This window comes from Sorex fumeus, unplaced genomic scaffold (genome assembly GCF_029834395.1).
Source record: "Sorex fumeus unplaced genomic scaffold, SorFum_2.1 ptg000051l, whole genome shotgun sequence".
NCBI classification, from domain to species: domain Eukaryota; kingdom Metazoa; phylum Chordata; class Mammalia; order Eulipotyphla; family Soricidae; genus Sorex; species Sorex fumeus.
Genome location: NW_026606108.1, coordinates 35,227,509 through 35,298,241, shown reverse-complemented (window position 1 = coordinate 35,298,241; position 70,733 = coordinate 35,227,509). Strand labels below are relative to the sequence as shown.

General features: G+C 50.2%; 2 protein-coding genes and 1 non-coding gene across 3 annotated transcripts; 1 reads left to right on the top strand and 2 right to left on the bottom strand.

Moving 5' to 3' along the window:
- The first annotated feature begins 6,147 nt into the window (after nt 1-6,147).
- Nucleotides 6,148-9,969, top strand: IL9 (interleukin 9). The gene is made up of 4 exons (XM_056124771.1): nt 6,148-6,306; nt 6,549-6,581; nt 8,379-8,510; nt 9,859-9,969. The coding sequence occupies exons 1-4, from the start codon at nt 6,148-6,150 to the stop codon at nt 9,967-9,969; spliced, it is 435 nt and encodes a 144-aa protein (XP_055980746.1).
- Nucleotides 9,970-17,259: 7,290 nt separating this feature from the next.
- Nucleotides 17,260-50,220, bottom strand: SLC25A48 (solute carrier family 25 member 48). Its single transcript, XM_056124770.1, has 8 exons — nt 50,091-50,220; nt 46,099-46,142; nt 39,351-39,422; nt 36,526-36,784; nt 23,029-23,286; nt 20,738-20,871; nt 19,969-20,097; nt 17,260-17,294 (listed from the first exon to the last, which is right to left on the bottom strand). The coding sequence occupies exons 1-7, from the start codon at nt 50,218-50,220 to the stop codon at nt 19,975-19,977; spliced, it is 1,020 nt and encodes a 339-aa protein (XP_055980745.1). The 3' UTR covers nt 17,260-17,294; nt 19,969-19,974.
- On the bottom strand, nt 24,135-24,206 carry TRNAA-AGC (transfer RNA alanine (anticodon AGC)). Its single transcript has one exon. It is a non-coding gene; the product is annotated as a tRNA-Ala (tRNA).
- Nucleotides 50,221-70,733: the final 20,513 nt, after the last annotated feature.

The following is a 70,733-nucleotide window of genomic DNA, read 5'->3' as shown; positions in this document are numbered from 1 at the left end:
GGTGAGGAGTGGGAAGAGAGGAATATGAATCTCAGATAGGTCTCGGGGCACTGAACTGCATCAGATCCTAACTGGGTGCAGGCAGGCCCTGAGCCCTTTAACCAGCATTTGCTTTTAAGTGGGGGTTCAAGAAGAGAAGCACAAGCTCCCAGAGAGAAGTCACTGTCCCTGCCTCAAAGACACTGCATCTAGCAGGGAGGCCTCAACACACTTAGTTGGGAAATGCTGAACTAGAAATGACCAAAGGATGACAAAATTAGTGTTGGAGGATTCTCATAATGAAATATATCTGTGTTGTTTAGAGAAAAAGATAAAATAGGTTTTACTTAGAAAAGCAGTGCCATTGTTGTACATGTGTGTGTCATTTTCTTTTTTTTTTTTTTGCTGTAACTTCTCAGAAAAAAAAATAAGCATTTTGTTTTATTCCTCCAGAAATAATCCATGACACATGAGTGTTTTATCACAAAACAAAAATGTCATGCTTTATCTTTGGAACAAAATTAATGACTGAGTATTGTCTTTTGTCACTTATTGTAAAATATATTATCTATGCTAATCTTGATAAGCACCCACTTTCCAATCTTCTTGATATTTAAAGTAAATGAGTAATTAATTTCTAAGCTCGGTGTATTTCCTCTGTAGAAGATCATTTGCATACTTACATTCTGATATCGAAATAAATCCTAAAGCTCAACTTCAGAAGTTGTCCTCTTTGCCTAGATAAACATCTGGTCTTTTTAATAGTGTTTTGAGCTGAATTTAAATACTCTGAATTCTTTTCCTTTTTAGAACTGAGTAGGTGGGCAGATGGGAAATAATTGTGAAAAATTTCACCTCTTTCCCTCTCTCACGCTCTTGTATTCTTTGCAGTGTTGGAGTTCCCCAAAATAAGCCTTCATGCAGTTACTATGAAAGTTTAAAGGAAGAAGAGATTGAAAAGTTCTTCAATATTCTCAAGGAGGATTAGTCTATTCAGCTTAATCAAATGCTTCCCATACTCAGGCTCTTAAGATATTACATCTGCTCTTTGTTATTGATCCACTGGAAATTTAAATTGGTTACTTAATAAATAATATGTATAAATTTAGGGGAACCTCCTGAGTGACACGCAGGGAGTCTGGGGGGTCCCTCCTGGCAATTTCCACCAAACAGGCCAAATTCAATACAAGAGCCTGGAGATGTGATGCCAGAGATTACCTGCATCACCCTAAAAAGCTCAGGGTTCTTTAGGCTTATACCTGGTGATGCTTAAGGGACCACATGATGTAGGCATTGAACTTGGGTTGGTGGCAAGGAAGGCAAGTGCTTTAATCCCTACACTATTTATCCAGCCCCTAAATTTAATAAAAGTTTTACACAAATTGTTTTGTTCATTAATCATTTAACCAGTAATTCCTGAAAACAAATGTCAGCTGTGCCCATCAATATAATGATGAGTAAGAGTCAATTAAGTCAATCACATCCACTCTCATGGAGCATGCCACAAACTTTGCAAAGATCATGGTTAGGGCAGACCTCTTGGAAAGCCTCTTGACCTGCATCAAGGTTGGAAGGATGAGCCTGGCCAGTCCTAGAAGAACAGAGGATGAACATCTCAGACAGAGCTCGGGAAAAGTAAAGACCTGGAGTTTGAAAAGAAAAAGAAACTAAGGTGTCTGGAAGGTGGTGGGTCAGAGAATGCAGATCCTGAATGCAATCCAGACCAGACTTCCAAATGGAAACATCCTAATCAGAATACGGGTAAGGACTGTCTCCAGCATCCTCTGTAAATTATAGCACACAGATACTTAGGAAGGCTAATGCGCACCATGTCCATTGATAACTTCTCTTTTCAGCAGCTCTTGGTTTGGGTAGGAGGGGAGTTACTTGAGACCAGTTCTGTCAGCACGTGGCCCAGAGAGAAAAAAATAAATTAATTCTGCCACTTTTCTCCTGATTTCAGTATGTGAGACTCTTGATAGTAGAGCAGAGTCTATGGCAGGGACCAGCCTCACCAAGAGAAGACCTTTGGTTCACAGAATCATCCAAGTTTATTCCAAACACAGCTCAGGAAACCAGGGGTTTCAGCGAGCCCTATCCTGGCCAGAAGGAGAAGCAAATAGATGGCATTGCTCAGGAAGAAGAAGTACAGTGTGCGAACTAGGTTAGACCAGGGACATCTGTTCTGTAAAGGGCCATACAGAAAATATTTCGGGTGTACATATTTGGTTGTAAATACTTGGTTGTACATTTACATTTTTATGTGTTTTTTTAAACTGTAATTCAAAAAAGTTAAAGACTATTTTTTAGGTTGTAGGCCTTACACAACAAAACTCAATTGAGGCTCCTTAATCCTTGTTACGTACTGAGTAAACATTAAAAAATTTAAAAGACTCCTTCAGGCAGCCTTGTATAACAGTCCCATCCCACATCTTCATCCTTGTGCTCAAGTCAAGAAGATGGGGAGCAACGTATTCAAGGCCCTGTGGGCTGACACAGGGTGAAGGAAAGCTGGAACTTGAGAAGCCCGAGTCCAGGGCCACTGGTTTGAACCACCATCCTATTACTTCCTGCCAGTAACTAGAGATATGGCTTTGGACAGATCCATTTTTCTTTCTTCATAGTCTTCATAGAACCCCCAACTGTACAGTAATAGTTGTTCCAGAGATTTCCTCAGTGTGAGAGGCATATGTAACAGCATGTGAAATGTTTTATACAGGTCTTACACACGCAAGTATTAAATATTAATTATTCATGGGACCCAAGAGATAATACTAGAATGAAGAATCTTTCCTTGCACATGGCTGGGCCCGGTTCAGTCCTCAACACTATGTATGGTCCTCTGAGCACAGAGTCAGGAGTAAGCCCTGAGCATCACCAGATAGGCCCCCCAAACACAAAATACAACAAAAAAATAATACTGGTTCAAACAGTAAGAAGATTATCCAAGTCTCTTTTGAAGTCTTCCTATGATGTCAGAGCAAAAGGTTTAGTCTGAACCAACATTTCTACAGCATATGCTAAGCTTCATCTTATAAGAGTTTTCCATTTTACTGAGTTTCAAAGCTCAGAGTCTTAATTTGGCAGTGATATCTAGAAAAAAATTTAGTACTACAATTGTATTTTTGTTGTTGTTGTTTTGACTTTTTGTGGGGCTTCACACTGTGCTGCTCATTCACAATGTGATGCCAGGATCAAATCCTGGGTTCTTGCATGTGCAGCTGGCTCTCAGCTCATTGAGCTATCTCTCTCAGCCCCACAATTGTTATTTTTATCATTATCTTGTATTAATACGCTCATGCTTTTATTTTTATTATTTTTTACGTTTATTTTCTCTTTATGCAAACCACTGGGCATTTCTGGGCTGAAATTATTTTGTCTATTTCTTCATAGTGAGGCAGAAATTCAGGTGGGTAGGGGAGCTCTTTCAGAAATCCATAAATCAAGAAATGTTAGGAGACAAAATGTTAGGAGACCAAAAAGTCATTCTGCTACTAGCTCAGAACGATGGTCAAACCCTGTATGGAGAAAGCTAACAAGCAGGAACAAATACCCAGATAACACAGAGAATGAAGGAACTAGAGGGCTAGAAGTCCTTCTCCTTGACCGTTCCCTAGCAGCAGCCCTTGGTCCAAGCTGAGGCAACCTGAAATAGACCCTGTCCATTCTATTTAGCTCTGCAAAACAACCCTGGGGAAGCCCATCTTATAGATGCCCACACCCCTCTCTTGGGTATGTACTGTCTTCCTTCAATAAACTTTCTCTTTACAGCTCTTCTTCTCTTCCTTAATAAAACTTTCTTTTGCTTTACTGTTGATGTTCCCCTTAAATTCTTTTCTGTAACAAGACAACCTGGGATCTGTATGGTGGCTGGCACTGCATACTTCTGTTACAAGAAGCAAAACCTTACCTCAACCTAAGGACCACTGTTCCTCCAAATTCTCTTGGTGACAGGGGTTTCCTTCCCATGCAGATTCAGTGCACCTGGGGTGTTCCTGCCCTGCAGGAACCTGTGCAGACCTTACCAGTCCTGACCTCCCCAGTCGCATACCTGGCCAGTGACAAAATTGAAAGATTGAAATTGTGTTTCTGCCATCATGGACATGCCCAAGTTGAAATAAAGGGGAAGGGGAAGCTTCAGCTATTTTTGTCTTCTACTGCCAGTAGAGCAAACGGATTCTAAAGATGTGCTGCTCAGAATAAATGGCATGCCACCAGTAGCAGCAAGACCAAAAAAAGATATATTTTCCTGTGAACATTGTCGCACTGAACTTCTTGGGGTTCTACTGACCAATGGTGGGGGGGTTTATGCAAATAAAGTGTTTGTTAGAGGATTGGAGGCCTTGGAATCTTCCTGGTGCCTGCAGAGGATAGAATGGGAAGCAGATAGGTGAGAACATGTTGGGAATTTGGTTAAAAAAAGTCAACTCCATTTTCCCTGTTTGCCACAAGGTTTCTCTTTGCCAAGAGACCCTCCTCCTGCCCCACTGTGCATCCAAACACAGATGATTCATCACCAGACCTAGGGAGACACAGTTGGGGAGAAAGGCGATTGTGCCACACACTCTCGAAAAGGTCGCAGGTTTGTCCCCTTGGTTACTATGGCTCCAAATGCTACGCAAAAGAATCTCCACTTTTCAGTGTGTTTCAGGAAGAGGATGCAGTTCCTTAAGCACAGCTGGCTACAACTCTGTGCCCAGAATCTAGAATTTTAACCTTATCAAATCTCAGTTTATGTACTCCTTTCTTACTATTTTAAAAAGTCCTTTACAAATTAGCATTTTAATGCAACAAGCTGTTTACAAATAGCTACTGTTTCCAGAACTTTCCTGATACGGAGCTAGGGAAGAATTAGATCCACTCTAAAAAGAGGAATGAGGAAAAATGAGGTGGGAGGAGAGAATTGAAGGCTTAACTTGGGAGCCAGATTTCAGGGTGTGATGTAAAATTTGCCACTTCCTCATTACTTGCCACTTTGTACCTCAGTTTCTCCATATATAAACAATGCTCAGAAAATTTACCTCATTAGGATGTAGAGAGATAGTTCTCTGGCTCCTGGTGTGAAACAGCTCCATCAAAGGGTGAAGGAGTTAAGACATCCTATTTTTAAAGGCAAAATGAGATGACATGTTAGTACCTGTCTCATTTGGTGGCACCAGCTATTACCTGGTTTGCTCTGGCATATCGAATACGTCACAGGGAGCTTGCCAGGCTCTGCCGTGCGGGCGAGATACTCTCAGTAGCTTGCCGGGCTCTCCGAGAGGGGCGGAGGAATCGAACTCGGGTCGGCCATGTTGGCTGTGTGCAGGGCAAATGCCCTACTGCTGTGCTATCGCTCCAGCCCTATTACCTGGTTTAATTTCTATAATGTTCCCAGAATTGTATGTAGTAAGTGTTTAATAAGGGTTACTTATTATTTCAAGCTTGGAGATTTTACTTCATGCTTGATAGTGCTGTATTACTTCCTTGAACATCCCTAGCAAGGCTATCCTAAGTGGATTTTAATAAGCACCACTGCTAGATTCCTAAGCTAAGGTGAGTAGTTCTTCCTTCAAGCACCTGCTCAAAGGAACATTTTCCCTTAAGAAGCATATGGCTAGTGTCAAGAGTCTGGCCATAGGCAGAAGTGTCAGACTGTGAAATAATGTATTATAAGACAGACAGTACAATAACTTGACTGAGCTTGCCAAGATAGAGGTAAGAAAAACTCCAGGAAACAGATCAGCAAGACAGTCCCCTCCCTTCTCCCTCCTCCCACCCTCCTTCACTAGAACACCTGTGACTGGCTATTATATCAGCATTTCCAATAAAGTAAAAAGGGGAAAATACAGACGTGGGCTTTCATGGAAAGTGTTCAAGTTCTCACAACCAGAATTTCTGCTTTAAAACAAATTGTGATGAAAGTTTTAAAAATCTTTAACTTTCCCTTCAGCATCTCCATCCTCAGCTTCTTGAAAAGCATGTTTTCTGAGGAATGGTATTTCCTGCCACAGAGTAGTATGATCTCTTCCAAGGGACTCAGTTGGATAGATAAATACATATTTTTTCAATGTCCATATATAGATATATACACTTTCTCTGTAAGTGATCCAAACTTACAGAGAATAAAGTGGGCACTTGGTATCAGTTTGATGTTAGGGTTTTCCCACATTTGCAAGGGAGCTATAAATGGCACTCGATTTGAGACCTCTGCAGGCAAAGTTCCAACCCTGGGTCAAGATGTTCCTGGTCCTTGCCTCTGCCTTGCTCCTCTGCTCTGTGGCCACTGAGGGATGTCGGACTTCCTCGGGGATTCGTGATGTCCAATTCCTCATTAGACAAAAGCAGGTAAGCCCCAGAGGAGGGCATTGGCCAGAAAATATTAGTGAACACGAATCAAGGTGAGCATTGCACAAACCATACGGGTTCTTATCTTTCTACCTATTTTAGATACAGAGTTCAAAATGCAGCTGCGGCACCAATGTGAGTAGCTCTTTTAAGACCTTTAAAGAAATCCATTCTTTAAGAACTTCGCAAACTAATGTCAATATTCACAACTGAAATCTTTATGTTGAAATTGTCTTTTGCAGGGGACAGACTGTTTGTGCCTGCCTATTCCTTCAGTAAGTACATTCCTCCAGTAAGTAAAAGAATACTATTTTAATGGTGTTGGAGAGATAGTACAGCAGGTAGAATGCTTCTCTTGCATGCAGCCGACCTGGGTTAGATTCCCAGCATCCCATATGGTTCCTCAAGCAACACCATAAGTGATTCCTTACTGCAGAGCCAGGAGTAGCCCTTGAGCATCACCAAAGGTGGCTACCAAGCAAAAACAAACAAAAAAGAATATTGTCTTAATACTGTTATTTTAAATGGGTTTTTTAATATCAAAGAAATTGATTTCTTATATAAGAAAGTGTCACTTTATTTGATTGTAATAGATTGGTATTTCCTTTTAAAATCAGGCTCTTGAAATTCCTTACTATAGAAATTCCTTTGTAGTAAAGCTTTTCTTTTCCTAGAAAAATTGGGGTGATATGCAATATTTGAAAAAGAATCTTGATCATATTAAACAAATTAGTGGCCAAGTGCACAACTAACTGCAACTGAAACTGAGACTATAGCCAACGAGAAGCTCCCGTTACCTCATTTCTAACTTGTTTTCCTCATGGTCGAACAGTTGTAGCAGTAAGTTATGTATTACAGACTAAGTGCTCTGCTGCCCACCGGCCCCCTTCATTTCTAGAATCTATTTAACCGACCTAGGGTGATCATGGCATGGTTTGGATGCACTGAAAGGGGACAACGTGTCTGGGGCTATGTGTGGGTAAAGAGAAGTGACAAGAGAATTCAGAGGGTTGGTTCCCTATCTTGGCAGAGAGCAAGGGCAGGGTGAAGGGCTCAGGTGCATAATTCAAAGGTAGCTTTGCTCTCTCACAAACATGTCTCAAACCCCTGGGAACCTCTGAGCTGCTCACCAGCAAAGGTACAGCAATTAGGTGAGACTAGGACAGGAAGAAGCATGTGTTTGTAGCCAAGCTCATCCCCATGGGATTTCTGCCCATGCTTTGAGCTACAGCTGAAACACTGGCACACTGGCTCTAGCAGTGAATTGGCACATCCCATCAGGCTGGTATGGAAGATTTTTCTTTTTCTTTCTACTTTTGCTTTCCTTTTGGGGGTGGGGGCACATTGGTGGTGTTCAGGGGATTACTCCTGACTCTGCATTCAAGGATCACTTCTGGAAATGCTCAGGGGACCATATGGGTTGCTGGGGATCAAATCCCAATCAGCTGCATGGAAGGCAAGTGACTTACCCACTGTACTATTAGCAAAACTCCACTTTTTTTCTTGCTCCTTTCAAACTCACTATTGCAGAGAGAGTGTTGGTTTAACCACAGACTGAGGCTGAGATGATATAGGGGTTTGAAACATGCAAAGCCCCAGATGCTCTGCTGAGCATCACTGAGTATAGTCCTGGTGGCCCCTGAGCACCAGCAGGGAGGCCTTGTGGGAAGCACCCACCACGGCCATGAGAGGCACTGAATCTTCATGCCCCAGCACTAGACCACTGGCAGGTGACTGAGAATCATCTGGAATGGCCTCTGGGCCCCTCTGTGTATTGCTTGGAAGGCCCATGAAATAAAACAAAAACATAATGCAGGAGACTTGGACCTGACTCTTTTTCAGGTCAGGTCCCCTTTTCAGAGCCCCTTGGTCCCATGATCCCAGGATGGAATGTAATGGAATTCTCCAGGGAGTGCCAAGAACTAAGAGATAAGAACCTCACTTAGAAAATACTTTCTGAGACTGACCAGGGATCTGTCTGAAACAAGTGCAAGTAATTTGGAATAGTCTCTAAAAGCATTTTCTGTGACTCCTTCTCAAAGCCATCTCTGAGTATTTCTTTTACATACCAGGACAACTGCACCACCCCCTGCTTCCAGGAAGGGCTGTCGCAGATGATCAACTCCACAGCGGAGGAAAAACTCCTCTTGAGTTTCTATCGATTGAAAAAGTCCATTGAACACTTAAAGGACCGAAAGTGCTCTGTAAGTTTGTTTTCAACCTGTGGTTTGCTCTAGTTAGTTTTTCTGCCTTTAAAAAAATTGGGGGAATCACAATTGGTGATGCACAGGGGTTACTCCTGGCTCTGCTTTTAGGAATTACTCCTGGCAGTGTTCAGGGAACCATATGGGATGCTGGTAATGAAACCTGGGTTGGACCTGTGTAAGAGAAGTGCCCTACTCACTGTGCTCTCTCTCTCTCCAGCCCTAGTTATATATTTTTTGTTTTGTGAATGTGAATATCAATTGAATATGAATGAGAAAGAATGATCTAGTTAGAAATGGTAGTTCCAGACTGATAAAGGGGATCTATGCAATGCTGTGGGGATGCCAGTGTTTGTGTGGGCTCTGCTCCACAGAAGCCCCTTGTCTCCCCTGGTTTGAAAGACTGCCCACACCTATGTAGCTACTTGCTTCTCTCTACCTGTGGAATATTCAAAGAATCCATCCCAACTGAAATCTGAAGTTAAAATAAGAGAAATAGTCCACACAATATTAAATCACCCTAGAGATTCATGCATAGGCCCATGTTTGGGACTATACAGTAAAGACCATGAACCTTTAAGGAGCAACTGCTCCATGGAACCATGGGAATTTGTGAGCTGTTTACACTGTGATCCAACTGTGGGTGCTTGAACCAGCAATGCAGGTGGTTTTCCTGCTTTGTATAACCTATTCCATTGAATAGTTGCCTTTGGGACAGCTGTTAGATTTATCACCTTCACTGTATAGAGGAAGCTCAGTGAGGTTAGCTGCTTTGCCAAGGGCTACATTGTTAATGAATGACTGAGAGTCTGGAGCATGTGATTTGCATACAAGAAGCCCAGGTTCAATCCCTGGCACACAGGGTCTCCCAAGCATTGTCAGATGTGGCCCCAAAACCAAAATAAATGAATGAATAAATTAAAAGTGGCAGAGTTAGGATCTAAACTCTGGTCTATGTGATCCCAAGTCCCACTCTAAATCATTATGTTAGAAGCTGGCATTGGATCATAACAAAAGTGTAGGTCTCTAATGGCCCCAAGAAAAGGTTTCCTAAGGAAGAGATTTGAGACCATTTGAGAGGTATTTGTGTATGAGCACGCATATACACGTGTGCATACCAGATCTTTGAGTTTTGACCACACAGTCAAACCCTATAATATATACCCAGAATGTCCCTCTGGGCCTCTCCATCCATTCAGTCTATGTCACAAGACCCTGGTGCCCACACACTCTGTTCCTTGCTGCCATACCCACTGCAACCTGGCCCGCCCTGGGTTTCCTGCAGGTCTGGTGAGGGGTTGTGGGCATCACATTATTTCATTCTCTCTGCTACTTTTTATCCCCACAGTTTTTTTCCTGTGAACAGCCGTGCAATCGAACTACAACAGGCAACACTCTGACGTTCCTGGAGAGTCTCCTGGAAACTTTCCAGAAGCAAACGATGAGGAGCAGAATATGAGGATGAAATAATATTTATTCTATTTATTGAGTTTGTAAAACCCCTTCTTTTTAATTTGTTGCCATTTGGGGGGAGGGGGAGGACATAATCAAGGAAGCCAGGCTAAACCAAGATCAACTGTAATAACTCGGTTAAAATTGTATGTCCTTGCTTTGGAATAAATGTATATGGAAAAGAAAGAGCACAATCTGGTCTCTGGGTGATTTTTGTCTCATCTGTCCACTGGCAATTCTGTTGGACTCCATGACTGTGCTCCAGCAACAGCTCTGGAGAACAGCATCTTGTTTTTCACTCATGTGTTCCACATGCCCAGCCTGAGCCCATTCTACTCCTATTCCAGAGGAGATATGCCATAAACATGAACTGAATGGAGGGAAGACTTTAGAGATGCAAAAGTACAAGCTGGTGTGTAGGTCAGGAAGGTGGTGTCCTAGAGATGAGACGGTACCCAGAATACCATGCACATGCTCAGAAGGGTGGGGTCTCAGATAGACCCCCACACATGGGGGCCACGTGACCCGGACTCCTGGATGAGATGGTCTGTTGGCACTCACCCTACATGGGCTCTCTTGCTCCCTGTGATGGGAGGAGTGGGCAGGGGTGGGAGATGAAGATGTCAGGGCCGGGGGAGGTGGTGGGAGGGGATTATTCTTGGGCTGCACTGACCTGGTGATCAGAACAACATCATTTTGAGAGGGGATCCCAAGAAGAGTTCGGGTAATCCCTTGCATGCCTTCTGATGGAGCTTATGGGGCTGTTCATCTCTGGGACTGGACTCTGCCACTTGAGTCATCTCCCGGACCCTGAGGATAATGATGATAGTTTAGCCCCCAGAGACAGAGCTACAGGACTTCACCCGACTTTTATTTTCCATCTGTTACAAGCTTATCCTATGTAACATGCACAGCAAGGAGCTGTGACCAAAGGTCCTATGCCTTAAGTCACCTGGTCCCAGGCTGGCACAGGTAGGTCCTAGAGCAAGCCCGTGGCCCACGTTCCAATCCCTGCAGTCAAGACCTGCCAGAGGGAAGGGAAGGAGCTTCAGCAGCAGGGGCGCAGGTCGGGGGAAGGGGGGCTATCTTCTAGGGCGTTGTGGGGCCATGGAACTTTCTAATCATAGTGTCCTTGGCCATCATTTGGCCAGTGAGAGACATTTCTGGTGATTTGTCTATTGTGGCCCAGATTTTTGAAGGGAGCTTGTGAGATTCTAAGCCAAGAGTCTTTCAGAGCTGCTACCTCCTGGTTTTGTCCTCCCTCCCTTTTCTGACTCAGTGCCATCCAGCCTTATCAGGGGGCACAAGCCCTGACAGACAAAAGTCACAGTCTGCAGAACACCTGCTTCCCAGAGAGGCCAAAGTCAAGTCAGGAGTGGTGGGTGGGGGCGGGGACCCCAGGCCTCTCCCAGAACAGTGGGCTGAGCGTCTGCCTCCCTACTAGCCTTGCTTTTGTTAGGAAACTGCAGCACAGAGACTGGAAGTCCTGCCCACCCAGTGTCCTCAGGGCTTCCCTCTCCCAATATAGGCGTCCTGTTCCTCATGGGCACTGAACATAGGAATGGGGGTGGCTCCAGAGTTAGCTGGTATGTGAATCTCCATGGACCTGGAGCTGAGACAAAGGCCTCTTAAAATAGATATTTGTTGTTATTTATTCATAACATCCAGGCAATTACTAAGCTCTTCCTTGGTGCATACTGAGCATTCATCATCTCCTTTAATTCCCTGATCACCTTAGGAAGTCAGGACGGTCATTTGTTTTACAGATAAGACCCAGCAAGGATAATGCATGGGCCCAAGCCCCCTGAGCTGGTAAGTATCAGAGCAAAAGGTCCTGGCCTCTTGGCTCTGATCTGCGCCTCCTGCCCATTTCCTCCCTAGTTCTGGATGTATCAAGCCTCTCTGGTGTGTTTGCTCTGACTGTATTGGAGGAGAACCCTGAATCTCAGTAACATGGGTTCTTTATCCAACAATCCAGGGGGTAGAGCATTTCCAGAATTCAAATCCATCAGCTTTCTGGGAAGGTGAGACGTGGTTCCCTTGTTGTGTGTTAGGTAACACCCAGAGCAGGGCCCAGGGCTGGGCTCGGTAATTAAACCCATTAATATTCTGCGGGCAGAGAGCACGAGGCAGTCAGGCCTGGTAGGCAAATGAGTCTCAGCAGATCTTTATTTCTCAGCCCTGGGACAGGCATCGTGACGGTGACCTGCAGGGCTTGGGGACTGCACAGAGGCACGGCTGGGCGCCACTCTGCAGAGCGCATACCTGCGACGGGGCTGGGCTTCTCCAGGAGAAACTGAGGCTTCTGCTGCTCCTTGGACGGACTGCTGGATACTGGCCATTAGACTCCCCTCCTCGTTCTCCTCTACCTGGGTTTTCCAATGACTGGTGTGGGGCTGCGTGGGCTTATCCAACACAGCTCACCGCCCGCGACCTCCAGTGCACCACTCGCTGACCTGGGGCCAAAGCCCGAACAGAGGAGGGGTTCAGTCCACAGCTCCTCCCAGATGCGCTCGCTCCCAGCGGCTGTCGCAGATGAGTCACCACCTCATGCTGGTGGTTTCCCTCAGTGCTTCTGCGAAAGTCGCCCCCAGCACAGGATGCGGCCCGGCAGGCACGCGCCAAGGCAGTCTTCGCAGGGTCCGGGGTGCGTGCACTGCAGTCACTGTCCTCCTCCCCACGCCAGAGGAGCTGAGGTTTCCCTGGGAGGAGAACGGTGGAGGAACAGTTTTGGAGGGTCCACGCTGCACCAGGCACTCTGTATAGCATGTCTGAGCGGGGCGAGGAAGCTTCACCACAGTCCATGTGGAATCATCTTCTGGAATGAGTCCCGGTACCTGGGCGAGGAAGCTGAGTTGCAGTGAGGAGGCAGAGCTCACCCAGGTCACTCTGCTCCCACCAAGAAAGCCAAGACTCCACACGGGCAACTGTCTAGAGAGCCACATTCTTCCAGCGTGAGGTAGTGACAGATGGGAATATGCCAGCTCTCTGTTCAGCCTGGTACCCTTGCCAAGGAGGGCAGGCCCCAGGCAGGGCAGTTTGCAGGAGGCTCCAGATCAGGGCACAAGGCTGCAGGCCAAAGCTGAGGTCAGCTGCTGCTGCTGACTTTAAGCTTGTCAACCCACCTGGCCATCTCTCTGTCCATCCATCCAACTGGAAGCTGTAAAAGGTTGTGATGTCTCAACCCTGCAATTTATTTTCTTGACATAGTCCCCCACCCTGCTCCCCTCATTCACCACAAAACAAGATCTCCCAGGAGAGGAGGAACCCTCAGTGGGGATGCAAGGACCATCGAACTCTTTCAAAATATACAAGGACTGGGGTGGCCAAGGAGGGGTGGCCTCAGGCAAGAGGCTATTTCCACCTGCAGCACATTGTTTGCCATACGCACTGCCATCTGGGGTCAGTGTGACAACGTGCATGATCTCCAACACACCGAAACTAACAGTGTGACAACACCGCCCCCCCCCACACACACCCCCCAGGCCTCCCAACAATGATGGGAAGGGAAGGAGCAACAAGTGAAAAAATAATCAAATTTTAAGAAGCAAATGTATAGTTCAATGGCTTTTTGCATATCCACAGGGTGGGCAACTGTCACCCCAATCTAATTTCAAGATATTCTCATCAGCCTCCAAAGAAACCCATTGTCTGTTAGCAGTCACAGCCCATTCCTCTTCGCCCCAACCTCAGTTCATCAATAATCCAAGTCTTGTCTCTATCCATCTTCTGGATTTTTCATATAAAAGGAACCTTACAATGTATATTTTTTGTGACTTTCACTGACTTTCAAGTTATTTATGCTTTTTCATATACCCACACTTCCTTTCTTTTCATTGCCAAGGGATATTCCATTGTCTGAGTCCATGCCTTTTCTCTCTCCGTTCACTGGTTGCTAGACAACTTGTTTGGGTTCTTACTGTTCTTTGACTTTATGAACAATTCTGATTTAAGGTCCTCACATTGGCTTTTGTGAAGAATTCTATTTTCCTTCCTCTTGGGCGTGTGCCTAGGGTTGGAACTGCTGGGTCATATGAGAATCCCTCCCGTGTTCAACCTAGGAGGTTGCATCCATTTCACATTTCCCTCAACAATCTCAGAGGGTCCCAATCTCCCCATGTTCCCTTCAACACTTACCACGTCCTTTTTGTCATGCCATCCCAGTGAGTATAAAGTGGTACTCATTATGGTTTTGATTCCAGCTCCCCAAGGAACAGATAGATTCCTGGGCCCAATTCCAATGCAAGCATATGAGGAGGCTTCCCTACCGCCCACCTGGCAACTCTTGCACACCAACAGAATCAGAAAACACACCCTGTGCAGAGACAGTGTCTGATCCCACAGAGGAGGGGTCTGGTTTCCCCCACCTACTCTCCACTTGTCACATCAGGCTCTCACCTGATCTCCAGAGCTCCTGCCGAGACAGTGGAGGCCACAGAATGTCAGACGCAGGAGCACAAGAGGCTTGCAGAGTCCAGGAAACCTCATTAGCAACTGGATTACACGTGGTTACACAGGAGACTATTCAGCAGCATGCGGTTGAAAGAGGTTCACAGGGCAAGGTTTGAGGTGGGGGTGGGGGTATGGGGTTTCCATGTCTTCCCTGGGGTGCCTTTCTTCCTGAGCTCACCAGCTCGGAAGATCTTCTGGATTTGGGGGATTGAGGGTTACAGACAGAGGCTTGACTGATTAAATCAAATCACAGGCATGATTGAGTAAATCATCATTGGCAACTGACAAACTGAACTATCTGTGAACCCTCTCCCATCCCTGGGGATCAGGAGGTGGGTCAGGAAGTTCCATCCTTTATTTCAATTGGTTTTCCTGGGAACCAGCCCCTATCAGGTGTTTTCCCAAAGTTACTTTCATTTGTATGAGAGACCACTTTAACACTCTTGACACTTTTGGAAAGTCCATGGCTTTTGGGAGTCCTGAGACAGGAACAGTGCATTAATACCAAATATGTATGAGAAATATGTTTTTTTCCATATAAAAGGACAATATCACATTAGAGATGCTATCTTCTTTGGAACAATGTCCATTCGAATACTTTGCTCATTTTAACACTAGGTTAAAGTGATTTCTTTATATATTCTGGATATAAATTCCCTATCTGATATTTGCAATTACTTTTCCCATTATGTGGGATTGCTTCATTTTCTTGACAGCATCATCTGTAATATCAAAGTGTCTTTAAATTGTAGTTGATTTATATTTTGTCACTTATGCCTTTGGTGTTCTAAGAAACTTTGCCAAATGCAAGTCCACAAAACATTTTTTTCCTCTATAATTCATCCTCTGTCTTCCCCTTTATCTAGGTCTATGGTCCATCTTAATATTTTTTGCATATTAAAGGCAAGTTTACAATCTTAATCGTTTGACATGACTCAGATGTCCCACAGACATTTGTTAAAAGTTGATTCTTTCTCCATTGAATTGTCCAGGCATCCTTGTCAAAAAAGTCATATTTACTTCTGAATTCTCTTGTTTTATCCCCTTAATTTACATCAGTATAATGTATTGGTTTACTGAAACCTTGTAAGAGGGAAGTGTGAGTCCTTCAACTTTTTTCTGTATCAAGATCATTTTGACTATTTGGGGACTTGAGTATTTCCATAGGAATTTTAGTAATTGACATTCAGTGTCTGCAAAAGGTAAAAGGAGGACCGAAGGTTTGGCTGACCTCTGCTGCCACCAAGTGGTAACTCCTCAGCTTAGCAGCCAAGGGAGACAGCGACAGTTCCTAGGATCAAACCAGCGATGCTATTACTGTTTTTCGCATATCGAATGGGGAGCTTGCCAGACTTTGCTGTGCAGGCAGATACTCTCGGTAGCTTGCCGGGCTCTCTGAGAGGGGCGGAGGAATCCGCCCAGGTCGGCCGCATGGAAGGCAAATGCCTTACCCGCTGTGCTATCACTCCAGCCATATGTACATAAGATATGTACAAACAGATATCATAATGCAGATAGCATCTCTCTTTCACTTTTCCATGAATATGCAATGTATCATTTTAAGTTAAAAAACAAAGCTATCACAACATCTTGAAAGAAGAAACAAATATGGGGATTGAACACTCTTCTTTTAAAACCAGACATATGAGAATGTTGCAAAATTTAAACCAAGCACAATTTTTCTCATTGATTTTGTTTGGGAAGAGTAGTTGTCTTTTAAAAACATGTACACAGTGCCAGATATGTAATACAGTGATCAAAATGCTTGCTTTGCACGTGGCTGATTCAGGTTTGATTCCCAGAATCCTAAAAGGAGTAATCCCTGAGCACAGACCCAGGAGTAAGCACTGAACATCAATGGGGGTGGCCCCAAAAAACCCCAAAATAAGTAAAAATATGTAAATGTCTTTTACATGAAGTGTAAAGACATATCATGGGTTTATTATACTTTAAATATCCATCAAATTATGTTTTCATTTCTGGTAAATGTTAAACTTAAGTAAATTTTCTTGTTGTGTCATGGTTACCCTACTTCTTGTATCCCTTCCCAATAAAATAAAGGTCATGTCTGAAGTTCTGTGAACCTGGGAAGCTGTACCTACCTGGGACTTCCTTTACAATTCTGTGTTCACTCTTCCTTCCTTCCATGACCTCCCGAATTTTATTGAGTGGATCAATATAATGGCATGCATTAAAAGTATACACATTGGTGACCTGATGTACGTCTATGCTGGGAAATGATGACTGAGATGAAGATAATGAACACATGATCACCTCAAGAATCCCCAGGACCTCCCCCCAGAAGCTTCTGGAGAAAACAAACCTTTAGAATAATGACAGCTTTCAGAAAACCACCCCCTGGATAAAGTCTTTTATTTTGTTTTGTCTTCTTCCCCATGGAAACGAGAGACCTGGAGACACCCACCTCACAGGCCAGCACAGCTGGGGCTGGGGTGGGGGGAGAGAGTCTCTTCCATCTTCCTCTCTTTCCCTGCCCTTCAGCCACAGTGCCCACCACCCACCTGATAGCCGGAAGGGGAGAAGGAGTTCTGCTGCACCCCCGGGCAGATGCATCTGTTGGAAAGGCATCAGTATGGGGCAGAGAGGGCAGTGGCTATGCCTTGGCAAGGTTCTCTGTAAAGTGCTCACCTCCCCCAAATGCTATAGGAATGACTTGTCTTCTTTCCTTGATGAATTTTCCTGAGCTTGAAAGTAGACCTAGGAGGCTGGTGTATGGAGAGTCATAGCCAGGAGGCAAGCCAGCAGATCTCCAGGGATGGGATGCTGGGGACGAGTTGGGGTGCTGCTGGCCTGAGGTGGGGTCCCTACCCCTACTATCACAGTTCCAATTCTCTCGTCTTGTCTGCTTCTGCTTCCTTCCTGTGAACGGATGAAATGAAGAACTCATCACACAACCGCCTCCATGACCTCAAGGCCCTCTGTCACTCACATGAGTGATGAGCTGGAGGTGATTAATAAGATGCTTTTCCTCCAGGGCCTTGATGGGCCAAGGGTGAGCACGGGACTGGTTCCCGGGGGGATGCTGGAGCTGGTTGGAGCAGAGATGCATGTTGGCAGCAGTTCTGGGCATCTCCTGGACCCAGGGGCTCCTGGGATCCTCCTCATCTGACTGTTTCTTTGGAACTGTAGGACCCCTTTTTTCAAATGCATCTCTGTCCCCATCCTTGATCTAGACCAGGTGGCACTCTCCACATCCTCAGAGTGGCTGTCACCGCTGCCCATAGCTTGGCCTGCCCCAGTACTCAGAGCCACTGGACAAATGCAGCTCCAGGATGTGTTAAAGAGCCTTGGTGTTCTTGGGTTCACGCAGGAGGTGAGGCTGGTTCTAGATGAGCTTCTGGAAAAGCTGCTAAGCAGCTGCCCTCTCTGGCAGAGGATGGCAAGCAGGTGTCTGATTCGGAGACACTGAATACTTCCAGGAACAAAAGCTTCCGGTGGGGACTGTCTAAGAGGGGCCACATCCTGGATGGTCATGATTTGGCCTTCTAGAGACTTCTCCCATTGGGCCAATGTCATCAGTTACCAGGTGGTCACTGTGGTTGGAGCTGCAGCCCAGGCAAGTGTCTAGCGTCTCTGTGAATGGCCAGGATTTGGCATTGAAAGCACCTGATAGCTGAAGATTTCAGATTTCATGACATGAAAAATGCCCCTGAACCACTATGTATAGAAAGACTACTAAGAGGAAGAGTTAAAGGCCGCCACCTAAAGGAAGATGGATCCCATTTGAGGTTACATATAAAAAATACATGGAACTTGCATTGCAAGGTCTTGAGATTACATCTGTATTAATTTGTTTCTTTTTATTTTTACTTTCTGGCTTTTTTTTAAATAGAAATATACATTGATTTTACTGTAGGATCTTTTTTAAAAATCCCTTTTGGGGAAGGGATAGTACAGGGAGAAATAGTACAGGGGTTATGGTGTTTGCCTTGCATGTCGCTAGCCCTGGTTTGAGCCCCAGCAGTACATGGTCCCCTGAGCACCACCAGAAGTGATCCCTGAGTGATCCCAGAGTCAGGAGTAGTCCCTGAGCACCACCGGGTGTAGCTCCAAGACCCCAAATATAAACGATTAAAAAAACCCTCCACTTTCATCTTTTAAAAGTTGGGAAGCGGCTGGACTCTAATTGCAACTTAAAGAACGAGACAATTTCTCTTCAAATACAGAAAATCTTCAGCCAAATCTTCAGTGCTTAATTATGCAAAGCAGAAAGCCAGGAGATTTGTGACTGTGGCTATAAAAAAACTACAAGCATTTGCTTTAAAGCCAATTTCCAGCACTTGTCCTGGTCCTCCTCAGCAGAGAGGTCTGTGGTGCCTTCCCCAGGGTTGGAGTCCCAAGCTCTTCCAGTCCCCCTGTCCTGGTGGGGCTCAGCTTCCCCAGGGGAGGTGGCTGAGAGTCAGCGTGACCTTCAGCAACCAGAGCAAAACTGTCTCCTGATTCACTAGAAAATTCTGCAACTCACCCTATTATGTTTTCTGAGCTCCATAAACAACCAGCTGGGGATCAGAGAAGGAGAAATAAGGGAAGAACAGAGAGGATTGTGTGTGTGTGTGTGTGTGTGTGTGTGTGTGTGTGTGTGTGTGTGTAGTGCTGGGGACTGAGCCCAGGGCCTCATACATGCCAGGTAAATGATCCAAATCCCTGGCCTCTTGCAGATGTTTTGTGATGACTGCTGGTGCTCTGAGCGAGGTAGTAGCTGCAACGAGAACAACTCACTGGCACTCTCCTGGAACTTTCCTGCTGAGTGGACAGTTAGGATGCAGAAATTGGCAGGGGATGGGTGGTGAGCAGACACAGCTATCTAGCAGGGGCCTCGGGGCAGGCTTCCCTGAAGAGGAGACTTCTTGATAAAACCCGCATGACACAGGGGGACCGTTGAAGCCCAGCTCAGAGTGAGACAAAGGTGTCTGGGTGGGCACAGCCTGTGTAAAGGCCTGAAGGTGAGAGGAGACAGAATGCTTTGGACGGTGGTGAGGATGCGACTACATGACATTTCAGAGGGCAGTCGGGAGCACTGGGAGCCCTTGAGTATGGATGGGGTCACTTGCTGAGTGTCTGACTTTAGATGCCTGGGGCCACAGTGATTGTGCGGCAATGACAGGAGTTCAGTGAGGAGGAGTGGGGGCAGGAGGCAGGGGGTGGGATGGAGGGGCGCTGGTGGCCCATCGGTGATGCTAACCCAGGCTTCGAGGTCAGCAGGGAGGTGGGGTCACGGGTGTCTATGCGACAGGAGGTGGCCCGCTGCTTTGAGTCCGCACCCCTGGATCTATGAGTTTGTGCAGTGACGCCAGGTGTGATTCTCTGTGCGGGGCTGTCGGAGGCCACTGCAGGAGAGCCTCAGCAGGCGTCTTCACTCAAAACTGGTGATTTCGGCTCATGGGTGGGGCCAGGAGGTCTGTGACAATGACGAGGAGGAGAGGGGCCCTCAATGAAGCTTCGTGCACTAGACAGGTACCAAGGAGAAGACCACCACGACATAGTGACAGAGTTTCCAGCCACAGTGAGGGGGCAGTGGGGGACAAGCACTGACCTGGCGCTAGGGGCTGGGCACCCCCTGGTTCCCGCGGAAGGCCTTCAGCGAGAGCTCGTAGCCCAGGAACATGGCGGCACTCATGGGGAAGCCCCGGACCATGTTGACCGTGGCACCTCTGAAAAATACCTTTGGCAGGAGGCAGTGTTAGCCGCAGGCTGGGTGGCACCTCCCAAGTGGGGCCTCTGTTGAGTGCCCACTCCCAGTCTGGCTGGGCCCTGCTCAGGGATGGTCTTAAGTTCGGGGAAGGGCCTGTGTTTGGGTTAGTCCTTCAGCTTCAGGGAGGAGGAAAGAAAGAAAGAGAGTTGGGGTCAGCTGCCCTAATAGCTGGGCAGAAAATGAAACAAATAAAGGGGTCTCTGGGATGTGAGCTCCTGAGGGATGGGAAGGCACCTAGGGAGCCCACGTGTTGGAGGAGGTGAATGAGGTGTTGTGTTGAGTGGCAGGAATCCTGAGCCTCAGCACTGGTTATAGATAGGCAGACAGAGAGACAGGCTGACAGTCAGGCAGATGTGGTCCCAGGATCTAACTCTGCCCTGTTCCAGCTGCATGAGTCGGGCAGCTTACTGGGGCTCTCTGGACCTGGGGTGTGTGGGGGTTGGAGGGTGAGGGGCAGGGCAGTGGGGGCTTTGATACCTGCTTCGTTCAGCCTGGGCCAAGGATTAGTTAAGAGCAGGGCCACTCACAGGGGGGTGGAATGATCATCACCAGCCTCAGTTTCCCGAATATCCTTGGGCTGACCCTGACCCCAGGGTCACCAGATGCTTACTTTCAGGCCTTCCTTCCCATAACTCTGGGAGATACAATCCAGGACGCCTTTGTATTTGGTCACGTAAACCCCGTCAGCTTGGAGTCGACTTTTCACGACATCCATAGGAGTAGCTGTCCCCCAAGAAATTGCTCCTGCAAAGAGAGAGGTGGACAGGAGACAGTGTGGTGGGTGGGGTGTAGACTCCCACCATTCAGAGTGCGGTGCAAATGTCCACCATTCAGAGTGCTAGTGTAGACTCTTGTCATTCAGAGTGCTGGTATAGACACCCACCATTCAGAGTGCTGGGGTGTAAACTCCTTCCATTCAGAGTGCTGGGGTGTAGAGGACCACCATTCAGAGACTCAAGAGGCTGCTGCAGAAGGGGGTGGATCAGCCCAGCAGGCTGGTCCTGCCCATCACTCTGAGACTCTGCACTCTGCTGCCTTCACTGAGCCTTATGTCTTTCATTTGCTAAAGGGGCAGCAGTGCCTCTCTGGGTGGGGTTGCCATGAGGACCAATAAGCAGATTCACAGGAAGAGTCAGCACAGATCATCCCCATGGCCAGGGCTACAGAAGGGGAAGCTGAGTAGCAGCGTATGTGGAAGAAACAGGAACAGGCCCCACCAGGGCAGCCTGGCAGCCTTTGTGGGGCAGCTGCAGAGGCCAGGGCGGGGCCGGATGCTGAGGCCAGGGCTCTTTGAGGTAGCCTTTCTCTGGCACACACCTGCTGACAAGGCAGCAGGACAGGACAGGGCAGAGGACAGCAGGCAGCTCTATCTTTAAAACCCACTTGTCTTTTCAGGATCTTGGGGCCACACCACTGCCTGGGTCATCATCACAGGATAACTCAGGGCCCCTGATTGAACACTTTTGTGTTCTGAGGTCTCTAGCACCAGGTAACCATACAAACACAGAAAGTGGGACATTCTTGAGTGGGGAGAGAAGAACAAGCGGATGCCCAAGTGGAAAGCAGCGGGTTAGTGAGATTTTGTAACTGGAGCCCAAGGCTTCCCAAAGAGGCTTCACCTGTACTGGACCCTTTGCCCATGCCCGTGTCCAGCCCCAGATGCCCCCTGCCCATGGCCCCCTGGGAGCTTCCTGCTAGGACTGTCTGCAGTGTCCCCTGAGGGGGCAGGGTGCTGCTCTGGGGTGGGGTGGGGGTCACTACTCAGACCTGCTCCTACCAGGAAGGAGGGTCAACGGGGCCCTGAGGTGAGCACTTACTAGGTGCAGTGCCTGGGCCAGGACATACACAGACGGGGCCACGGGGGGAACTTTCCGTTTGGGACTAAGCCACGATATGCATTTGCCAAGTTTCAGAGTAGGGCTAATTCTGATGACAGTGCTGGGGTTGGGGTAGGGGGTGACAACTTTTTTCTCCCCAGGACGTCCTTCCCATCTGCAGCAGACACACTGTGGAGTCATCACCCTCTCCCCCTTCCTCTGCCTTTGGCTGCATTTCTCTCTTCCTCATCTGGCTCAGCCAATTCCTTCAGGAGGGGTGTGTGTGCATGTTCTCCAATCACCCTTCCCTCCACCCAAACAGCTCATGTCTCCATTTGGCAAATTCCTCTGAGGCTGCCCCATGGCTAGGCCTAGGCAGCAGGAAAAGCAAGTGCAAAGGCCCCGGGGTGCTGTCCGAACATGCTGCTGCTGCAGATAGTCCTGTGGCTCCAGTGGAGCAGGGACAGGAATACACAGTGGGGTGGACTGTGAGTATTGGAAACATCTTCAGGGAATTAACTTCTACCCTAAGAGAAATGGAGCTGCAGTGTGGGAATCAGGCAGGAGGTTAGAGGGCACAGACACCCTTGGAAGGCATCAGAATTTCCACCTGTGCCTTTGTCTGTGGAGTCCCTGCAAGTCCCTCCCAGCTCTGACCCTGCCGTAGTGACTATTATCCCTAAACCTAGGCTTTTCCATCTGGAAAATGAGGAGACTGAGGCCCAATGCAGTGAGTAAGCTGACACGGTCTCCTCAAGAGAGAGCGTGGTGGCAAGCCGAATTCAGAAGGGCAAGCATGGCGGTGGGCTCCTTTCGCCATGCCCAGGAATACCTGACCCAGAGAAGATGCTCCACAGAACCTGGGCAGAAGGTGATGGAGTCCACCCCAATAGAGATTTGTCTTCCCCCCAGATGCAGAGGGAAGGGGACAGGGCCTGCAATGAATAAGCAACTCAGGTTCTAGCATTTCTTTTTCTCTGCCTAACAAATAGCAAAGATTGGTCCTTGGGGGGCTGGGAAGGGCCCGGCAGGCTTCCCAGCTGCAGTGGCCTGCATAGAGAGCAGACAACACGGTCCCCCTTACCTGCCACGCCGCCAGCCAGCCACACGGAGTAGGGGCTGGGGCCCGTGCCGCCCTCCGGTGTCAGCCACTCGTTGATGAACACATAGGGGATGAAGTAGAGGCAGTAGCCAGGGATGTCCCGCAGAAGCATGGCGCTAAGGCCCCGGTACAGCCCGGTGAGGCCCTCGGTGCGCACGATGGTAGTGAGGCAGTGCACAGGCCCCTGGTAGGCTGCCCGCTCCCCGAGGGCTGCCTTCCTGGCCGGCGAACCTGGGCGGGCTGCAAAGAAAGGGGAGGAGAAAACAAGCCTCTGAGGCAAGGCACTGCCGTTCTCCAGCCCTGGGGCCACCGGTCGGGAGTTCCCAGTCACGTGGCCATGCATTTTTCACTAGACCTAACCTTGGCAGCTCAGACTGTGATTCTGAAATCCCCACAGGGAGTTCCTGGCAGCAAGCTGAGCCAGGTCAGAGACAGTTCTGGCCAGGAGATGAGATACCAGCTGCCTAATAATCCAGACATCTTGCTCCACCATCACTGTCTTACTAAGAAGACAGACTGATTGCCAGCTCTTCCTTGAAGCAGAGACTGAAAAATCCACTCTGTGTGTGTGTGTCTGTGTGTATGTGCGTGTGTGTGTGCATGTGTGTGTCGTGTGTGCGTGCGTGCACGCGCGCGCATGGGGTGGGGGGGGGGTGGGGAGTGTACTTGGCAGAGTATGGTAAGAGTAGACTAGACTGCTACGGGTCCCAGTCCCGCCATCTGCAAGCCCCTTTCACCTTCTTTCTTTTTTTTTTTTTTCGGTGCACACCCTGCATGCTCAGGGGTTACTCCCGGCTCTGCACTCAGGAATCACTCCTGGCAATGCTCAGGGACCATATGGTATTCAGGTTTGAATTTGGTTGGTCACATGCAAGGCAAGTGCCCTACCTTCTGTACTACTGCTCAGGCTCCCACCCCTACCCCCACTCTTAGGGCCACCTTTTCAGCCTTTGCTTCCTTATCTTTCAAAAGATAAGCCACCACTGTATCAGATACTTGAAAGTTGTCAAATAGCTCCTAAAAGATCTTACACATGCCGAGAAGGTCATGGAGGTGCTATCTAACATTATTTCATGATCTACACATAACTGAGGTACTGGGGATCAAACCCAGGGCCTCATGCATGCTAAGCACGTGCTCTACCACTGAGCTATACCCCTGGAGCGATAGCACAGCGGTAGGGCGTTTGCCTTGCACGCAGCCAGCCCAGCAGAGCCAGGTTCGATTCCTCCACCCCTCTCGGAGAGCCTGGCAAGCTACCGAGAGTATCTTGCCCACATGGCAAAGCCTGGCAAGCTACCCGTGACGTATTCATATGCCAAACACAGTAACAAAAAGTCTCAAAAACAGAGACGTTACTGGGCCTGCTCGAGCAAATCGATAAACAACGGAGGACAGTGCTACAGTGCTACAGTGCTACACATAATTGGCTCAGCATGTTGCCTGCCTTAAAGATGTCAAAAGTCAATGATCTCTCAATGAAGCTGGAAACATTCATGTGTATTGGTGCTGGGGATCCAGCCCCAGGTCTTATACATGCAAGGCATGAGCTAGTCTATATCCCTGGAAAAACATTTTTCAAAGGAGAGAGAGAGAGAGAGAGAGAGAGAGAGAGAGAGAGAGAGAGCAGAGTGGTAGCACAGCAAGTACAAGTACGGCTGTTACTTGAGTGTGGCTGATTCACGTTTGATCCCTGGAACCACATATGGTCCATGAGCACTGCCAGAAGTGATCCTTGAGCACAGAGCCAGAAGTAAGCCCTGAACACTGCTGGATATGGCCCCAAAACCAACTAAAAATTAAATGAGAGAGAGAGAGAGAGAGAACTTTGTGCATGTGACCAAGGTAAGCACATGTTCAGCGTGGTGGAAGGAACACAGGTGGAATAAGTTATCACCTATTATTGCTGAGCCTGCCGTGTCCAGGACACATCAGGGACAGGATCACTAGCTGGAAGGCTGGGCTTATTCTCACTGACTCACTGTGGAACGGGTCAGGCTGTGGGAGATCCCTGGGCATGTGGAGACCGGGAACCCCGGACAGTTGTCTCCTAGTCTGACCCTGCATTCTCCCAGCACATCCTGGATTGCTGCATCTGCCTCTTCTTCTAAGGACGAGGTGTGGACAGCAAGTTGTGACTTTGCTCTCTCCCTTTGAACCCTCCAACCTGATTCTCCCCACACCCAGCTGTCGCCTCCCACTTCTACAAACCCTTTAGTGCAACTTTGACTCTGGGTGGGACTCCAGGGAAGAGACAGACAGCATGTTTCCTCCTGGAAAATGAACGTGATGTGGCCAGGAAGGAGCGGAACACAGCTGCCTGCTACCACACTCCCGCTTGGCCAGCCTGGCCTAACTGCTCATTGGAGGCATCTCCCTTGGGTCTCTCAGGTGCTGGCCAAAAGGCAGGCCACTTTCCACCCAGCACTGCCCTCCCGTGTCCCCCCACCCCACCCCCCCAGGCAGTCCCATCTTCATCGAGTGAAAGGTTAGAATTCACTCCTGCATCATGACTCCAGAGTCCAAACTAGAGCTGGGGGAGTAAAGTGCAGCCTGAATTCTTGCTCATCCCAGAAGTAGGTGAGGTCAAGCGGAAACGTTCTGTTTGCTTGGGACATGGCTTAAGTCAACTCAGCCTGCCTGGGGGCAGAGCAGTCCCTGCCACCCACCGTAGGCCTCTCAGCCAGGGCAGCACCACACCCAGGGGAATCTCATTCACTTCTGCTGAGATCCTAGAACAGTGATCACCTGGCCCCACAGGCTGGGGCAGGTCGGCAGGTGAAGAGAACAAGAGCCACCACCATGGTTCTAACTGCGGGTCCCTAGTCCAGTGGGCAGGGCAGGTGCTGGCCCGCAGGTATAAGAAGGTGGACGAATGCCAGGTTAGAGAGATGGGCAGGGACGGGAACCACTTTGGAGGCAAAGGTCATCTGAGTTCAGAGCAAGATCAGACACAGGGGGTTTCTGAAAGCCTGTCGAGAGGGTACTGGACAAGGCCTTCTCCCAGATTCTCTGTGAGATGAAACAGCCATTGGCTAAATGCACTGACAGTCTGGGCCATACTTACGCCCCTGACACAGTGATATGACCTCGAAGTCAAGGTTTCCAGCAATCAATTCAGGCTCTGAAGTGGCTTTTAAGAGTTACTGATTAAAGGGGAGCATCCTGCCAAGAGGCTGCTTATTTGGGGGAAATGGGAAATGTTCGGGAAAGCTGGTCTCTAACTGGTCTTGCCACCAAAATTCCTGTTGTCTCCATTTCTTTCCAGGGCGGAAACAACAGAGAAATCCATTCACATCTTTCTGGGCTGGAAGCACAAGCGATTGAGCTTTTATTGCTCGATAAGCATCTGTTTCTGTCTAGCACAGCATTTTGACTGTGGTAGAGCCTCCATCACCTGGAACAACAGGGCATGGGGCTGGCAGGAGCCGTCTCTGGATGAGTTTACACCACAGAGCCCTCTGCATCTCCTTCCACCCTCCTCATTGCCTTTTTTTTTTTTGGCTTTTTGGGTCATACCCAGCAATGCTCATGGGTTATTCCTGGCTCTGCACTCAGGAATTACTCCTGGTGGTGCTCAGGGGACCATATGGGACGCCAGGAACTAAACCTGAGTTGGCCACGTAAGGCAAGCACTACCTGCTATACTATCACTCTGGCCCCCACCAATATATATTTTTTTATTTTTCAGTTGCAAAAACTCCACTGTGGTGAATCTTATGGGCAATCTCTTCCCTTTGACCCCTCTGAGCTCACTCAAAGGCGTGATGCCATGAAACTGGGCAGATGCCACTATTCGATAGCTCTGACTCTGCCTCAGTAATGTTCAACAGTCCTTTCCCCATAACACTGACCTAACCTCCACTTAAGGTTTGCAATGAATCAGCTGTGGGAATGATGTGGCTTCCAGGAGTGACTGATAGAAGGAGTGTGTCTGATAACATCTTCCTCGTTTGGAGGAGCTGATACTGGTCAAACATTTGCTAAACCTTGACCTGGCCTTGCCCACAAAACCACAACTAAACCTATTCTTTATTTTTCCTCCCAAGGTAGCAATGAGAAATTTTTTTTACACAAATATGCATTTTCCTTTTTACAGATTCCCACATAATTTTACTTTCTGAACCAATTTGGGCTCAATTTCTTTTTTGGGGGGAGGGTGGTTTGGACCACACCAGGTGTTACCCAAGGCTTACTTCTGGCTGTGCACCCAGGGATCACTCCTAGCAATGCTCAGTAGGTTTCGAACCTGGGTCAGTCACATACAAAAGCAAACAACTTACCTGCTGTACTCTCTCTCCAGCCGCAGAGGGTCAATTTTATATAAGATGTCCCTTTCTTCATCCCTAAACACTTCAGTTTGCTTTTCTTAAAATGAAAGGCTATATAATCCATAGCACAGTTATCAGCTCCTAATCTACACTGACAAAACTTTAACCCAATGTATTATTTATACTCGAATTGTCTTGGGAGATCAGAGTGACCTTTATAGTCTCTCACCCGCCACTCCCCTCACCTCAGTCCAGGATCCAGTCCAAGATCCGGTATTACATCTCGTTGCTAGGACTCTTGAGGCAGGGCATGTCTACAATCTTTCTTTGTTTTCTATGACACTGACATTTTTTAAGAGCATACATTCCTGCTTTGGACTAGGAGAACCTTCCTCATTGCTTGTGTGATGTTTCCTGCATCGAGATAATGGATTCTTGGCAGGATTTCCTTCTCTTTCTGAAATCTACCCCCTTCCTATGAAGATCAATCACTTTCAGTTAAGGTCTAATTTGGGTCCAACAAAAGACACCACTCCTGAGTGCACCGTTGGTGAGCTTTGCCAATTGTACATCCCATGTTTGCACACCCTGCTGGGGAAATGATGTCTCATACTTGAAATGAGCCGATCAACAGTCCCCTTACATGGACTGGAGTCCTAACCACCATGCCTTCAAGGCGACAGAATTCGAGATAGGAGCTCCCTATCTGCTTGCTGGATTAGATGCTGCTCGATTCATCTGTTGTTCAACCAACCCAGGAAGAGCTTGAAAATGATCCTAATAATGAAAAATAAGTCTGTGACATCATGCCGAATTGTTCACCGAGACCTCAAAGTGGTCATTAGGCCACAGAGATCACAGCTTCTTGTGCATCTGCAGCTGTCATGTGGTGTGGATGATTTGGCTCATAGGTTTTCTTCTTCCATTTTCTTAAAATGGAAGGAGAAAACCACAGGGAAACCAAGCAGAAAACCACAGGGTCTCCCCTCTGGTGCTCAGAACCAGAGATCCCTGCCTGGCCCTGGGGGATGTCTTGCGAACCTCAGCAAACCTCTGAATCAAAGCCGCTGGGAGCCCAGCAAGGGGCCAACTTCCACTGGGGAAACCAAGCATTGGTGACTCTTAAAAACTGGCTAGGGAGGGTGATGGCCAGCAGCAGTGGCCACAGACACTGGTGGACATGCATGCTAATGCGAGGCACAGAGGGATGGAGTGAGGGCCTGGGGGATCCCCTGCTCACAGGCCTCTCGGGCTCTCCGCTGTCACTCAACCCGCAGGGGCGGGGCCTGAGCAGGAGCATGTGAGGTGAAGAGCGCAGCTATCATTTCTTCTAGGCTGACATGTATTTCTTTCTCCAATTAGAATTTTTTTATTCTGCCCTGAGGATAAAACGATGAATCAAACTGATCATTATTTAAGAGCATTTGCACCCTTTGGGTTCTTGAAATAAAGAGCCCAAGGGGCCTTTTGTTCGAAGTACCAGTTCCACACTGCAGCTACTCAAAATGCCCTCAGTTTTCTGTTTCCGGACTCAGGACTACTAGCAAATTCAAGACCAAGGAAAGCGTCTCAGCACCTCTCCTGGTCTCCTGACCTTAGGACTGATAACGGGTCTAATGAGGTCTAAAATGATGCCCTTCTCCAGTTCAGTCCCTACCACTGCTTCTGTCCCTGCTTGACCACACTCAGTGACTGACTTCACAAGTGCACAAGGCCTCCTGCACAGCCAGATCTGGGAGGCCCACAGGCTCAGCTCTGCAGGGTGGGCAACTTCCAGGTTTGAAGAGATACCCACATAGCCGTCTCTTGGGAGGTCTTCCCAGCTTGGAAAGATGGAAATCCAGTCATAGATGGGGGTATCCACAGAGCTGCCACTTGTACCCCCCTTTCCAGAAGCCAAGAACTAGCCACAGCCCATGGCTGTACCCTCCCGACAGACTCAGCGTCTCATTTCTCTCCCACCTCAGACACTGTTCGGTTTCTTCAGCAGACCATCACCACAGAAACCAGGCAGGTAGACTGGGCTGGCTCAGCGCTTAAAGGCACAGTGTGTGTGTGTGTGTGTGTGTGTGTGTGTGTGTGTTAAGGGAAATGTATGGGGATGTATATGTGTGTGGTGTGTGGTATGTGCTGTGTAGACTTGTGTGTGTATGGTATGTGTGTCTGTGGTGGTGAGTTGTGTGGTATGGGTTTGTATGTTTGTTGTGTTGTGTGTGGTGTATGTGTGTGTGAGGGTGAGTGGTAAGTGGCAGTATGCATGGAACATGTGTGTGTTAGGGAGAAGAGTGATAGGGAGGGGGAACATATATTTCGCAGGACCACTTTCTATAGACTATCCTTGACAGACAAGTTGGCCATCTACAGCTGAGGCTTTTGGTCCCTGCTCAGATTTACCTTCTGGGCTCTAGTGCATCTAGGTCAGGGGTCTTGCAAATAATAGTCAGAGTCATGGAACGATTCTGTGGAAGCCAAGGCTCTATAAGCATCCCAGATGCATGTGACAGACAGGATTCCTAAAGCTTCTATATATTTACAGGGTAATTTCTCTCTTGCGACTTTAATATACAAATAACCCACAATAGCTTCTTCAGTGTTTGCTTAATTCACAGACACTAAATTCTATGAGTTGGATCCCATTTTTTAAAAAAGGGTCCTTTTGGAAAAATCTGGGACCCCAAAAAGCTAGACCCCCTGTTAGAACGGGTCCTTTAAGTGCCATTTCTGAGTATGTTTCTTGCCCTACAGATAATGAGTTTCCAGGTGACTTTACTGGTGGGCATGTGATTGCCTGTTCTACATGGCCTCTTGGTACCTCATTATCTGCTCAATGAGGACAAGAGTGTGTATGTTTGAGGGATGTCTCAGCACCCAGGTCCCCAAAATCTCACCTCCTGTGCTGTGTCTTCATTCAAACCCAGCCCTGCTGAAAGATCTGCAGTTCTGGCCCCGGTGATACACATGTCTAAGGTGCTGTGGGAGCATCCATTCAGGGCTATGTCTATCAGGCACTGGCTGGGGAGCCTCTGTGGGCTGGGGGTGAGTGGAAAGAAGCACCCTTCAGACATTTCTCCAGATCTGATCCGCTAAGAAGAGCCTGCTCCACTCATCTTGCTGTTTCTAAAGAATCTGGCAGTATGTGCCAAAAGCATCTTGAGATAGAAAGGCGCGTTAGCAGAAAGTCCTGGATGAGGAAAAGCCAGGATTTTGCAAGGGGCTAAATTTCCTGTACAACCTGGTGCAAAGAATGTCTCCTCGTTGGCCTGAGTGTTCCTCAAAAAAGAGCAAGAGGCCTCTCCACTACATTTGGATTCTATGAAAATTAATTGAGAATGTTGGCAAATGCATATATATATTAATAAAATGTTTGTTGTTCAAATGTACTTTACTCTAAGAGGTAGAGAAGATGGGAGGTTTGTACAAAGAATTTCACCCACACCCTACTTTGTGGTTTTTACCCCTATGCTGCCACCACACCTAAAAAAACAAAAAAAAAAAACCAGAAAAAAAATGTACTTTACTTGAGGCAAATAGTTATTCTTATTTTTATTACTCTGTCCTGATGTGACTCCAGATTCCGGAAGTTTTGGACCTGCCAACCTCATGCAGTTGTGGCCTGATGCCAAACTTCTCTGGGAGATGGCAGATGTCCACACAGGACCAACACTTACCAAGAACCACTGTCAAGTCTAGAAATGGAACAACACTTGCTCTTGCCCACTGATTTAAAGAAAAAAAATGGATGTTTATAAAGCTTGCACAATCACTTTTTATGCCATACGTACCTTCATTAATCTCTAGTAGATTTTTGGGACCACAGTTTGACAAAGACTAATCCAAACGCCCAGAACTCAAGGCAGAGTTCTTCAACTGCAGAACTATGTGGATTATATGACTGATCTCTCCACCAATATTCTTGTGCTACATTTGGACTGTGATTGCTCCAGCTAGCACTCCCTACTACCAGCCTACACACTACTAGAAATGTTCCTGGCTCTATGGTCCTGGCTTGTCAACAGGTTTCTTACATGTTTTTTTATGCTCCTGCCTTCCCTCGTAGGCTTCCTACTTTACTTGTTGGATGGCTGCCCCTTGCAGAAACACAGAATCCTGAATTCTTGCCCTACACTGAGTCTTGAAAATATGCGGTATCAGAAGCTGCTCCTCCCCGAGGCCAATGTGCCCAGAGAGAGTGTTTTTCTTGGCAGGCACATATCTTTATGGTGGCAATCAAACTAGGTTACCAAAGAGACAAACTGTCTTCAGGGCCTGTGAGGTACAGTTGGTGACATACCCAACCACCAGCCATTTGGGAAAAGTCAGGAGAACCAGAGAAAGGGTTTTGCCTCACTTTCCCTCCACAGGGATTCTTGAACTCAGACCACCTTGTGTTCTGGAGCGTGGCGCTGACCTTACCTCCCCAGATCCACCTCAGTTAACACTCTGTTCTTCCCATCTGACCTGGATTGTTCCCTCCTCTTGGCACATCCAAAACCAGAACTTTCTTCTCCTGGAGTCTAGGCCGAGCTCTGCCCCTTTATTCTATCTTGATGATCCTCGATCCAGCAGAGCAGGTTTTCAGGTGCAAACCTTCAGTTCTTTCCTCAGGGCCTCAACCCCCGCCCCCCCCCCCAAACTATTTACTTCATTCTCTTGTCCCATTGTGGGAAAGGAACCCTTTCCCTTCTCGATCCCTTTGTCTCTGGCCCTACTGTCTCCCCCTCTGCTTTCCTCACATGACATGAGTTACTCAGTACGTTGTTTCTACAGTTTTAGGAGTTAGCTGACCAGGGCCCATGCCCCGTTCTCTGTGCAGCGGATGAATGAACAGGACAAGTGACCCACCCACGTCTTAGTCTCTCCACCTAGGAAGTAGAGATAATGACAGTGGCTGTTTCAGAGTAGCTGCAGAGCCCTTCATAGAGAAGTCTGTCTGCATCTCCCAGGGCCATCATGGCTTTCACTGCTTCATTCACATGTTCCTTCCATGCTCACTGCCTTCTCTGTTGCAGTGTGTCTCCACATTTGCACCTGGTGTCATAATTCCAACGACCACATCTCTGCTGGCCATACACCTGTCTGTCCCTCCAGACCTGGTGTTGGTTCCTCAGCACCTGTGCAGCCTAACTCAGCATGTCCCCACACAAGTCGCCCCACCCCCACCACCTGTCCCCACCAGGTCCCCAAACAGAAGCAGCAACAACCAGAGGCATCTTCTGGCCTTCGAGAAGGCAAGGGGGCAAGGAGCTAGGACAAAGGTAAGGGCATGTGCCTAGCACAGGCCTAGCCTGAATCCTGTTTCTGACACCTCAGGGTCTCCCAAACACCACCAGGAGTGATCCTGAAGGCCCCTAGCACTGCCAAGATGGCTCACTGGGCCTGGGCAGCACCTTACCCTCAGACCGTTGCACTGAACTGCCAACCAGTTGGCCAGTAGTTGCTCCATGACCTCCTGAGCACCACTGGGGAGGTTTCCCCTCCCCCGAAACACCTACCTCAATGCCAAGCACCAAATCACACACTTCATCTGCCACCAATTCTCTGTGGCATGTCCCCCTCGGAGACCCTGGGTCACCTTTCCACGCTCTCTGGTTGGATGTTGGTTTGACGTCCTCCATGGTTCTCTCCTGTTGACCACTTCCCCCCAGTTGCAAGTCCAGGACGCTGGGTCTGTGGTGGCTGGCATCTGATCTGTGGCAATCTCCAAATCTGCCTCTGGAGCTCTGATTCCCAGCCCCTCCAGAAATTGGGTCCACCTTCCCCCTTGGCTGGACCAAGAGTTTCTGGGATTCAAAACACTTGATCATCTGCTGAATCTCAGCCCATCATCCACTAAGAACCCTAGCTCCTGACCCTCACCCTGCATCTTCCAGCATCCCCACCCCCAGCCTCTACCTTGATACCTGCACTAACCAAACAGCTCCCTGGGCTGCCCCATGGCTGCCTTTTCCTGACTCTGTTCCCTTGCTACGAAACCCTCTCCCTCCCCATGCTCCTGTCCTGATTATTCCAACTCCTAGCCCCATCCAAGGCTACCACCTCTCTGGAGCATCCTAACGCACTGAGGCAGAGGTGAAGTTTCCCGAAACTTCCACATTCTCTCACTGATGTACCTGAGATTCTCGCCAGCCAGTGCTCCCTGTAGGCAGGGGCTTGTGTCTGCTGCTTCTGACTCGCCTACCCTGCTCAGCTCTGAGATACCGGTGCAGGAACAGAACTGTGTAATTTCCAACATCAGCCCTCTGCCTCAGGGGGCCTGGTGCCCCTGCCAGTGGTCAGCATAGAGTTAAGGCCACCTCCCTCCAGTCCCCCCCCAATGCTGCCTCCTGTGATGTGGTGGGAACTCTGCCTTGCATGTTAACTAGGCCCTTAATGAAAACCCAGACCCAAAAGCTCCCAGAGTCGGGAGGTGGGAACGTCCTTGGCCACTGCCTCCAGGATGTGACTTGGCCCAGGCGGCAGGAGGGTGGCCAGCCTCAAGGACCACGGCCCTGACTTACAGCTCAGACCCATCCAGGCACCCTGGGAGGCCTCCTTGAGTCCGCTCACAGGGTGCTGATGCCTTGAAAGGGGGAAGGTTTATTCACAGGTGCCTTCCTGCCCAGGGCACAGCCTGAACTCAGCGCAGGCCTCCTGGCCTGCTGAGTGCAGAGGCCCCAGGAGAAAATGCCTATTCTGTGGAAAGTTTTCATGAGAAATATCTGCTAAGTGTACAACCAGAGTTGCAAATGGAAATTCCCTTTACACTTCAGCCACTTTGATGTAATTAGGTACAACCCTTCTGTATAACGGTTGCACAATATGTACCAAAAATCTCAAAAATGACCATACCCTTTGACCAATTCATGAATCAAAGAACCCACACATGGAGGAAAAGGACCCAAAATGAAGGCAACTCTTTATGGACAAACATGCTGATTGTATCTTTAGTTTTCAAGGAGGGAAAACTGTAAAGTGCCTAAACGTTCATTGGTGGAAATACTGTGAAAAGTCAGTTTAAAATCTGATTGCTAGTGCTTATTTGGTTGTTTTCAATGTGCAGGACACCTTGCTGAGTTTTGGTCCTGGTTGTAAAGCAACTACTACTGCTAAGGCCTGCCTTGCACATCAGGAAACTGAGGCTTGGTGCATGGTCCAAGGATTCTTATCTCTGGTAAGGGGAGTTTTCAAAGCAGGTAGACTCACTCCGGAAATGGGATTATCACCACACTGAACGTGAGCACTAAATGACTGAGCCCAATTTACTTTTATTGCAGTCTTTCTGTTTTAAGTCATTTTACATGCTGTTACAACAACATGGAGTCGTTTCTGTTATATTGCTCAAAACTGGATATGAAAATTGGGTGTCTCCTTTGAAAGCATTTCAACTGAGTATACATAAAAAGAAAAAGTAGCTGATTACTACCAGGGACAGACAGCCTTGGGACGTCTGGCATTTTCTTGTGTGTTCCAGGATCTGCATTTCCCCCCAGTGCCCCATTTCCAATCCAGGCTCATCCCTTGCAGAGAGCCAGGATGGTCTCCCATGGACCTGTGACACTGTCTCGAAGCAGAGAAGCCGGTGGCCCCATGGCTGCTGGCTTCAGTATGTGGCCACTGGCCCTATGACTCATCACTACCACCCAGGAAGTGGCTGGCAATTCTGGGGGAAAGTTATAAGTCATAAGCAAGCCCACAAGCCCTGCCCGGGATATGCCTCTGAGTGGTTAGCCCCTGACACAGAGCAGAGCCCAGCAGTGCGCTCAGCCCTGGTGGTACCCTCTGGTCCATGCACAGCACTTGATTCTTTGAACAGTACCTCTCAGACAGGGCAGAGAGCTGCAACAAGGCACCCAGGGACCTGGGGTACTCCTAAAGGAGGTTTTGGGGTTTGGGCTATAAGGCACAGCTGAGAACATCTGGAAACAGAGGGATCACTTGGAAGGCTGCCAGGGAGCAGAAGCCTGTGAGAGCCACCAGTCCCTCCTAGACATGGGAAGTGACAGAGGAGGACAGGCCAGCCATCGAGACCTGAGAGGAGGTGAGCTGGGAAGGGGCCGAGTGGACAGGGTAACAAGAGAGCTGGGAAACAGACCCCAAGTTCTCAAAATTTGTCCTTGAAGACCCCAGTTTGCTTCTCCACTCAGACCGGACTCCTGGATCTTTCCACCTTCCTTTATCCAGCACTCCTGGAGAAGAGGCAGAAACCTCCTTCCAGTCAGGCAGGCATGAGTGAAATGGCTTGTGGTCCAGGGCACACAGGAATTAAGGTCAGGGCATCGGGCTAAAGAGAGGGGTGTGTGTGGTGGGGGGTGCAGGACGCAGCCTCTTCACATCAGCATCCTCTGGGGGAAGCCCCGGCCACTGGAGCTGCCATATGGGCAGCACGGCTAGAGGTGAGGCAGTGCGGGCTCACGTTCAGGCCCCCTACTTGTTTCTATGTCCTGGGGCTCACCTTGTAAACTTCTTGATTAGGGGACTGGAGAGCTAGCACAGCAAGCGGCTAGGGTTCTGGATTTGCATGTGGCCAACCTGGGTTCGATCCCCAGAACCACATGGGGCTCCCTGAGTTCTTCGCAGAGTGATCCCTGAGCTGGGAATAGGAGTCAGCCCTGAGCACAGCTGGGCTTTTGAGCCCAAAAATCCCAACACAAATTTTTTTTATATGAACAAGCAATTCTGAGGTTTCATTTCACACCAATTAAATGCAGCAGGCCCTCACTCTCGAAACATTAACTGTGAGTTCTTGAGTAAGGTATTCTAGCTTTGTGGGGGCCTCAGTTTTCTCATCTGTGAAATGGGGAGAGCAACAATGCCTGCCTGCCTCTCCTGAAGGGGCACAGGGCAGGGTGACAGGAATACACAATTAGTTTTCAGCAAGCATCCAGCAGCAGCAAGCATGCAGTCACCCTAAGTGATGGCAGTAGATGAATCAGAGTGACGGGGACAGAGTGAGAGAAGAGCAGCTAGGAAGCTTGCCTTACACACAGTCAATCTAGATTTGATCCCTAGCATCTGCCAGGAGTGATTCTTGAGCACAGAGCTAAGGGTAAGCCCTGAGCGGGGATGGGGGTGGTCCCAAAACAAACAAAAAGAGTGACAGATTCTAACCTAACAACACTGATGGCCTGCTTGGTGAGAAGGATGCTCAAGCCACATCCCAGATTGGGGGTGGGTGGAGGGGAAGGCAGGCAAGATCCCAGAGCCCAGGGGTCCTGTGTCAGCCTCTTACCTTCCCGAAATGGCCGTGTTTGCATCTGCAGCCGGATTTTGATGAGGTCCACGGGCGTGCTCAGCCCCACGGACACCAACCCCGCCACCATGCTGGCCAGAAGCAGGTGGGACAAGGCACTGGGTGGGCTGGCCTCGTACTCACTGCTGTGGCGCTGGCTGAGGAACCGCATGGTGTTACTGAAGACCCCAAACACCAAGCAGTTATTGATGGCGATGCTGGCCAGGGGGAAGGACATGCCCTTGAAGAAGCCAAAGACCTGTGGGGAAGTCCAGAGGGGGCAGCGTCAGGGCCCGGGGCGGTCACATTCTCCGAGTGGCCTTCTGTGCTACCCCTGCTGTCTGGAGCTGCTGGCTGGTGGCAGAGAAATAAAATTGATACATGTGTGACAGGAGTAGAAGGAGGTGGTGGGCATAAAAGAGAAGAAAAACCCCAGTGTGGGCATGGGTGTGAGGAACCTTCCACTGCTGGTGGAAAGGCCCACTGGATGACCTTTTCGAAAAATAACGTGGGCCCTCCTCAAAAATATAAGAATTGAGTATCCATAAGATTTTGCAATTTCACTTCTCAGCATCTACCCCAGGGACCTGCAAACTCCATTTTGAAAAGACATCTGTGCTCCTAGGTTCACCGCAGCACTAGTCATAGTCACCGAGATCTAGAAACCACCCAGCTGACCCAGAACACATGGCTGGATAAAGCAATGCAGTGGAATACTACTCTGCTACAAAGAAGGATGAAATCCTGCAATTTGCTGTGGTGTGGAAGGAGGTCGAGGGCGTCCGGAGATGGAGATGCTGAAGTCCGGAGAGGGAGAGACACAGAACGATCTTGGTCATAGGTGGGATAGAAAGATACATAGTAAGGAAGCAATGAATGACCAAAAGCAAGAGGCCTGGAGAGTTTGTCCACAGACATGAGCCTGCCTGCGGGCAGAGGGGTGAGGGCTGCAGGCGGAGGGTGTGGCATTAGGACCAAACATGCAGGAAAGTGTCATTAACAGTATTGAGCATCACAGCACCCCAGCGGAAGGCAGGAGAAGTGCTGATGTGAGAGGGGAGAAAGGAGTGAGGGGGACCATCGGGCGGGTGTCCTAGCTGGGAGCAATTGGGTCTCTACGGAGTCTTGTTCCTTGTACCATGGGGGCCAGGCCTGGCACCCATGTTTGCCACTGAAGTGTTCTCTCATGGGAAAGAAATCAGCCTGTGGCTGGAGGGAGCCTGCAAAATCCTAGAGCTAGGCTGGCTTCGGGCGTCAGGCTTGGCCTCCTCGTCTGCCACAAAGCACTGTTAGGCCCTTCCTGTGGGCCAGGGGGCAGAGGGCCAGGGAGAAATAGTTCCTTCCCACCCCCAGCCCACAGTTGGAGCACAGAGAAAGGGGACCTAGGACAGACCCCCTGATGGGCAATGAAAAAAGAGCGCTGAGTCTGTGGTGAGGGGTGGGAGGAGGTCAGCCCCAGGGGTACCAGGGTCAGCGCAGCAGTTGGCAGCCCTGAGCACAGGCATCTCTTGGCATAAGAACAGAGAGGGGACTTCCCAGGAGGGCAGCTGGGAGAGGCTTCTGTGCCTGGGAGAGGGCTGTTCTGGGGACCCACCCTCACTGCACTCCCCACACCACAGACGCTCCACCCGCAGCTGGAAAATTCCACAGCTTCCTGGAGGAGCCATGGCCAAGCACACAATTCAGCCAGGGCCAAAGACGACAAAGTGCCAGAGCTTCCAGATAGATGCAGGCCCTGCGCAAAGTCGGACATCCTAGTGTAAAGGTGTGAGTGCACACACTGCACCCTATTCGCCAGAGAAGGACCCCTCACACTCACATGTTCACATGCACACACACACAGGCCTGACACACATGCCACTCACAGACACACACGTGTAGCATGTGCGTACACACACATGCGTGGCTCAGGATCACCCTCAGCAACTTGGGGTGCCACTTGGCCTCGTGCCGTGTGTTTCAGAGAAACGCTCACAGCCCCCCGTGTGGCTCCGGAGCTGGGAGGCCCGTTGGCAGCCACTGTGGGCAAGAGGTGCCAAGGAGGAGAATCAATGGGCGCTTTCAGAGGAGGGAAGCATCCCACATCACCCCAGAATAGCAAGAACCAGGCTAGCCGGCAGGGCCCGCCTGGTTGGAAAGCCTTGGAACCCAGAGTTAGAACAGCAGCTGGGGCACATGGGCGGCTGCGGGGGAAGCTCCAAGCGCAGGCAGAGGGTCTCCCACTAGTGCAGAGCACATCCTGCATGGGGTCAGCTAGGGGTCCCGTTCCCATGACTCAAGGAGAAGCCTGGAGCTCATGTTGGGCACGTTTCAGTGCTTCTGCCATTCTGAACTGGAAACTAAATTCCAATGACAGAGGGACCTAGTACATTATCGCCAGTGCATGGGAGGATGGTGAGGAGGACACAGTGGGGGCTTATCAAAAGACAAAACCCTTGAGTCCTCTGGACTGGAGCGACCTCTGGGACAAGTCGGTCCTGGGCATGTGCAATGAGGAGCTCGGGGCTCCAGATAAAGAGGTGCCTGTGCGCGCTGGGATCACTGGCCACACCTTCAGATGGCAGAAACTGACAAGTCCCCCTGTTTGTGCAGGAATTTTCCACCCCGTGGCTCTAAACATCTGCAGAGATCACACAAAGCATGCTGTTGTTGTCTTCGTCTCACTGCATGAGGCAGCAGGTACATCTAGGGGGTCTGCAGTATCTGAGGGGTGGGATAGACAGAATGAAACTCTGTCAAAACAAACGCCCAGAGCAGAATGCAGGCTCCAGTGGGTTCTGCCCTTCCCAGGGGACTCCCTGCAGGGATGGCTTGGGCACACTTACACTCTCCCTCCTGTACACTGTGTAGATACAGTCCAGGGTGTTCCTGTAGCCGATGCCAGCCTGCAGGCGAGTCTGCGAAAACAAACAAGGCAGTGAGGGGGCCAAGCAGGGGGTGCAGGTCCACACAGTGCCTGGGGTGCTTCACTTCTGGCAGCAAGGCCCGGCCCATACCCTTACCTGCTCCCTCCCCTGCATGCTCAGCTCATTCAGGCCTTGCTACCCCCTTGGGCTCAGAGAATAAGGAAGGCCTGTTTGCAAGGGAAAAGGAAAAACAAATAAAACCAATGGAGACTATTATCACTATAATGGCTAAAACCTGAGCACAAAATGTGGTTGTCACTGTCACTGAAATATTCTTAGGAGTGGCCTTCTCTTACCCCCAAACCTCCTCCTGTTCCTCCTGGCCCTGGGCCCCTGCACCACACTCACCCCTTCACCTGCATCTACTCAGCACCCAGTCTGTCCTTCCTGAGCAAGTCAGAGGGCTTGGGCCCAGCTATGGAAGCAGGGAGGGTCACTGTCACCATGGGGACCAGCTCAGGGCCCTCCCAGGCCCCAGAAGACCCTCCCCGGGCACCCTCTCACCCACACGCACCTCTCTCCCATGCCCCTGCCCCGTGCCCACCGTGTGGTGCAGACCCAGTTCCTGGAACACCAATTCGTTCCTGCCTCTAGAAGGTGCTCCCTGCGGCTACTCCCCAAGAGGTGGCTCCTCCCACTAGTGCTCATCTTTGGGGGCTGAGCATAAGGGCTGAAATGGTGTCACTGTTGGCTTGGCTTGGCTTGGGTTGGGCTGCTCTTCCTGGGAAGGTGGGTGAGAGGGGGCTTGGGCCACACACTTGGTGCTCAGGGATCATTCCTAGCATGGCTCGGGAGATCATAGGTGGTTCCAGGGATCAACCCCAGGGTAGCCACGCAAAAGGCTTGATGTTCTGTGTGTGTCTCTCTCTCTTTTTCTCTCTCCCTCCTCTCTCTCTTTCTCCCTCCACTTTCTCTTTCCCTCCTCTCTGTGTCTGTCTCTGTCTCTCTGTCTTTCTGTCTCTCTTTCTCTCTCTCCTCTCCTCTCCTCTTCCCTTTTTTCTCTCTCTTTCTCTCTCTCTCCTCTCCTCTTCTCTTCTCTCTCTCTCTCTCTCTCTCTCTCTCTCCCATCTCTCTGTCTCCACACCCAGAGATGGTCTGGGGTCCTCCTGACTCTGTGCTCAGGAGTACCCATGGGCAGGCCCTTGAGGTGCCTATGTGTTGGTGGGGCTTGGAACTAGGCATGCAGGACAAGCACTTACTCCTGTATTATCTCCCTGACTCCAAGTTTGCACTTCTTTTAAGATGGCCAACCTATGTTTCTCCACTAAACATTCTGCCAGTCCCTACTCCACACTGAGGCCAGCTGAAGAGACCATGACAGGGGTGCAGAGGAGGAGACCTTAGACACTGCTGCCTACAGAGCCCAGGGTGGGCTGAGACGCTAAGGCCCAGGGTGCCAGCGAACACTTCACTATGGACAGCCTGAGCTTAATCTCTCCACCAGTAATCAGAGGCTACCTTTTTGTTTATTTGTTTTTAGTTTTTTATTAGTGAATCACCGTGAGGTACACGTGTTTGCATTTCAGTCATACAATGATCATGTACCCATCCCTCCACCAGTGCCCATTCTCCTCCACCAATGTTCCCAGTATCCCTCCCACCACCCCCTCCCCTTCTCCATCTCCCCCCGCCACCCCCCCACCTCAGCAGGGCATTCCCTTTTATTCTCTCTCCTTTTGAGTGTTGTTGTTTGCAATAGAAGTATTAAGTGGACATCGTTTTCAGTCTATAGTCTACTTTCAGCACGCATCTTTCAACCCAAGCGGGTCCTCCCAACATCCTTTACTTAGTATTCCCTTCTTTATCTGAATTGCCTTTTACCCTAGCATGTAAGGCCAGCTTCCAAGCTGTGGAGCAGATCTCCTGGTCCTTATCTCTACTACTCTTGGGTGTTAATCTCCCATTCAATCAGGAGCTTCTTTCATTAATTTTAGAATGTATGATTAAGAAGATTAATGGCACAGGAAACGTGAGAATATATTCTCTTGATAAAATACATTTCAAGGGCTGGGGAGAAGGCCCACATGGTAGACAGAGCTCAGGGCCTGATGTGCTGCTTTTGGTTCCCAGCACTGCATGACCCGCCTGAGCAGCCCTGGGTGGGACCCTAGGGGCCCACGTATACTTCCAGATCCATATCCCTGGGCTGGAGCAAGATCAGGAGAAATGCCATGTCAGCACCACTGGGTGTGACCCCTGTGAAACTAACTTTCAACATTCCCTGAAACTAAATTTCAACATTCCCTGAAATTTCCTTCAGCTGACCCCTTGCCTGTACTTCTCCTCTGAGCTCATTGCTAGGCCTCCTCACGTGGCGAAGAGTTTAATAAATAACCATCTAACTAGTTTTATAACCACAGAATATATGCCATACTTTAATAGGCGTGCAACACCATTGGCACTGCTGCTCCCAAGGATGACTTTTCATGGTCAGAGGAAGTTGAGTTGATAAAGTGAGTTTATCAATTCACTCAGCCAATATTGCTTTCCTTTTCTTTCTTTCCTTTTTTCTTTTTTTTGTTTTTTGTTTTGGGACTACACCCAATGATGATCAGTAGTTATGCCTGGCTCTGCACTCAGGAATAGTTTCTGGTGGTGCTCAGGGGACCATATGGGATGCCAGGGATCGAACCCAGGTTGGCCGTATGCCATGGCAAATGCCCAACCCACTGAACTATTGCTCCAGTCCTCAGCCAATATTTCCTGGGGGCCAATTTTGTAGCAGTCCCAGTCTCAATCTCTGGGAATTCAGCAGTGGGGCCACCACCCTACCCTCAGGGAGCTAACAGCTGAGGGGGTGGTAAAGATAGTCAATAATCAATAATCTCAAGCAAATATCTGCCAGGTAAGGACAAGGGCCATGGAGAGAAACAAGTCAAGGACCAGAGGGCTAGGGTGGTGGTGGTGGGGAATAAGAATTTTACGGGGGAGGTGAGGGATGTGGCTTGCAGGAGAGCACATGCTTTACATGTGGGGGACCCTGGGGCCGATCCCCAGTGTCTCAAAAAATCCATACAAATAGACTGAGGAGCGGGGAAGGCCCTGTAAGATGCAGCCAGGGAGAACCAGGCCTTTGTGTTCATAAAAAGAACCACGGGGGGGGGGGGGGGGGGGGGTGTTACCTTTAGGGCTGCTGTCCCAGGAAAAGCACAATGCCCTGTCCTGCTGGCCACAACTTCAATGCAGCAAAGCTCTCAGGGGCTCCTGACATTTGCAAAGCCTCCTAAGTCAATACTTAAAGATTTTTGTGAGTCCCTGCAGCAGGCTGAAAAAATTCCCTCAAAAAGACGAGTATAGGGGGTCAGTTATAGTACAGCAGGTAAGGCACTTGCCTTGCACACAACCAACCCAGATTCTATCCCCGGAATCCCAGATGGTTACCTGAGTGCTTCCGGGAGTGATTCCTGAGTGCAGAGCCACTCAGCAAGAGTTACCCCTGAACACTGCCGGGTGTGACCCCAAAACAAAACAAACAAACAAAAGCGAAGTCCAAATCTTCACAGCCCAGCGCCTGGGAATGTGGCCTCTCTGGGAGCTGGTGGCCTTAATCTTAGGTTCTGGACAGGGGCTAGGAGGGCAGCTGAGAGCTGAGGAACTCATGCTCAGGGGACAGGTCCTACAGACAGTCTGGCAACACCTTGAGCTCTGAGCAACTAGATTTCTCTGCTCCGAAGCCACCCACTTGGTGGTCATCTGTGACAGCTGCCCAGGAAATGGTTCTGGCCCTCAGCAGCCCTGTCTCTCACACCCAGTCAAACCATTACCTATCACAGGCTCACAGTTTTCATGTCTACTTAGTTTTGAAAGAACCAGATTCCTCTCCCCATGCCGTGACACCCAGAGGGGGACAGGCAGGGGGCAGCTCCATGGCTGGGCCACTGGAGAAGCATTTGGGATATGCCTGCCTGCCTTGGGCAGAGTCCTCAGAGCGCCCCGAGTGAGTGCTCTCAGGAAACTCAGGGCATTTTAATCACATGTCCCAAATGGTTAAATTCTAGCAAGACATTGTTATGTGCTATGAAAAAAAAATCAGAAAAAATTAACATAGAAGGATATTGTTGAAATAGAGCTACCAATTCTGGGGTTTTGGGGGGTGGGAGGGGCAGAGAAGGGGGTCAGGACACACTGGGTGATACTCAGTGGAACAATGTATGGTGTCAGGGATCAAACTGGGGTCAGCTATGGGTAAGGCCAATGCCTTATCTGCTGTACTATCTCTGGCCCCAGCAGCTGCCAAGTCTGAATGCCCGCTGAGTTCCGGGAAGGCTGTGTAACAGGAAATAGTATCTACCTCTAACGTATGTCTGCCCTGTAAGGGGGGAACTTGTGCTGTGGGAGACAAACAGCCACAGCAGGACTCAGGGACTGGACTCAGGACTCTGGCCCTGCTGCCTCCCCTCGGTGACACTGTCCCCGGCTGGACTGTCCATGGGAGGACTCAGGAACCTGCTAGGTGAGTTTTCAAGGGGCTGGGGAAGGCAGGACACAACCTGTGCTTTCACTCTCACTTACTGGGACCTCAAAACCCCGCCCCAGTCTCCAGGCCTGGCCCTTAGCAGGGCACTGCCCAGAAGCCACTCACTCACTCACTCACTCGTAGCATTTCCGGAGACCTGAGGCTGCCTAGTTGTGCTCTGAAAGGGGAAGTCAGATCGCTCAGCGGGGGACAAACAGGCCATCCCTGGTGGGGCATGGACAGACTCAGCACTGGCCCACCCTGGGCAGTTCCTAGCAAGGCATTCTCTGGGCAGGCAGAGCTGTGTGCCCTGCTCAGCGGCCCAAGGACTAGGGCGGGTAGGAGGCAGGTCGCCCAGCCCCAAGGCTTCCCCCACCTGCCCATTCTCCCCAGGGTGTTCTCCAGCTCCCATGCCACACCCCTGCTCACCTCAGCACATCCATCCTCACATGCTGGCTTGGCTGTGCCCTTTAGAGTAACCCCCACCCCACCCCCACCGGCTCTTCCTCTGATCACCCACCGCCCAACCCAACCCTCCCCAGCGGTCTGGCCTCAGCTCCTTCCTGCCGGCTGCTTCAATCACTGGGGTCTGGCCTCAGTTAGCTTCCCCTCTCCAAAGGGGCCACATCTGACGGCCCCCTCAGCAGTGCCTGCTCCCCAGCACCCCCCTGCCCCCAGCTGCACAGCCTGATGCATTTCTGGCTTTTCTGATCTGTCACTTTCCTACGAAGATCTGCGCCCTCCTTTCTTGCTAGATCCTAAACCCAGAGGCCTGGGGAGGACAGGTATGCTGGCAGGGGCCCCCACACCCCCATCCCCACTCACCTCCCCTCAGATTCTCTGGCCAGAATGCAGCCTCAGCACTTCTGGATATACCAGAATCTTCCTCCTCCTCCTCCGCGCACCTCTAGGGCTCTAGGCTGGCACTGTCCTTGCATGGCTGGAGGAGTCAGGGTCCTGCCTTTCAGTCCTGCAGTCATGGCAGGGCCAGAAGTGCCTGTGGCCCCTGGGGGTAGTCTGGGGAGGTGGGAGTAGAGGGGCAGGTGGCTCGGGACCTCCTGCCTTTGTTTTGGAGCTTCCCATGGGGCCCCAGTCCCCTTCAGGCCTCTCAAAGCTCAGAGAAGGTGCAAGCCGAGGGGCAGGAGGCCCAGAGCCAGACCCCTTTGGGGCCTGGAGCACCCACCCTCCCATAGCCTGGCTGAGAGGTCGGTACCCCACTCCACTCCTGGATTGCAGGGGAAGGCAGGAGCAGCCCCGGGAGGGCGGCACTAAGTCTGCACCCCCACAGTCAGGACCCCAGTGCCCCCACATCCCCGCTTCTCCATCTGAAGTATTTCTCCAACTATTCAGGACGCAGGGGACTGACCTCCCCATGCAGAAGGAAGCAGGGTTTCCCCCGGAGGGGCCTGAGGTCAGTCACGGGGGGAGAGGAGTAGGACAACTTTGCAGAAAGGAACTTGCAACAACTGCAGGATGGGGGGCATCTCCCAGCATGGGTTTGGAAGGGGCACTCTGGTGACTCTGTTCTCGGGACCCCACTGGGGCAGGTAAGGGGAAGTGGGGGCAACATCCCTGGCACCACCTCATGCCTACGTGCAGGTGCCTGGATTGCTGAGGCCCCATTTCTATATGAGAACACAGGGCTGGGAAAGCCTGGGGTGGGGCCTCACCCAACCTGCCCCTTCTCAGGCCCAGATGGCTTCCACTGCCCACCCATGTCTCGGCCCTAACTCACGGCCCTGAGCATGAGACCTTTCGGGTCTCACGCACACAAGGCATATGTGTGAGCAATGGCCCACCTCCTGGTCCTCCTGCCTGGATCCTAGCCTCACCACAGTCAGGAGAACACTGGCCACGGCACCTTTCCCTGCATGCTTCCCACCCCACTCCCATCTGGAACCCTCCATCCACGCCACTCCCTGGCCAGGGCTAAGTATTGCTCCCAATGGGCCCAGAGGCCACCTCTCTCTTGGGGCCCATCCTGGTGCCTTAGCTGCCCCACACCTGCAGGGGAACACTCACATGGCCTGCCCCTCCCCCAGGCAGGAATGGGACAGTCATTGAAATGAAGAGTGTGAAGAGTGAAGTCACTCCAGAGCAGGACCCCTGCATCCACCCTCTGCCCGGGCTGGCCACCCGCAGCAGGTGCGTTTCTGCACACACTCCTCTGTGCCCCACTCTGCATAGTGTTGACAAACAGGGCGACCATACCTTGACCGTGTCCAGCGGGTGACCGATTATGACACTGGCGGCACCTGGGAATGGAAGAAGCACAGAGGTCACTCAACCCTTGCCTTGGAAGTGTCACTGGCACTCAAAGGGGCTCAGACACTTCCGCTGTCACTTCCTTTGTCTGGAGCAGAGGACTGGAGGGCAGCCCCCTCCCCCCCTCAACCACACACAGAAACTTATTCCAATTGGTGTTTTACCTAGAAGACTCTAGATTTGGAAAGGTTCTTACTCAGGACACCTATAAGGCAGGCAACCAAAGGAAAACAAAGCCGAACACTGAATGTCAGAAATTTAAAACTTTTTGTATGCCTAAGTATCAAGGATGCAAAGACAATTGAGAATTAGGATGGGACATGGGGAAATAGGGATTTTCTCGAGTGACATACTTGATAAGAGTCTAGTATCAAAAGAAAGAACTCTTGGGACTGGAGCAATAATACAGTGGGTAGGGCACTTGCTTTGCACACAGATGATCCAGCTTCGATCTCCAGCATCCCATACGGTCCCCCAAGCACCACCAGAAGTGGTTCCTGAGTGCAGAGCCAGGAGTAGAGACATTTCTCCAAAGAAGGTGTACAGACAGCCTTATGCGCATAATAAGATGCCCCATGAGTTATGAGCAGAATGCAAACTCAAGTCACAGTGAGATTCTCCTTCACTCTCATTTTGTTCCCTATTCAAATAAGTGCTGAGGTGAGGGTAGGGGGTGCATATGGGGAAGATTTGAATTCTGGGACACTCCTGCTGGGAAAATTTAGCAGTTTCCCCAAACATTAAACAGAGAATCGCCCTAAGACCCAGCAATTCCACGCCTAGACATACCCCTAAAATGATTGAAAATGGGCTTTCAAATGTACATCCAGTTCTTGGCAGCAACATTTGCAGCAAAAAAAAGAGGTGGGACCGACCCCAGGGACCCATCAGCTAAAGGCAGACTGAGCAGCCAGCTCCCCATGCAGGCTATCAAATGAAAACAGGTCTGAGGTGACACATGGACACATCATACAATGTGCATTAACTTTGGAAACCTTCTCTAAGTGAAACAAACAAACAAAAGGTAACAGGTTGTATGATTTGTTTCTATAAAATTTCCAGACTAAGGGCTGGAGAAATAAGACTGTGGGTTCAACTCTGGCACCCTGTATGGGCCCTTGAGAACAGCCAGGAGTGATCACTGAGTGCAGTCAGGAATAAGCCCTGAGCATCTGCAGGTATGACATGAAAACAAACAAATTTCCATAAGAAATCCACAGAGAGAGGAAACAGATGAGTGGTTCAGGAAGGGGAGATGGGGGTGATTGCTCTATGGGTGCAAAGTTCTCCATAGGTGGCAGGAAAGTATTTGGGGAGATACTGTTTGCACGATGCTCTGGAGTGTACAATAAAGTAACCGCCTTTATGTGCATTGCATCTTTTAATCAATGGGGAGGATTAGGAGATAGTACAGGGGTTAGGGTGCATGAATCCAACTTGGGTTCAATCCTGGTGTGATATGGCTTCCTGAGCATTGCTGGGCATGACCCTGCGGACCCCCGAAGCATGGTATGGTGGTTCCTGCATTACAGGGCCCAAACAGCTGCGTTTTGGACCCTACCACTAACTCGCCAGCCAAGCTGGCCAAGTATCACCACAAGTGGCCTCAGAATCTCCTGAGAACTGTTTGGAAGGACCCCCTTAAAATGAAGGGGAAGAGAGAAAAGAGAAATCCAGTAGATTACTTACCATTTCTACCCTTCTAGCCTGTGAAGATGGAAGTGCTATTGACCCTTGCCTCCTGGCTCCCCTGTCAGAGTGGAATGAGGGGAGGCAGGACAGCAGGAAGCCCACCTCTAGGATGCTCCATGGGAAGGCCTCACTCTTATTTGGTTCTTCTCTGCTTTGAAGAAGGCTTTGTTGAAACGGTGGCTAAAACCCTGGATCTTTCTGTGGGAAAATTGCACGTACATACACATATTCACAGGGTCTGAACACTTATGTATATGTGGGGGAAGCCGGACCCCACCAAAATCACATAGCTTAGAAACTCTGAATGTCGCTGAATGTGAGACCAAAACGAGACGTTCTCCTAAGACAAATTCCCCAGGTGGTCACTGCTCAGCAGATGGGGAAAGAAGAGTGGCTGACAGTGCCAGGACTTAGCCAGGGACTGTGTTGTGCTACTGATGGGAACAGAGAAACCGAGTCAGACCAGAACAAAGGTTCTTTTGGCACAGCCCCTGCAGACCCTCACCCTCTTCTTGCCAAAGAGCAGGTAAGAGGCAGAGGGAAACTGGAGACGCTCACTGGGCAAAGCCTCACTTACAGGAAGCTCCCTAGAGAGTAAGCCCTTTGCTACGGATTCCAGGCCCTGGGCTGTGTCTCCCTGCTCATCCATCTCTAAGCTGGGATGCTTTCAACAAATAGGTTGTGGTTCTCAGGTCTCTGGACCTCCCAGGCCATGAATCTTACAGATCAAATGTGAGGACCGGATGGGGAGACTTGATCAGGCAAGGTCATTCAGGTGACCAGGGGTGGAACCAGCTGGAGGCACGCCCAGGGGCTGAGCTCTCCCTGGCACCAGACAAGTCTGAGTTGGAATCCCTGAGCCCAAGCGTGACCCTTGGTTTTGGGCAGCAGCTGAATTCCTCTGTGTATCCACTTCCTTCTGTGATGAGAGCAGCTCCTTGGCTGGGGTTCCGCAGAGATGCAGAGAAACAGGAACCAAACCACACACGGCACAACTCAGTTGATAGAAAATAGGCACCTGTTGGAGCCAGAAAGCTCAGGAGAGGAGGAGGGGAGCAGGCTTAATTCTGACTGTGCACAAGGCTCGTATGAAGGGAGAGGATGAGACGGAAATGCTCTAAGACAGCTTCGTGACTGTGATCACACCACTTGGAAAAGTTACTAAAAGTATGGGGCCTGGATGCCTCAATGGGCGAAATCTGTGATAGGCAAAATAATGTCAAGCATACACACAGGCATCATCCTACCTCTTCACTGCCACCGGTGCCCCCTCATTTCATGGGAGGAAAATCAGAGAGTTTAATGAACAAAATCAGATCAGTCTAAGAATAAACAGCAACTCATGGCTTGCCCTGTGAGTTGGTAAGGGTCTCTGCATCCTTAGATGGTGAGCAACGAGGCTCAGCCTGGCCTTCTGGTGCATTTCTCAAGCAAGCCTCTGGCAGGCCAGCTGGATGGTAGAGGGAGGAGTATACCTCAGATTACCTGAGGGCTGCCCCAAGAAGCCCCTGGCGCCCTCCCCCCCAAGCATGGACAGTCCCTGACTGGCAGGTCTCAGTCACCCCAAGGCAGCTTGTATCAGCAGTGCTGCCCACTGTGAAAGGATGGCCATTGCACAAGCCCTGTGGCCATCTGTGGGGGGACAAACCCCTGCTCAATGGCAAAGAGGAAGGTATACCATCTGCCTGGTTTAGTTGGTTTAGTGTTCCCTGCCCCCACCCGTCCTAGTCTCCTGCAGGCTGACAATCCTGGGGAAGGGGGGTGGTGCACACAGCCAGCCACTCTGCTCAGCACCTCCATCTCTGATTGGGGTGGGGGGTGCATCTGTCAAATCCCAATTCTGACGATCCTCTTCAACAGGGCTCAAAGAAAGAATATTCAGGGCTGGAGAGATAGTACAAGGAGCTGCCAGTGCTCAGGGACCCAAGGTCCCAGAGGTAGGGCTCTTGCCTTGTACCCAGCAGACCGTGGTTCAATCCCCAGCATCCCATATGGTCCCCTGGGCTGCCAGGAGTGATCCCTGAGCAAAGAGCTAGAGAGCTAAGTACTGCTGGTGTGCCCCCCAACTCCCCCCCCCCCAAAATAATATTTAATGTTAGGAGAGATCTTTCACACCCTTCCTACAGGTGAGAAAGGAGAAAGGAAATGTTTACTCAGAAAGAAGAAAGGAGAAGCAAGGAAATGCACAGGCTCTGGAGGGGGACCCTGTGACAGTGGCTGCAGACAGACCCCTCCCTGGCTGGCACTTGGCATCTGCAGCACCAGCTCTTCTTGCTCTGCCCCATAATCTGGCCTGATAGCCAAATCAGGTTCCCCATCCCGTGCTGGAGGGGTCCGTGCCTGCGCCGCCCGCACATACAAGTTCCTGCGAGCCATGTCCCCAAATTCAGGTGAGCACCATAGGGAGGGTGTGCTCGCACTGGGGCGCGCCACTGGCGGCCACAGGGCTAGCTGGATCCTTTTTTGCGGATCCCAACTTGGAGGCAAATAGGAAGCTCAGAGTGAATCGCGGTGAAGCTGGGAAGTTCAGCTCGGCCAGCAGGCTCGGGGCCAGCAGGACCACCGGTGTGCGCGCTCCCGGCGGCGGGTTGCCTGGGGGCGCCGAGCACCCTGGACCCGACGTGGACGCTCTGGCCGCTGCCTGCCCCTGCTGCGGGCGCTCCGGGGAGCGCGCGCGCGCACACACACACACACACACACACACACACACACACACACACACACACACTTACCTCCGATCCAGCCCGCCACGAAGTCATCCAGCTGGAAGGTGCCCATGGCCCGTGCCGCGGCGCTCTGTGCCCATTCAGTGCCCGCGGGCGCACCGCTGGGAGGGGGAAGGCGGACGCGGCGAGCGCTCCGTATGTCTCACTTCGGACTGGGTCTCCCTGACCCCGGGGCGCGCCTGCAGCTAGCGGAGCTCAAGCGCCGCGGCCGCAGACTGCGCGCCCCCAGCAGGCCTTATGGGCTGCGCACCCTGGACGCGGGCCGGGCCGAAGACACCGGGGCCATCCCAGGCACGCCCTCGGTCCTGCCGGGCCCAGGCCGCAGCCTTCTCACCCCACCTCCTTCGCCCTCCTCCTCCTCCTCCTCCTTCCTCTTTCCTCCCCCTCCCCCACCCCTCCTCCTCCTCGCCAACTGCAGAGCCTCAGCGCCAGTGCCTGTAAATGATTTCAGGGACATTCTGCAAAGTTCACTACAAGAAGCAGTGACCTGAGTCCCCCTCCCCAACCTCCGACCCCCCCTCCCCCTCCCCAGGAGTGTTTCTTCAAGGTCAGGAGGGAAACCCGGGTGGTGGCTCTGCTGTACAGCACACAGGACACTGCTCGAGGCTTGGTGGGAGAGTGCTTGTCTTGCACATGTAAGGCCCAGAGTTCAGTCCCTGGAACTGCAAAAATAAATAATAATGCTATAATAATGTACGGTTATATGATAAGTATTATATTATAATGATGCTATATATTGTATGATGTATGATATAATTATTACAATAATGTATTGTACAATGATTATTATACTGTGGTATCTATTATATTATTATAAAATACTCAATTTCCCGCAGAGATTTAGAGATTAGGCCTTTCCCTTTATGTGTGGGAAGCAGCTAGTGCAGGGTCAACTGTGTTAGTATAACACAAATCTTAGTTATTACTAACACCTGCATTTTCTCAGCAGTGAACTCATGCTCCTGTTCCCTTCCCGGCTGCCCTGAGGGGGCAGGGGATTATCACACTCTTCCTAGATGAGGAAAACAGGTCAGCATTTCACATACAATACACACATTTATATGCATATAGTTTTGTTTTGGGGGGTACACCTGGCAGTGCTCAGGGCTGACTCCTGGCTTTGCAGTCCCGGATCACTCCTGACAGGGCTTGGGGAACCATATGTGGTAGTAGGGATTGAACCCAGGTTGGCTGCATGCAAGGCAAATGCCCTGCCCACTATACTATCTCTCCAGCCCATATTTGCGTTTACATTCCAGACACACACACACATACACAAATGCACATGCACGCACACACACCATAACCCACAGGCTCTAACATCTGAGAAGGGGCCCAGATGAGGGGATGGATGCTGTCTCATCTGTGTTCTACACTTACAGCTGAGGCTCACTTGAGCTTTTTGGCCAAAAACTTGACCCAGAACTAAAGATCCAAACATACCCCATGTTGAGTTCTCCCCTCCCTCCTCACTTCCTCCCTCTTTCCCTCCTCCCCCCTTGCCTTTCTCCCTCCTTTCTCTCTACTCCTTTCCCTCTCCTTCTCCTCTTCCTTCCCCCCTCCCCTTCCCTCCCCTTCTCCTCTCCCTTCCCCTTTCCTCCCCTCCCCTCCCATCCCTCCTCTCCTGTAGCTGAGAGTACCAGGCCAGGTGGGACTTGCCAAGACCCTAACAACAGGCAACCTGACCCTGGCTGAGCCAAGTGGAGGGTCAGGCAGGGCCGGTACCTCTCTGTGCATTGTGGGCGCATGGTGCGTGGGTGCATGCTGCCCCTCTCTGGAGCTACCTGCTTTCGAGTCCCAGGACTCTAAAAGGAGTCGCTCACCCAACCATCCCCAGGCTCTCAACGTTGGGCCCCCACATTCTTTCCAGACAAGGAGACCACCAGCCCCGCTCATCACCTTGGCCGAGACCCTTCCTCCAGCCTACCACACCCCCCACACATACGCCTCTGTTGCTTGACAGACCTACGCGTACCAGACTCTAGACAAGAAAACCGCCATCCAGTCGCCAGCCCTCCCCCAGGGCATCTGGGGAACAGAGCCCAAGGGCACCCCCATGCATGGCCCGCTCTCAGTCGCCCTGCTGGGCAGCAAGCACCCGGTGGTTCCATCAAACACTGACTCGAAAGATCATTCCAGATGTACTTGCCAGCTCTTCGTGGCTGAATTTAAGGGTGGCGGGGGGGCGCTGATCCTGAACCATGGGGGCAGGCTATCTCTGAGTGGCTGGGTCCTCATGCTGGTGGGATTACCCTGAGGCGGCGGCAGTTCCACCTGTGAAGCTCACTGTCAGCTCCTGCTTGCAGCTCAGACAGGGCCAGCCAGGCCCGCAGTTATGGAAGACAGACAGTCCCCTGATGGCAGCCTGGCTGGGTCCCACTGTCATAGGGGGAGACAGAGGCTGCAGGGGTGGACACCTCTGTCAGGGACTGCTGTCCCCACCACCAGGAGGCCATGGAGAGGTCCAAGGACAACAGAGAGCTTTGCTGGGCCCTCGCTGCTTGCCCCCCACCCACACACACCTCTCAGCCCCCACACCCCACTTTCTCACTCAGCACCCACTTTTGTGAAAGTGTTTGATGGGGTTCTCTTGTCTCCTGATGTTAGGCCCAGCCGGTTCATGGGCCTTCTTCCTCAGTGCCACCTTTGGCAGACCCACGTTTGCAGCCATTGAAACAGAGTCTCAGGCTCAGAGCCCTCTCCTGGGGGTCCCGGGTGGGCACGGCTGGCAGCGCTCTCCTGAGCCCTCCTTATATCAGCACCAGCAGGCCCAACAGGGTCACAGCCCAGCATGTGGTGGTGAGTGGTCCAGAGAGAGCTCCAGAGAAGGAAGATGATGTGACATTCTAGAGTGTCCTGCACACTTCTGGCCTCAGCAGCCACCAACCATCCACAGTGGGAGAGAAAGGTGAGGGCAGGGTCTGAAGCAAGTGACCCGCTTGGCTAGCTTTCCCCCGAAGGCATCTCCCTGGCCCTTCCTTTCTGTCCCTCAGAGGGTAGGACCAGGATTCTTCTTAAGCTGTTTCCCGAAACAGCCTGAAATTCTAGGTCTTGAAGACACCAGCTCTAGGTGTCATATCAAGATTGGACAGCAGAGGGCACTGCAGCACAGCACTTGGAGGCTGAAGGCGGGTGCAGGCAGCTGGACTGTCAGTCACATCCTGTCTACACTTCAGCAATGAGAGAGATGTTGGTTCTGGAGGCTCAGGAGGAGCCTGAGTGGGGCCAGAATGGACCTCCGGTGTGCTTGGTGAGGATTCATGTGCAGCTCCTTGGGAACTGGTCTTGTACTTGGAGAGGTGGGTGCTCTAGTTAGATACTCCCAGATGTATTGCACTCAGGAATTAGTCCTGGTGGTGCTTGGGGGACGATACAGGATGCTGGGAACTGAACCCAGGTCAGCCGTATGCAAGGCAAATACCCTACCTGCTATACTATCACTCCAGCCCCACTGCCTTGATTCTTCAAGGCCTCCAAGGGACCCTCCACTGAGGGTTCCAGCTGGCCCCATGCTTGATGTTCTGCTGAGGCTCAGGGAGATCAAGCAACTTCTCTAGTCACACAGCCATTGAGTGACTGTCATTAGGCTCCAGGACCCCTCACATAACCAAGGCACTGCCCAGGCCAAGACTTAGAAAGTGAAATTTCTTTCCCAAAGCCTTGTTCCCCGCATAAAGGTCCTCACTTCTGTTTCTCTGCCATCATCAGAGATATCTATTGACAATTTGCAGACCACACTCGTAATCTTAATCATAACCAGGGGAAATTCCTGCCCTATGAGCTGTGGAAGCCACTCTGTCCTTTCTTCCCCCACTCCAGCCTGCCAGCCCAGCTGATAAGCAACCAGAGGATAGTCAGACCCTCTTGGCCTTTTTTCCTTTCAGGCCATAAGTGGGCTGACACCAGAGGCAAGTGAGGCAGGGCAGGTTGGGGCTGGGGGGGTGGAGTGAGCAGGAAAGAGCAGGAATGTGCGCAGGGGAGGGCTGGGGAGGGGCGTGAGGGCCCAGTGCACTTCTGAGGTCCCACCATGGATTCCCTGCTGTGTACTAGCAGTCCAGGAGACCGGTTTTGAGATACTGATGATACAGGTGTTTGGTTTGCTGCCATCCTTGGTTTGTGAGGTGGCAGGGCATGAACCCGGGGCCCTCACACATGCTAGGCAAGTGCTCTACCACTGAGCACGCTGAGGTACTGCCAAAGTCTGCCCCACAGAGGCATGTGGCATGCTCATTTGTCACGTGTCCAGCAGCAGCTGCCCCTGGGGGAGCACCCTGGCTTCCTACCATTCCAGCGGCCAGGAAACTGCACTGGAAGGAGATGACATTGGGCAGGTAAGGAAATGATGTGCCTCTGGGAGAGCTGTGGAGAAAGACTCGAGAGGCAAAGGGAAGAACCTGCACGGAGAAATTGGTGGGAGGCTCCCAGGGGCTCAGTGTTGAATGAAGCCTGGGGTCCAAGCAGGGAGGCTGCGACTGCTGACACAGAGAAGCCCCCCCCCCCCCCCGCAACTCCCAGGGCTCCTTCAGAGGCAGATGCAGGCTCTGCACCCTGACTGCTGCTTGCAGGGACCTGGAAGGCTCACCCCGGTATGCAGGGCCAATGTGGGAAACTGCCTCCCTCTCTGTACTGCTGGACTCAGAGAACCCACACCAGGCTCCTTCCAGAGGGTGTCCTGGGGTGGGAACAGGAATTGTCACCAGCTCCAAGGAGCAGCTTGGATCCTGCTTCTGTCCGGCCTCAGTTTCCCCACACTTGGAGAAACACAAGCATGACCCCCCTCGATTCTGATGTACGCCACCCAGCCCCAACGAGGGGAGAATGGAGAGAAAACTCCCAAGAAGGAAGTTTTTTAAGGTCTCCAAAAGCATCTTTTTTTTTTAAGCATCTTATTTTTGATGTAAATACTTAAAAAAAAATTCCTGAACCATATGGATTCCATTTTCTCTTGGAGACAGATTCCTGACAACCTTACCCAGGGAGGGCAGGCTGGGGAGAAGCAGATGGGCCCACCTGGGAAAGGGATGTCCCTGATCTCTGGGCTTTGCTCCTACGTCCAGCCCCTCCCCCTCTGCAGCCCTGCACCAGCCTCGACTTTCTACCCCCCAGTGACCAAAGTGGCCCTGAGGGAGGGAAGGCTGTGTGAGACTCTACTCAGCTGTCAGCTTCTCACCAATGAAGTCAGTCCTGGCCCCGGTCCAAGAAGCTCCCGTGGAATGTCCACATGCCTGACTCATGTGTTGGCTGACCACTCCCCTTTCCTTCCCAGGGAGCAGTGATCCTACCTGCCCCACTTCCCCAGCCTGGACACCAGGGCCTGCCGAGAGGATGCGTTCTCCCTGTCCACCACTGGGCTCTGGCACTCAGTGGATCACACCTCACAGCCTTGGGGACCCTGCATCCAAGAGGGCCCCTGTCCAGGTAAGGATCCCTCCACACCACAAAGAACTGAAGTCAGTCTGCAGAGACAGAATGGATGGGGGTAACCGGAGGTGCCTTGGGCAGGTGAGTGGTCAGGGGTTAGAAAATAGCTCTAAACATTTTAGGTTTAACACTGGTTCATCCTTTCTCCTCCACCCCTGCCACAGGGAGCTTAGGTTTATTGGGCTATACCCATCACAGTGCTCCCAAGGCACTCCCATTCCCGTGTTCATCCTTAACCTCTCCTCTGTGCTCTGTTTCCCCTATCTGTGAATCGCCTTTATCCCCAATTCAGACCCTGTGACGTGTAAGGTCAGATTCTTCTAAGGACTCTGAATTTTGTATTTGTAAGTGGAATATTGCTTTTCTCTTCCTCTTATGTCTTTTGCATAGTTTACTTTAGAGCAATGTCCTTTTTGTAAAGACACAGGAAGAGAGTTAATGCTATGATTTTGTAACTTGGGAGTTAATTGACTCTGAATAACATTCACTCCTAGGTATATTTACTTGACTAAAGCCTCAGTTGCCCTTAGTTCCTAGCGCCCCCAAAACAGGGTCCCGACAAAGAGACTAGGTGGACCCAGGGCAAAATGTGAACTCCCCTGGCATTGAAACGGGACAGGCCAGGCGCCATAATACTTAACTATAAGTTAAGAGGACAGTCATGGACAAATTCTGTCATGATCTAAAGAGAAACAACTGGGTAAGGAGCCTGCTGGAGTTAGGAAGGACTAATCTGGCCTGAGGATTGTAGACTGGGATCTATAGCGAGATGTCCCCAGGAAAGCTACCCTATAAGCTTTATATCGCTCTTACTCTGTCCATACAAACTGACTGGTATTATTGCAAAATAGAATTAAGATGCAATGTTTAAATGGTTGTTGGACTAAGGAAAGAAGAAATGCATCCCTAGATGATATTTCGCCCTTAGGCAGATCACCTTGCTGGATGAGAATTTGACCTAGAAGCAGCTTCCCTGAGGGAAGAACTTTACACCTATTGATCCTACAACCACACTTAGGGGTAGTTTCTACCCTCAACCCTTGGAGGTTGGGCTCTTGACGAAGGCTGTGAGATGGAGCATGGGGAGAATGGCGTGGGAGGCAGGAGATGGGAATGAGGGGTAGTGTGAGACTGGAATGGGACGTTTGGTGAGGCTGGAACAGGTGCGTGGGGAGAATGGAATAAACAGCAACTGACCACCAACCAGTCTGGCCCTGTTCCTTCCTTCATGCACTTGTTGGTGGTGGCTGCAGGCCAGGGTAGGGAAGTGGCTCATGGCCACCAAACGCATGTGGCAAGAGAGAGTACCACATTTATTTTGTGAACACACAGTCAGGGGCCCTACCCAATCTGTCCCATCTCTGGGCAGGCCAGTCACGGCACAGGGAGGAACTGAGAACTCTGGCCACCCCTCAGTGGCACCTGTGCCCCTGTGCCCACAGTGTACAGATTCTCCACCCTGGACAGTCCCATATGCCCACAACCCCCCCCCCCCCACAGGACCCCACACAACTTCATGAGACCACCAGCCAGAGCCTTGCAGTTGAACCTGGGCCAGACCAGAAGGCACCCCCCTAACCAAGAGCGTAAGTCCAGCCTAACACCACTGCCATGGCCGAGGGACCTGCATGCACCCGGGCTCAAAGCACAGCCTCGAGAGTTCTACCCAGGCCCTGCCTTTGCTGTGTTCTCTAAGTCTCACCCACCCCAGCCTCAGCTGTCTCACCTGCGAAGTGGGCCTGCAGGCTGTGCCCAACTTTACGGGCAGTGCTTGGCACCGGGGCTGGCACTCAGCAGACACAGCGGAAGATTCTGTTCCCTCCCACCCCTGCCTTTGTTCTGGCCTCAGTCCTGAGGGTGGCAGCTGCCTGACAATGCCAGTGGGACAGCTGAGATGAGGCCCAGTCCCTTAGCCAGAAGATGACAGACCAGAACCTTCTGCCCAACACCACTCCTCACAGCCCCTGCGAACACGCATACACATGATAGTGTACACACACCCATGCACACATGCGTGCACACATGCACACACATGTACATGCACTCCAAATACATGTACTCATGCACACACACACACAAATGCATGCATGCATGTGCGAACACACATGTACAAGCACACATGCACACACATGCTCAAGCACACACATGCACACATGCACAGAACATGCATACATGCATACATAATGCACACATACGACACACACACTCAAACACATGCACGTAGATGCACACATACACGCACACTCTCCTTGGGGAGGACACAGCTTTGAAAATCTCCAGACTCTCCCTGCAGCCGGGGCCCTTCCCTAACACACACACCCACACCTCACAGGGCCCGACTGTTTCTCCAAAGGCAGCCAGGGCACTAGCCGGACCCTCCTGGTAAAACATTTTATTTACAAAACCAGCCTGCAGGGACCCCTCAGCTCTTCCGGGGACCCTGCTCAGGCCCTCTGAGTGTGTGTGGGACAGGGAAGTACCATGGCTGAAGCAGGCACCCGCTGTGAAGTCACTTCGGGGACTGTGGCTCTTACCTGCACTGGGCAGATGGAAGTGGGTGCAGGGCTGTGGGGTGATTCTCCAGGGGTTGGGGTGACAGACATGACTGAAGGTGGGGACGGGGCGCTGCTCCCCCCTGCAAAGTCCCAGCAAAGCGAGTCCTTCCTGCTTGTCCAGTCAGTGGATTGAGGGACCAGGGGAGGACCCGCTAATGGGTGGGCTCCCGCTGGCCTTGCTCACCACGGGCCCAGGGGCAGCGGAAATACAGACCTGAGATCTGGGGTCCCAGGACGGGGCCGAGCCCGGGACACTGTGAGCCCTGAAAGTCTCGTGATCAGCCAGCTTCAGCCCTTGCTGATCAGGCAGGCAGGGTCTCCAGTCTCTGCTGTGCCTCTCGACCACTAGCTCGGGCTCCCTCCCCCCGGGACTGAGCCAGACCTGGGCAGCTTCCCTGGGGACAGGTCCCGGGGCAGCAGACATGGCAGCGAGAGGCCCAGGGCTGGAGCAGAGTGCCTCCTCTGGGGTTCTATGGTACAGCAATGGCCCCGAGGTCTGCAGGACCTGTTCCATCGAGGGAGCATCGCTGAAGACAGAAGGGGTGTCCAGGCCACCATCATGCGAGTGTCCTGCCGGGACCAGCAGGATGGAACAGCAGGTGAGTGGACCCGAGGACCCAGCACCGTGGCCAGAATCTGCCGAGGGAGCCTAGACCAGAAGGAGGCAAGTGAGGGGCCCCCAACTGGGGAGGGCGTGCTGGGATTGGAACCCCCAGGCAGGGTAGAGCGGTACCCAGATTCACAGAGCAGGAGCCGGCTCTGTGCAACAGCTCAGGCTTCATCCAAGCTTCAGATCAAACCCAAGGGTTGCAATGCATCTCCAGGACCACAAATGAGCTATTCAGAGACTCGCTTTTCTCATCTATGAAATGGGAACAGCAAAGAGACTTGCTTTGCAGGAGTTTCGCCCGCAGAAAGAGGGCACCACTGGGTGCCGAGTAAACCGTAAGGACTTGGCAAATGTTCCCAGGAGGGCAACACAGGCTGAGCCTGGCATACGCAATGCACTCATGTGTGGGACCCTCCAAGAAAAGCTAGGGAAACCGAGGTTTGAAGAGGCTGAAATAGACTGCCCCGGGGCTACTCTGCAGTAGTGCTCTGGGAGCCCTCGAAGGTCTGTAGGGGAGGAGGTCTGGAGACAAGCGGGTCTAGAGGGTGCCAGAGACCCCAGCTGCTGCTGCCATCCTTTGCCTTTCATCCCCCTGCCCCCAGAGCCCTGGGTCCACCCCAACTCACAGAGCATCCGCAGTTCAATGCCATCCTGTAGAAGTAACCAGCAGGCACTTCCATCCTGGAGGGTGGGTCCTGGGAGCTGTCGGGAAGGGCCTGGCTGGGGAAATTCTCCTCCTGGGAGCGGTAGTACGGGACAAAGCCACTTGGTGGCGCTGAGGCAACTTCGGGGAGCACAGACCCCCTGAGGCCCTGCTCTCTGTGCTCTCCTTGGACCTCAGGCCCCGGCGGCAGCTCGTCAGTCAGGAGGTGCCCAGAGGTGCGGAAGAAAGGCAGGTACTCCAAGGTCACCCTGGGCCCACGGGAGAGGTCAAGGCCAAAGAGGGTCTGGGTGCTCTTTGAGCCGGTGGCCTGTTGCTGGACCAGGCGCCCTGGGTCATCGGTGACCAGGAGACTCTGAGCCGGATGCACGGAGGGCGCAGTCTCAGGCTTGTCCTGGAAGGTTCGGGAGGAGACGGGTTACTACAGCCCACCTGCCAGGCCAGCCCACTGCCTGGACCTCAAGTCCTGCCTGCCGGGGAGCCCAGAAGGGTCTTCAGCACTGCTTCATGCACCTTAACCACACCTCCTCCTCCTCCAGCTCCCATTGCCCCGTCCGTGGCTCTGCCGAGCTCAGTCTGGCTCTGAAGACAGTGCTCACATGCTCTTCATCTCTGGGCTCTCTGCCCCGCCTACCCAGTGGCACCCATCATGTCTGCCACTCTAGAACTTCTGTGCTTGGCCTGCCTGGTGTTGGGGGGCGAGGGGCTCTCTATCTATCTGGTGCTCCTAGCTCATAGCAAATCTTCCATGGGTCCCTTTTCAACAATCATTCTCATCTCCTGACTCCATGTCTGTGACACATCCCCTGCGCTTTGTCCTCTCAGCCACACTGACCTTCTCTTGGTCCCTCTTGCTAGCCCAACACCTGCCTGTCACAGGGCCTTTGCATGAGTCACTCCTTCTGCCTTCAATGCCATCCCCTCCTTTTCCTGGGCTGGAAATGCCTGAGATCAGCCCGGGCTCAGGGTTGCCTCCTTTGCTTCTCTGTCATCAATGCCCATCACCTCCATCCAGAGCACCCACCCATTCCATCAACGCTCCCACCCAACTTATCATGATCGCCACCAAGGAAAAGCCTGTCTTCTGTCTACTTGGGGACTAGAGCAACCCTGGCAGACAGCGTGATAAATACTGGAAGAAAGGAGAGGAAAGGTGGGGGGGAGGGAAGAAGGAAGGAAGGAAGGAAGTCAGGCAGGAAGGAAGGAGAGAAAAAAGGAAAGAAGGAAAGAACGAAGGGATGGAAGGGAGGAAGGGAGGAGGGAGAGAGGGAGGGAGGGGAAGTAAGGAAGGAAGGAAGGGGGCAAGAAAGGAAGGAAGAAAGGATCAAATGGGTTGGTCAGGAGCAAAGTACTCGCCAGAGTCCATGCCAGGCCTGGAACTTCCCCTCCCAAAGGCAGCAGAGGCCGAGTTCCTGTTAGTGAGATCCCCCACCCCACCCCCCAGCCCCTCTCCACCTTTCCCCTTTGCTGCATAGCAGGGCGCATGGAAGATACTTGTGGAGTCCAGCACCAGGGACCCATTAGGATCAGGCTCTGGTCTTCTAGGCCATAAATTCCCTAGAGCCCTGGTTTGTGCTCACCCCAACTCCACAGCCTGAACACCCCCAGACCCCAAGGAGACTTCCCCCCACCCTCAGAAGGTGGCTGCCTGCTGCCTCATGGACACGAGTGACAGGGCGTAGGGAAAGGATCCCCTTCTCCAAGACTCAGACCCTCAGCTCTCCAGAATGCCATGCTTGTCGCCCCTCCCCAAACCTTCCATGGCGGTTTCTCTCTCCACATAAGCCCTTGATAACACTTACCCTTCAGTGAGCTGAGGAAACGGGATAGGCTAGTGTAGCCACAGGGACTGGGTGGAGTCTGCCCTGCTCCCAAGCCCATGCAAACACCCTGTAGCATGAGCAGGGATGTCTGGGCTACACTGCGGCTTCCCCAAGAATACGGGTACTGAGGGCCTCCCCCGGAGTCCCTGGGGATGGGAGCTTGGTGGGCAATTGTTCACTGCCAATAAAATCACTACGATGAAGTCAGCTTGTATCCAGGCAGCCCCTCAAGCCGATGGCTAGTGTGTTTGTAAGACAGAAGTGTGGACACAGTCAGGGGGAGGATGGAGCAGGGAAGGGAATGACCTGTCCACTCATCAGTACATACCCTGGAGGGTCAGCACCCCTCAGAAGCTCGCAGAGGGACAGGAGCCCAAGAAGTGCCATGGTTGGGGGCATTGCTCTCCAGCGGGGCCCAGGCTTCACCTCCCAGTGAGACCCCACATTTCCACCAGCTCCCCCGTGGGGGGTCCATAAAGGGGGCACGCACAGGCTTGCCTGGGGCCCCGCCTCCAGGATCCATTCTCAGGTCAGAATTATCCCCAGGCGTGGCATAGCTCAGATCTTCATATTCCGGCTAGAAAGCCCCCCTCAGCTGCTTCCGCCTTCCTGCTGCCTCTCCCTAGCCCACCGCATGCTGCCAATCTCCCACTCCCACCCTCCACCTGACCAAGAGAAGATTCCACCATGAAGTCATAAGGCCAGGTGCCAGGCAAGAGAGTCAGATGGCTCTGTTACCATGGCCACTTCCGCCAAGGACCAATACCTGGGATCCTCATCTGCCTCTTAATCCCTGGTACTCCAGATGTCCCCCAGGGGACCCGGCAGGCTGGAGGGGGACGCAGGGAAGTGGATACCTTCTGGAATGACATCAGCTCTCTGTGACGGGGCCAGAGTGCTCATCCAGAGCCCCCCCAGGGCCTCCGAGCGCCCCTTGGGGAGGGGGAGAGGGGTTCTAGGAACCCATTCTGCCAGCTAGAGCTGTCTGGACCTCTTCTTACTGGGTGCCTCTGTCTCCCTGAGGTTGCATCCAAGGCTGGAACCTGCTCATGCCCTGGATTGCAGCCAGATTCTCCTCTGTGGCTGCCCCAGGCATGCAGGGGCACCCTGTAAAACAGTCAAGGCAGCACCGGTTGTGCCCAGTACCCGCTGCCCCCGGGGTCCACCAAGCACAGCACAGCTTCTGGGTCCCCTTCCCCCCTAACCTGGGGCCTGGCTCTCCCATGCAGAGGGCAGGGAATGTTCTACCACCCACCCAGTGTCACCCAGCCCTGGGCTTTCCCACACGCCATCCCTGAGGTCCTCACCCCAGCCTTCCGAGTCAGGCTATATCACTGCCAGTGTCAGGCTGTTGTGCAGATCACAGAGGGGACCCTCAGGGAAGGCCTGGACGAGATATTCTATGTCTGTAGCCACAGGCCAGGAGACAGGAGCACCCCAGCTCGCCAAGAGCCACAGGAGTTGGGCAGCTCCGCCTCAGGGTTCCCAGCATTAGTTTCCAGACAAAAGGTGATCCTGCTGTGTTCCCAGGGCCCAGGATGGGCTCCCCACATTTTTTTCACCCTGGAACCCAGTTATGTGGGCCACTGAAGCTGACTTTTCCTTATATAAATTGACTTAACTCTTTAATCTCTATGGAGTTTGTTTCTTTTGCAAATGAAAATAGATAAAGCTCTAGATTTTTTTGTTAGTTTTTTGGGGGGCCACACCCACTGTGCTCAGAGCTTACTCTTGGAACTCTTGGGAACCATAAGGAGTGCACAGGGGATCAAACCTTGGTCAGATGTGTCCAAGGCAAGTGCCCTGCCCACTGTCCTATCTCTCTGGCTCCTAAAGTCCAGTTTTATTTTATATTTCAAATGATGAGTCAGATGGCTCAACATCATTCTTCCCCAATCTGATCTGAAATACCAAAATAACCACATTCTCAATTCTATTTTTTTTACTTTTCCACATTTTAAAAGTATTCTTATCTTTTTACCATTTAAATTCAAGTCAGTTCCTAGAATTTTATGCTTCTCTGTTTGTCTTGGTACCAAGCCCATAACTACCTTGATATCTTTTGCTTTATCAGAATTTTTCATTTGTGGTATATTTTAAAGTCAACTTGAAAAAAATCAACTTTATCAGGGTGCAATTTACATACATCATAAAGTTTACCATTCACAATCTATAAACCCATTAAACAACTCCAAAATTATGAATAAGCCTATGTGAAAAATATTTGATCTCACTTATCCAGGAAATTGAAAATCAAATCAATAAGATAGCATATCACACCTGTTAGATTTATATCTATTAAAAAGGCTAGAAACAATAAGGGCTATTTGGGACCTGGGGAGAAAAAGAACTTTTTGGTAGAATATGAACTCATCTAGCCTCTATGGAAAACAGTAGGGGGATTTCTCAAAATACTTTTTAAAATTTGATATGATACAAAAATCCTTTCTGAAAAATACACAAATGCACTAATTCAAAAAGATATGCATATCTGTGTTCATCAAAGCACTATGTTGTTAACTAAGCTACAGAAACAACCCAACTGCCCAATGACGTGAGTGGCTATAGACTGTGGAACATGGAACATGGAACATATGGACACATGGAACACTGCTCAGCTACAAGAAAACATGAAATATTGCTTTTGGTTGCAAAATAGAGAGAACTGGAGGGGATCGTGCTGAACTAAATAAGCAGAAGGAGAAGGACCAATACTACAGATCTCAATCCTATGTGGGATATAAAGAAATACAGCAAGGGAACCAGAAACTAGCCCTAGGACTGTGGAGACCTGGGGTGACCTAAGAGGCAAGGAGGGAGAAAATTGAAAAGGTGGAGAGGGGGTTGTTTTCAGTCAACAATGAAACTGGGGGGCGGTGGTTAGTACTGAGAATATTTGAAATTTGTTGGTGAGCATGGTGTCATAATGCACATTCTAAAGAAGGAAGCTTTACCCTTGAAACATAAAATCGTATGACTTTTTGCCTCAATTAAAAATATTCTATTTAAAATAATCCAAAATATAATTTTAAAAAGTTTCTTTTCAGGTCATCTTTCTCCTTATTCTGGCCCCAGGCAACCACTGATTTGCCTTTGGATGCAACTCAGTGTTCTAGAATAAGTGGAATCACGTTATCTGCTTCTCTGGTATACAACTTCTTCAGCATTATGTTCTAAAGACTCCTCCTTATCATGCATGCTCTTTGCTCCCTTTTCATTGGTGAGTAGTATACCATCACGTGGCATAACCCAATGTGCTTAGCCCTTCATCTTTGTAGATATTCCCATCATTTCCATCATGAATAAAGTTACCATGGGGCTGTGGATGGAGGTCAGTGATTGAGAAGTATGAGGTTCTGAGAGGATTCTCGGACACAAACCAAAAAAATCCCACAAACTTAAAAAATGAAGCTGTTATAAATAGATATATGACTCTGTGTGGGTATTGTTTCCATTTCTCTTGGGTAAATTTGAGTGGCTTCAGAGTTGAGTGGCTTGATCACATGGTAAGTGTTTGAGTACGAAACCGCCAAGTGCTTTCAAAGTGATGAAACCACTTTTACATTCACAATAGCAAAGTATGAAAGTTCTAGTTGCTTTACTTTCTTGCCATTATTTTTTGATTAGCACACACTTGGAGCTCTATATCATTATGGTTTTAATTTTCATTAACGAACAATGGCATTGAACACCTTTTCACATGTACACTGAAGATTTCTCTATTTTCATTTGCTAAGAGCCCAAATCTGTTGCCCAAACAATTTACTGTTACAAAGCACAATAAACCACATATACTCAAGATGTCCAGCATGACCCGTTTTCACGCATGTTATCTATGTGTGGAAACAATCACAATCAGGATAATATTTTCAGCAGCTCCCAAATTTTCTCACACTCTTTTGCAATCTTTCCCACTCGCCCATCCCCAGCCAGCCACAGGCCTGCTCTCTCTTGCCATCAATTATCTCAGATTTTTGCATAACTGGGACCATGCAGGGTCTACTGCTACTTAGGTCCTCACATATAGCAAAAGTGCTTCTGAGACTCCCCATGTTCTCGTAAGGAATGATGAGCATGGAATTCCTTGCCGTTATTGTGTAGCTTCTGTGCCTGGATAAACCAATCAAATTCAACACTGAGTCATCCTTTTTCTCTGACTGCTTTGAAGCAACTCTCACTGTTTTTGGTTTTCAGGCATGTGTGCTGAGTCTAGGCATGGTTTCCACAGACCTTTTCCTTTGGATCGTTTGTTGAGTTTATTGAACATCTCCATTTATGACATCACCAAATTTGGGACACTTTTATTCTTTATTTCTTCAACATTTTCCCCTATTTCTCCTCCCCTTCTCCTTCACACCTGTGTTAAGTTTTTAAAATATATTTTCCCACAGGTTGCTGGGGCTCTTTCATTTTCCCCACCCTGCAATTTTCCTTTCTCTGTTCTTGAGATTGTGTCATTTTTATTGATCTATCTTTAGATTTGCAGGTTTTTTTCCCTCTCTCATTATCACCAATCTGCTACTGAAATAATCTAGTGAATTTTTAAATTTCAGATTTTGTATATTTTTTCCAGTGTTAACATTTCCATCTGGGTCTTTTTTATAGTTTCTATTTCTCTGCTCAAAACTCGTGTCCTTTTATTCATTTCAAAAGTGCCTTTCTTGACCTGATGGAGCCTAATTATAATAGCACCTTTGAAGTCTTTGCTCATTCCAATAATGAGCAAATAATAACCTTGGGGTTTGCATCTATTGTTTTTTTCCCTTGCGAATATTTTCCTGGCTCTTTTTACATTGGGTACCTTTGAATCATCCCAGATATTGTGAATGTTATGCTGTATCGGCTTTGGTCCTGTTTATAATCCTCCAGAGAAAGTTGTTTTTCTTTTAACAGGCAAACAACTCTATTAGGTTCAAGCCTCCAGTTCTGACTTGCATTCTGTATACAGCAGTTCAGCTCTCTAAGCCTGTACTGGCTTGGATGTGTCCTGAGCATGCATTACTTAGAGGTTAGGTGAAACAACGTAGAGGCACCAGGGTTAAATCTCAGCTTTGCTTTCAAAGGTTTGCTATGCTGACTTGGATTTTTTTGCCTCAGGGTGTAAGGCTGATATTCACGTATGCTGACCTGTCCACATTTATGGCGATCCCTCCTTTTGAATTCTCTGCACACACTCCTTCCCTCTGGGTCCCTTTTTGCCATTGCTGTATTGCTGCTGACCAAATAGAGCCTACGCTATGGGGAAGTGGGGAGGGAAGGGACAGAGACACGGTGGTGGTGGTGGTGGTGGTGTGTTTGGGGGGGTCCTCTTTACAAGGGTGACTCTGTCCAAGTTTTGACTCTCCTCCAGTGTTTTTTGTTTCATCTTTAGAGTTCTCATGTAGTTTGGGTGGTATTTGCTCTAGAGTTCTTAGTTATAATTAGTGGGAGGGACGGACTAGAACTAGAGTGAGCTCACACCATGCCCTGTGGGCATTATCGCTACTTCTTGTTCATCTTTTTCAGGTTGTTTTTCATCTTATTGTCACCTTGTTGAAGCTCTTTAAATATTCTAGATATAAGTTATTTGTAGCACAGCGGTAGGGCATCTGCCTTGCATGCAGCCAGCCCGGCCAAGCCGGGTTCAATTCCTCCGCCCCTCTCTGAGAGCCCGGCAAGCTACTGAGAGTATCTCGCCCGCATGGCAAAGCCTGGCAAGCAACCCATGACGTATTCAATATGCCAAATACAGTAACAACAAGTCTCATGATGGAGACGTTACTGGGCCCGCTCGAGCAAATCGATGAATAACAGGAGGACCATGACCATGAAGTTCTTTGTTAGAAAAAAATGCATTGTGGATATGTTCTATGATTCTGGGATTTAACTTTTCTCTTTTGTTTGTTTTTGGGTCACACTGGGTGGTGCTCAGAGGTTATTCCTGGCTCTGAACTCAGGAATTATTTCTGGTGAGCTCACGGAACTATATGGGATATTGGGAATTAAACACAGGTCAGCCACAGGCAAGGCAAGAGCCCTACCCCCACTGTACTATCTCTCTGATCCCCATCTCTTAATTTTCTTAAAAAGTCTTTCTAGGAAACAGAAAAAAAATTTAATAAAATCCAATTTTGAAAAATTTGTGTTTTGGTATCCCACTGAAGAAATTTTTGCTTAATTCGAGATTGTGAAGATTTCTTCTTTCTAAAGTTCTACAGTTTTGACCTTCATTTGTAGGTCTTAGGATTTTTTTCAGAAGTTGAGGTGGGGATCAAAACATTTTTCTTTCTGGATATTCACTTTGCCAATACCATTGGCTAAAAAGAGTTTCCCTTTTCCCATCAAAACTCAATAATGTCAAAAATCAATAATGTCTGCATGGGTCCATACAGCCTGGACTCTGTTCTGGTACATACCATGTTGCCGTAATAACTGTGATGAGTCTCTTAATCTTGGCCCAGGTGTTTTGAGCCAGATAATTCTTCATTGTGGGGGCTACCCTGCTCTGTAGGATTTTTAACATCATCTCTGGCTTCTACCTACCAGATGTTAGAAGCTCCCTGGACCCAAGTCATGACAACAGAAACTATTTCCAGGCACCACCAAATGTCCCCTGGAGAAAAGAAAGTTACACTTAGTTGAGACCTATTGCCACCAAATTACATCAGGGCAGTAAATCAGCTAGGGCAGACTGTAAGCTTTGTTCTAAAAACACATTCTCCTGCATGTAAAACATAAAAATAAAAACAACCTATAGTACAAAAATACATCCTGGGTCTCTTGCACTTTCACTTGTGTTAACTTTATCTCCCAATATTTCAACTTTTTTCTCTTTTCTAATCTGGAAGTTTTGCCCATTTGAATGTCAATATCTGTGCATGTTGATAAGTGGACCCCAATGTAACCACTGTCATCATTAAGACCCAGAAGAGTCCAATTATCTCCACAAAACTACCCTTTGCCCAGTGGTGTTCTGGTTAGCCAGCTCTCAAGCACTGTGACACAACCAAGTCCCAGCCATGCGGATGCTAGTTTCCCTGGTGCAGATGCCCCAAACTTGGCCAGTTCCAGCAGCCAACACTCAAGGAATTGCTAAATGCAGAGCTGGGAGAAGATGTGTGGGTTGTGCCCACACGAGGGACTTGCGGACTCTGGTAGGAAGCTTCTTCTCCCTCCACCCCAACCACCACCATTTAACTGCTGATCTGGTCGCTGTCCCCATGGGTTTTGCCTTTGCCCTACTTCACACCAACAGAATCATGCGGGAGCTCCACAAAACCTGACACAGAGCTCTGCCGTCTCCTCTCAGTTGTTCTGCTCTGCACGAGGGCACCCTCCCCGCTGCATTCTAAAAGTGTCTTAGGCAGAGAGCCGGGATGATCTCAGGGCTCACCTCACTTGTTCTCTTTCTCTGCTGGATTCTTTCCTGCATTCTGTTTTCCACTCTTAAAATAGGGGCCTCCTCTTAGACTCTGTTATTTGTTGAGAGCAAATCATTGGCAGTTCCTTCCACGTGCCTGAAGCCCAAGCCTCTGCAACCAATTTGTAATCATCACATTTACTCTATGCCAGGAACCACACTCATCATTTTTTCGCTGGTTATTTCATTTCCTCTTAATAATCTGATCAGGGAGGGACCAGCATTATCCCCCTGGAAAGATAAGGATGCACGATTTAAAGAGGCTGGAAATTGATTGAGTAATAAATGGCCGGGAGGAAAAATGCAGAGCTTATGTTCAAATTTTGACAGAGATTCTGAAACTAAAGTCTTTCATTTTGTCACTGAAAAAAAGTAACTTTAGGTGACTCATAGGTGAACCATTTTTAACAGCAAAAACATTTAATGAGTTCTGTGGGATGATATAATGATCACATCAGAGGGATGGTTATACTGGTTGTCCCTCCCCCTGTTGGGACAAGAGTAAAATCTTTTTCTTCTTCTTTTTTTTTTTTTCAACAAAAGGTATGCGTATCATAGGTTTAAGCAGATGTGGCAAGAACATGCAGGAATGTGGGAACAGTTGTGTACTGTGCCGCAGGCACAGGCCGTGTACCTTCTGATTGGCTTCAGGCCTGCACCTGTGTCCACCTGTCTCTGTAGGTGAATGACAAGCTAATTGTCCACCAGAAGAATCCCAAAACCCAGCTCACTCTCTTCATTTCACAGCATGCGCTAGACTTTGCTCACACACTTATATACAGTTTCATCTGCCCCCTCACCCCCAGCTCCTCCTGTGCGGTTGATGCTCTTCTTTGTGGGCAGGAGAGAGTCATTGCCTCCTAGTTGTAAAGATCTGGATCCCTGTCACAAGCCTGAGTTAAGGGGGTTAGCATAGAGCCCTGCAGAGAGGCACTGTACTCACCATGGAGGCTGGAGCTGATGCCAACAAGACCTCAAGCCTCTGGCCCAGCAGAAGCACTGCTACAGGGATACCCTCTGTCTCCTGGTGTCAGGTTCACCCCCAGGCTCCTTTAATCCTCACTGGATCCCCAACTCATGGATCACCCGAGGATAATCTGGCCTAGAAATGAAGCATAAGTGTAGCAGAATGATGGAGCCAGGATTCAGCATCTGTCGTGGTGCCGAGGAAGCCCCCCTGGAACTCTTACATTCCAATGAGGGCTTAGTTTGAGAGTTGGCACTCAAGGTCAGCCTGTCTCTGTGTCATGTCAAGTGGTTTGAGCCTGTGGTTCAGCCCCCGCTCTGCAGGGCGAGAATCCTCAGCCCACTTAGATGGCATCGAAATGACACCAGCCCTTCCTACTATCAATCCTCTGTACATCAGATGGGCCCAAGAAACCTGGATATCCAGGACACTCAGCATCCCCTACTGTACTGAGTACATTGGAGTCTGGAGAGGGCAGAGATTTATTTGAGAAGGCTGGAATGATAAGGAGAGGCTGCCTCTGAGAGCCAAACAAATGGGATCCTGGGAGAACGTAGCAAAGGGTGTCCACAAAGAGGCAGCAGAGGAAAGAGTATAGACAGGGTGCAGCACAGAGACCTATGGGGGTGGGGGGCACCCACCCCAGGGTGCTTATGGACCATGGCACCCACGGTCTGTGAAAGTCAGACCCAAATCCCAGAACTCAAACACAGAGCAGATTCTGTTT

Bases quoted from the DNA above. Each gene is read 5' to 3' on its own strand.
- SLC25A48 (XM_056124770.1), bottom strand. From the start codon at position 50,220: ATGGCTCGCAGGAACTTGTATGTGCGGGCGGCGCAGGCACGGACCCCT. The intron at 46,143-50,090 runs GTGCCAGCCAGG...TTCCATTCCCAG, and splicing joins GCTGGTGCTGCAGATGCCAA to GTGCCGCCAGTGTCATAATC. The intron at 36,785-39,350 runs GTAAGTGTGCCC...ACTTCCCCACAG, and splicing joins CAGTGTACAGGAGGGAGAGT to GTCTTTGGCTTCTTCAAGGG.
- IL9 (XM_056124771.1), top strand. From the start codon at position 6,148: ATGGCACTCGATTTGAGACCTCTGCAGGCAAAGTTCCAACCCTGGGTC. The intron at 6,307-6,548 runs GTAAGCCCCAGA...TGTCTTTTGCAG, and splicing joins TCCTCATTAGACAAAAGCAG to GGGACAGACTGTTTGTGCCT. The intron at 6,582-8,378 runs GTAAGTACATTC...TTTACATACCAG, and splicing joins TGTGCCTGCCTATTCCTTCA to GACAACTGCACCACCCCCTG.